Source organism: Leiobunum rupestre, chromosome 1 (assembly GCF_980474605.1).
Source record: "Leiobunum rupestre chromosome 1, qqLeiRupe1.1.hap1, whole genome shotgun sequence".
Taxonomy (NCBI): Eukaryota; Metazoa; Arthropoda; class Arachnida; order Opiliones; family Sclerosomatidae; genus Leiobunum; species Leiobunum rupestre.
The window spans coordinates 81,556,233-81,621,577 of record NC_143384.1 but is presented as its reverse complement, the minus strand read 5'-3'; the positions used below and the strand labels follow the sequence as shown (position 1 = coordinate 81,621,577).

The following is a 65,345-nucleotide window of genomic DNA, read 5'->3' as shown; positions in this document are numbered from 1 at the left end:
TCGTCGAAGTGTTTTATTCCCCCAGCGTTTTTAAAACCAATACCCAGCCCAACGGGGTCTCGATCGAGAAACGGTTTGAAAGAATTTTTGGATTGCCTCCAAAATTCGTCTGTTGCTGACGTCACCCAGATGAGATCCCATTGATTTTCAATAGGATCTCATCTCACTGACATCACGATGTTCGTTAGCAACGAAGTTACCAACCTTAGCCCTTAGCAACCACAGCGTATCGAGGCAACCTTTTATAGCCTAAAATTTACTAACCTTGTACCCAGCCTAGAAGAGTTAGGCATAGGCTCAAAAGAATCTGCAAAGACTTCAAACTGGTAGATGCCCCAGAAAAGCTCAACCTGAATTTCAACTATTTTTTCAATAAACCTGCTTCTTTTATTTGACAATGCAAATTTATTTTAGAACGTGAGTCTCCGAAAACTTAATTAATTGCATTAATACAGTATATTGTAGTTCATTTTAGCTCCTAAGCCTTGGTTGTTCAAACCGGTTTGTTTACTAAAATAATGGCCGTCGGATTATCAGAAGTAGAGCTAATTGAGCGACGGCATAATCAGCATTTGATAAATTGATGTTAGATGACGTCAAATATTACGTAGGGTACGGATGACGCAATATCTGTGAAACAAACCATTAGTGAAGAAATATAGCTAGTGGCATACTTATGTGTAATTATGTTACATATGCTCGTCAGGGCCGGATTAACCAATAGGCCGAATAGGCCTGGGCCTAGGGCACCAAGCCTACAAGGGGCACCAAGAGGGTTCGAAAAAAGTTAAAGTACAAAACTTTAATCATTTGCTTTTCACAAAATATTTTCCGGAGTTATTTTAGTAATGCGTCCACCCCTATGAACCAAAAACGTTTGATTGTCACATTCTCTGACGGACAGCCGTCTAGCCCTTGACGTCTGACGACATACTAAATCTGGCAGCAAAATGAATTTTCCTTCCATTTCTCAATTATAAATTGAGGAAGCGCCTAGCTCGCTTCGCTCGCTATTGAAAGGGGGGCACCAAAATTAACTTGGGCCAAAGTCTTAATCCGGCCCTGATGCTCGTACCCTAGATTCGAGTTCTGAGAGCTCGCCGATTGACGAATTTGTAACGAAGCATTTACCCACTTTCGGTACACGACCTAATAAAAGAAAATTACCAGTTTGATGACGTGCTGTTACGCGAGCAGCTCGTCATGAAAGTTGGCTGTAGTCTTTTTAATAGTTGGTTGGCATGGTAACTATATATGCTATTAACAAGCGCTTAGTGCCAGCACAGTTTTACGAACCTCGGGGTACGATGTTTATATTATCTATGGTTTGGGTAACTATTCTATTTTTAAGTTGATTTCGTGATAATCGTGAAGAATACACACAAATTATTAAACAATATTCTGACACTACTACAGAACTAAATTAAATATTCGCGACCGAAACGAGTCTAGGTGTCGTAACGGCGCTAGCTTTTCCGATGTAGCGCCAATGATCTAGCGACTGCTACCAACAAATTAAAAAGTCATAATTAATTAAACTGATCAAAATATATAGCTGCTGTAATAGATGGCGCTTCACGCCCTTTATTTTCTTATCGACTTTTGTACTTCCGGGTCTAGTCACTATATAAACTCACCCTCGCTTAAGCAGAGCAGCGGAGTCAATAGGCGCTTAAATAAAACATCTTCCCAGAAATTGCCAAGAAGTAATATTTCCGACAGCCAGGACTCATAAGTTATTATTTATATAGTGCTTGGTGAAATATTAGAAAGCTGGAAACTTTCTCGAACGTAACATCAGTTTATTGCTAAGCCTTAACATGCCAAAAAGTTACCTGGTTAAAAGGAAACACTTGTTGCATACCGTAATGCGAAAGTAATACGTTTAGTTCTAAAGGAATGAGTTTTCATCTTTTTTCCAAAAGATAATTTTATACGAAATGAATTAACTCTGCCTCTATGAGAAGCTTTAAAATTGCCTGGTATTATAAAAATATTACATATAATTTTAATTATTTATACCACAAGAGGATTATAATAATAATATTATTATCTTCTTATACTTAGTTTTAAAAACATTATATATGTTACCTTAAAATATATTATCGAAAATAAACATTAGTATGTTCCTTATACACGTGAGCCGACGCGTTTCTTACCTGACGCAAAATTCTAATGAGGGCAAAAACGCGTTTCCAATTTGGCTAAATATGACTTGGTGGCTAGCCATTCTAACCGTTTAACCGACCGACCGGAAATAGCTCCTTCCCAGAAGAATTTGGAGAGGGGAGTAGAAACCGAGTATCTTTTATTGAAGCGTCCATTCGTAAGTAATAAATCTTAATTATCATTATACTGTATTAGTATTTTATACCTAAATACAACATGGGATAGTTAAAGTTCAAACTCTACGTTATTTATGTTATGCACCTCTCCTAAGCCATGGCGATGCATTCTGCCTTCCGAAGCACAGATCATTTTGACCCTTCAATCCTGCTGTGGGTTGGGCACCTTACAAAGACGATTTCAAGATTTTTGCTGCTGCCATGAAACTACTGGATGAACCCCAGCAGCACAGTCTAGTCGGTGTTTGGTAGGGAAATGGTTGGAAAGTCGGTTAATGGTCTCGGTCGACAGCCGACCTAAATGCGACCATTGCAAATGGTAAATTTTTAGTTGGCTTTTGGTCATTTATTTGTGAATCTGTGATAGTTGGTACGTGGTCATTTTTAAAAACAAAAATGAGTCACACCTACTTTGGGCCAACTCGCACATTGATAAATCATATATTTCTCAAATATGCATTTAAATAACACGTAAAATACATTGAATTACCTTAGAAGTCAGATTTAAAATATATAAATCTGAAAGATTTGACGAGGGGCAAAACCAGTGAAAATTATTGGGTTTTGACATGGTATCGTTGGGACGTCATCGCGCCTACGTCGTATTCATGTTTTACAATTGCGCGAAAAATATACTTTCGGATTTTATTGTTTATAAACTTCCGAACATCTACTGTGTCGGGAGATTTGTGCAAATGGCCATTTCCGGTCTGCTATTGGTCATTTTTGTGTGCATCTGTGATAGTTGGTACGTGGTCATATTTAAAAACCAAAATGAGTCATACCTACTTTGGGCCAACTCGCACATTGATAAATCATATATTTCTCAAATATGCATTTAAATTACACGTAAAATACATTGAATTGCCTTAGAAGTCAGATTAAAATATTTAAACCTGAAAGATTTGACGAGGGGCTTAACCAGGGAAAATAGTTGCGTTGGGAAGTCGTCGCGGCAGCGTCGGGATTTTTTTTTTAAACTGGGCTGAAGAAATAATCATTTCGATTTTATTAGCAATAAATGTGCGAAAATGTACTATATCTAAGGATTTTACGCACATATTTGATCAAAAATAATAATCATGCAAATTTTTAAATGTTTTTAAATGTCACGATTTATTTTTATTAAAATTTTTCAGTCTTTTTGGGCTATTCTTATACAATAGTTGGCAGGTAAACTCTTTATAAGTCGGCAGCACTGCAAATGAACTAAAGATAATCTAGACTACGTCGGTACGACAATTTGGATGCATGTGTAAACTTTATGAGCAGGTAATAACGTTGAATTGAATACTCTAATGATATAAAATATTATTAAATGTTAAGTTGTTAATATTTAGAATTACTACATGTATGTAATAGCTACATAAAAGGTAAGATAGTTTGATTTGCGAGCTTATATGACTTAGCTAAAACTTTAGGTTTTGGGTGGCGTAATCTTCAAATTAGTGCAGCGTTGTCATATTGAATATAACAAATATTTATGATATCCACTATCCATAATCAAGCAATTCTTAGACAAATTCTAGCACCTGCACCTAATAAAACCTGTATTTATAGAAATTGAGGAAATTGTTAACTTCAAAATTAGGATGGTGACTACAGAATGTTTTAAAATCCTTAATAGGAATTATATAACATATCAGTGAAATATAGGAAAATATAAGAAGTCAATTTGGGGATAAAACCAATAGGACACAATTAATTTAAAGCCCTATATCTATAAGCAGACGACAAAGCTGACGCTCAATGCTCACAGGAAGTAATTGAATAGGGTAGTTAATATGAAAAAAGCGTATCAAAAGAAATAGTCGAAAACTATCGCCAAACAGTGTTGGAAATAAGCATATTTAAAAACTTACGTTTCCAAGGGTAAAATAAAATATCATTTTTTTAATTTCTTCAGACTTTGGACTTTAAATATAGGGTATTATCAGAAGTAAATAGGGGAAGTGGCCCTTTAGTTGCGTTTGGAGAGGAGTCATTTTCTCGGCGCTTTTTCTAAAACAAGAAAGTTAGTCCCATAAATATTAAAACTTGGAGCCATTGTTAATTATAAATTATTTTTTAAAAAAAAACTGCTACTTCAAGGCCCTAAAGTAGCAGCTTTTTTTAAATAATAAAGTTAGTCCCACTTTCGCTTTACCTAGAACTAGTGAAAACCTAGGTTACGATAGAGCCTTCTAGCGGCCACTGCGAGAAGTTTGCTTAGCTACTGGATTTCCGTCTGCTAAGGTCGTCTACTCCCAGTCTAGCAGAGGCTTAGTGTGTTAGATGACGTAAATCCAGTAGCTACGCGAGCTTCTCGCATTGGCCACTAGAGGCTCTATGGTAATCTAAATGGCTAATTCACCATAGAAAGAAAAGGGAGTTTAAGTTTAATATTACTGCCAAAAACGTATGATTTAGAAATAATGATGGTACGAAAACGATCAGAAAATATTAAATACAGAAACCATTAAGTTTCGGTTGTGGTTAAACTAATCGCTTAAATAATGATTTATTTCCAGAAGCTGTTAGGCTCTCAACCAATCTTCAGCTGGTAAAAGAAGCTGAAGTAGAAACTGTAATGAAGTCGTGGTTTAAAATTTTAAATACGCGAAAGATCGTGATGGTGGTCGCATTGGAAGGTACCTAAATTCGCATCTTAAAACTCATGGAATCCCAGACAATGAAGAAAACTAAACTTAATAATTCAATGTTAATGTCTACATAGCATAGATCTACAAGTGTAAAGGAACACGTGCGATGTTTGATAATTATGTTTTTCTCAATTGTAGTGCTAGCAGCGCTGCCTTTTGGTTACTTCTATATTGCACACATAGGCATATATAAAATTTTAAGTACCTGAACTCATTGTGTAAGTCGTGTGTTAGTGACTTTCATTTGATTCATGTCAATTACGTATAGTTTCAAACTTGTATGATAATTAACATTCGTTTATATTTGTTCTTAACTAAAATTATTTTGTACCTTAAAAACAAGACGGGGATTCATAATTAAAATATTTGGTATAACTAAATTGTTTGTGAACCATAAAATGTAACGAATTTAAACGGCATTGATTTGTTTTCCGTTCTTTTTCAATTAAATAATAGCGATGAATACAAAATGTACAGATATAGCGTATTTGGTTATTGGCGGAAAAATTTCACTAAAAACGATTAGTCAGTATTCTGTATCTTAATTAATTGTTAGAAACACTCGTTTAATGTGATGATTGAGTTCCTATATAGTTTTGTGCAAAAACAAATAAAGCTATTTTTGTGAACACTTTTTGAAAATAATATTAAAGTGAATTAAACATTTCTTTAAAACATACACACCTACTAATATTTCAGGAGGAAATGTAGCGTTGGTTCGACTTTTAATACCGTTGGACCGACATTTAAATCTATATATGTTATTGGTCTGACAGTTTGGGTTTGTTACGTACCAACGTGGGCATTCGTCGGGCCGACTCATTTTATATTTATGTGTTGGGTGGCTGACAGTTGGGGTTCGAGACGTACCGACGTTGGCTGATGTCGGGCCGACACATTTATATCTATAAATTTTATTGGGCTGATAGGTGGGGTTCGTGACGTACCGACGTTGGCAGTTGTCGGGCCGACATTTATATGTATATATGTTAATTCGCTGATAGATGGAATTCGTAACGTACCAACGTTGCCTGTTGTCGGGCCGACATTTATATCTATATATGTTATTTCGCTGATAGATGGGATTCGTTACGTACCAACGTTGGCTGTTGTCGGGCCGACATTTATATCTATATATGTTGTTTCGCTGATAGGTGGGAATCATTACGTACTGACGTTGGCTGTTGTCGGGCCGACCATTATATGAAAGTAAACCGTAACGTTGGCCCAATATCCAATGCAACCGTCGCCGGAACGTCGGTCCACGACACAGTAAGTTAAGTCGGATCAACGTATTTCTGATGAGTCGGGCTCAGATGACATTCGACCCCAGCGGGCCGGCTTTTTGCCCACTAGTCAGGCCCCTGTGATGCCATCGACGTAGGACCAACGTTTTTGTGCTGCTGGGGAAACTGCAAGTACTCAGAAAGCTATATTTTCATGCACTTTAGCCTCTGCTGGCTGGAAGGTATATGATGACCTGATTGTACCGATAGCACAAGACCAAGCTGAGCCTACTCTCGCCGCAATTTACGCAGCATTTGACGTCTATTATGCGTCTTACCATAATCCTGATTCTCCCCGTTATATTTTCTTTAGCACTTTGCAGAAAATACGAATTTGGACCAATACTTGCGCGATATCAGATACTTGCGGGCATTTACAAAGCTGACCTCCGAAAAAACCTTTTTACCCGACAAAATCAGATCTGGCTGCTATTTCTCACCAGAAGTACCCACGGCTTATAAACTTCAGTTCTCCATCCCGATCTCCACATCGACCTACACTGTTGGGGTATCAAAATTCCTTGCGCGGTCCACGCCAACCCTATTCTCCCCAGCGATACACGGTTCCTCGCCGCTCGTTGAGTGCACAACGCTTCTCTCACCCACTTTCTACTCAGCCTTCATGCTCTAATTGCGGTATTTACAACCATCGCCAAGACCGATGTCCTGCGACAGGGTCTACTTGTCATAATTGTCATCGCAGGGGCCATTGGTCCAGCTACTGCCGTACTATTACTACAAGCTCTTGCTACTGTCAACACAGGAATACTTTTCCGATCAAGACCGCTATCCGACGTCATATCTTTCTGCGTCTTCGGAACTACAGCCACTGGAGGTTGTTCGTCAGAATTTTTTCTTCGACTCACCAACTACTCTTCACACACTTTTATCTTCACACTTTGACTGTGGTTTGCGACTCCACCACTACCACCGCTATGGACAAACCAGATGAGTGGTATGAATTTATATCTTTTAATAATACTTCTATCTCCTTCAAGCTGGATACCGGTTCCCAAGTGAACATTCTACCCCAGCACATCTTCGATCAGTTACCAGTACGACCTCACATCGTGCAGCCGCGGCCCCGAATCGTCACTTACACCGAACATATTCTCCCGGGTATGGGTATGGTTACGTTAAGTTTCCTTTCTACTTCACGCCCGCCTGCACAACATCGATTCTTGGTTCGTCCGGCACTTGAACCCTCGACATATCATCAACCCTTTTCCTAATACTTTCGATCAGATTGGTAAATTGTCAATACGGTACCACATCAAAATAAAACCGCATGATATTCCCTCTATATCGGTTGCCCATAAGTTCCCGCATGCCTTACATGTATGTACTACTTCCGAGGTATTTCAACAAGTCATGTCATTACTTTTCCCATTGAAAAAATTTAAGAATACCTACATCGCAACTGATTATTTCCTACTTGCCGCAAAGAATATCGCAGAGCCCAATGACTTATTAACTCATGTTTTACAGTCTGCTCTTGAAAATGGCCTCACTTTCAGCTCGAAGAAGATGCAACTCAACGTTCAGCGGATAATATATCTCTGTCATATTATTAACCATGAAAAGATTTCAGTTGATCCAGAGCGAATAAAAACCTTCGTTGACTTACCTCCACCCGCTGATGCCCAAGACTTAATGCGCTTCCTCGGTATGGTGAACTATATAATCCGCTTTCTTCCATCATACTCTGAAAAAGCCGTTCCGCTTTGAACCCTCCTTAAGAAACATGCTATCTTTCAATGGGACTCGAATATGTAGACTGTCTACGATTCACTGAAATCTCTGATATCAACCGCGCCAGTCCGGGCGATATTTCATCCTCACAACCCATGTCGCATTACCGTTGATGCAAGTTCAACTAGCATTAAAGCAGCTCTCTTACAAGATGATAAACCTATAGAGTATGCATCCACGAGCCCAACCCAGACACAACTAAGGTATTCTCAGATCGATAAAGAACTAGGGGGTGCTTTTTACATGTGAACGCTTTACAAAATATATAGCTGGAACCAGGAAACTATATAGGTATACACTTGATATGTCTAAAGAAGATTTTTACGGCCGTGATGAAGCTCGTAGAAACGGGCGTGTCTTAAAGCGGGAAAACTCACGAGAAAAGCTCTCGCGCGTCGCTACCCTAATTCGACGAAATCTCGTCATGAAACCTAGTCATGGTTATTATATTATTAGCTTATCTGATTATCTCTTTTATAACCACCATACAAATACCTGGAATTAAGTATCACTACACTTCTTTCGCGAAGAACATTATAATTACTTCAAAATATTAAGTACGATAACAAATTGAGGTTTTTAAATCCATTGTTTTATAAGCCTTTTTTTGCGCGGGAAGATCGCCTATTTGTTACCATGACGACGCATTCTTTTCACGTTAACCTTCGAGCCAATGAATTCGAAATGTCGTGTTACGTCTTACACTTTACGTAATTAAGCCCTGCCTTTTTCTCGACGCCCTTTCGTATCACCGTCCCAATGGAACCTTAGACATTCCAAGTGCACCTCTATAGTTTCCTGCTGGAACTCATGTCATTATAGAGACAAATCATAAACTACTTACATCAATTGTTCAAAAACCTATGCACCTCCTTTCTCCCAAGTTGCAGAGTATGGTCTTGAGGCTCAAGCGCTATCATTTCAAGCTCCTGAATGACCCTGGAAGAACTCTCAAAATTGCTGATACTCTCTATCGACTCGAGCAGCCCTTTCACAGTCACACACGGGTTTAAATACTACCGAGATGGAAGGGCAACACTATTCCCTGACGGCACTCCCAGATGATAAACAACGAACTTTCCCGTCAAGATCCTGTACTTCAGGCAGTACTCACATAAAAAACTAATATCGGCTATCATTCCTTCTGGCCCTTTGCAGTGGAAGAAAAAGTCACTCTAGTGCGTCGGTTTCGGGCAGCCCACGGTGTCGCCTTTTGTTGGGCCATGGTGAGGGCAGTTGTTTGCTGTATGTGAGCCAGTTACGATGGCTGTCTCAATGGCCGAACGTTGTTTAGCAACGTGCACTTTTGTCCCGGTCTGTTTAGTCTCGTGGGCCGCTGTAGTGCTAATGCGGAACGGCGGGGTACAAATACATAGGTTTATGTCATTCCATATTGGGCTTACCAGGATGAGATGTACGAAGCAGAATGCTTCATCGACAGAGGAGATAATCTCGTAGTACGAACCACGTTGAGAGCTGACGTCATAAAGCAGTTACACTCTATCCACCAAGGGGAAAACGCGTGTCTATCGAAATCTGCAGGGCCAGGGATCCGGGAAATCCGCAGCTACCTATTCACCCACATCAGGTTCTAGAGTTGCCTTGAGAGACTGTTGGTGCTGACTTGTTCCAGGATCAAAACCAGAAGCTTGTGATCCTGGTTGACAACTTTTCGAAGTTTATTCAGGCTAAGGAGCTGTTTAACACGAATACTGATGCTATCATCAAGTTCTTAGAGCCTCATTTTCCACGTCACGGAGCCCCGCAGCGACTTGTCTCAGATAATGGTCCTCCTTTCATCTCCACTCGATTCAAAGAGTACCACCAAGGCCGGAGTGTTACACACATTACCAGCAGTTCACTCTATCCCAGGTCGAATGGAATGGCAGAACGATCAATACAGACACTGAAGAACCTACTGGTAAAAGCCCATCAAGAAGGAAAAAGCATCGACTGCATTCTAATGGAGTACCGAAACCCCCCGATTGGTCACCTCCCAACTCCTGCACAGATGCTAATGGGGCGACATCTTCGCCCCTAAAACACCACTTCACGAGTGACACTGCTGCCTCAGTTCCCGATTGCTCTTATCCAAGACGCATAACATAAGCGCCGAACGACTATGATACAGGCGCAAACCAAATCTTAACATCCAGTAGCCTTTTCCCTTTCACCAGGTGATGCCATATACTATCAGGACGATCATCGCTTCTGGCTACCAGCCATTATAACTTCATGAGCCCTCGAACCTCATTTCTATCATATTCAGACACAGGATGGAAAGAGCTTCAGGAGAACACGGGTCCATTTTCGTCCACAAGCTCAAACACTAAGGCATCACAACAATCACCAGGTGAAAATGCAAGAAATTCAGTTTGCATAAACTAGACATCTTTGTAGACTTCTTACAACCTCCTTTTTTAAAATTTTGTAGCACATTTGGAAATGGTTTTTTTTTCCTCAAAATTAATTACCAATAAAAAAAATTACTTTAAAAAACGTAAATTTTTAGCAGTCATACAAACATTACAATTTAGGAAGGTTTCTTTGTAAATTAGTTGTGAAAAGGCTTTGTCCCCCTCCTACCAACTTGTACTTTTTCAACAAAATGACCTATTCAGACCAAACCAAAATCATTGAAGGTTTTCGAGTATGCTCTACAACTTGTTGATTGACATTTTTCGTCTAACACCTAGCGTTAAAAAATAAAAATTCAAAAACCGCGCGTAACAGTACCATAATACATTGTGAGGTATAACAGCCCTATTTACCTGATTTTAATTTTAAGATCCCAATATTTCTAGCTACGAATTTTGGTCGTATCGTAATTATACCAGTGTGCCATATGGTACGCATTTTTGCTATAACTTTAACAGATCACACCGTATTTTTAATAATTCTGAAAGGAACACACTCACATTTTATTCAGAGTTCAGCCCAGAAAGGTAATTAGTCGCCTTTGTTTAAAATAAATCTTAATTAAGTTTTTCGCCTTGAAGGCCTATCGGCCGAAGTACCGCATATTTTTCCCCAATAAAGCTTAGTTTTCTCCCCCACTTCTTGGTCTCTTTACTTGTTCGCGTTTTTACTCCTCACTCGTGTTTTTGCTCTAAAATAAATCTTGACGTCGACAACGGCAATTTTTGGTCGTTTGATTTTTAGTCGCTAAGATGCGAGGGCTTCGTTGTTATGACGTTGGTCAAAGGCCGCCGCTCAAATATGCTTTTGATTGTCAACGTTTGAAACATATTCTTGGCTTGTTTCATAACCAAGGATTAGTCTGATATCTTTTCGTTAGAACGGAAATAGGTAAAAATATAAACATCAAATATGAATATAAACTGATTTGGGAGTAGTAAAGGTATTATTTCTAAGAATTACAACTAATTGCAGAAACGTTTTCAGACCGAGTCGCGACAAACGCCCGATTGGCTTACGTGATTACGTAAGCCAAAAACGATTGAACTGATTTGTTGAACTTTCGATATCTGATCTTAAAGCAACTGTCAGCTCTATCATTGCCACCGGCATTATGATCAGGGTTGGACAATTAAGGATATTTTTTTAGTAGTCAGTCTGATTAGTACGTGATCCTCCTATCTTAATTTATTTTAGTAGTTTTTGACTAGTGGGGGTAATAATGGGGGTATAAAACAAAGAGGACAGCCAACATTTTGCATTACCCGTCATAATTAAAATAGGAGTTTATTATCCCTTGAGTTACATGATGTGATTTTTTTTAATAAATTGGGATTGATGAATGATGAATTTATGAAAGGTAAATTTTTCACTAGTCAAACTGACTAGTGAGCTCCCAGATTTGGTTTAATTTTAGTAGTCAGAGCATTTACTTTAGTAGTCAAATGCCCTGACTAGTGCCTTATGTCCAACCCTGATTATGATAAGGCTGGTGTTATTAGAGATGGCAATTAATCTATCGTATTCTTCGAAAAATCGACTTCAATGGTGGGCGTGGTGCCATCTATTAATGGCAAAGGACGCTAAAATTTAAAATAGCGAAACAAGAACGTCGTAGTCAATCAACGCGAGGGATACAAACGAATTCGCATATTACATTCAGGGAAACAAACCATTAGAAACCGCCATCGAGTATAAAATTTTAATTTCGTATTTCTACACTAGATGACACCAGCGTAGATAATTTGGCGCAAAATTAAAAAAAAATATACATTTTATTATTTAAGTGCTATTTCCAGCTGAAAGTTTATATAAAATATTTTAGAAAATATAGTTATACAAAATTTAAGCTTTTAAGTACCCACAATTTAAATTAGACTTTCGCGGGTTTTATCTTTTTTTTTGTTATTTCTGATTGTAAACTGATAGCGCCATCTAGTAACAAGTAGATTATTAAAAATGTACACACAATGGCGGTACCCCTGTAAAAGGGTCTTCTCCCTTCTTATATGCGTATTTGTGTCTAGTTTACCTCGAGCCGACACTAAATGCTTTAAAAACTCGGCATGAGCGTTTTAAGTTGGAATTTTAAGGTCTCTGCAAATAGAATCGTTCTGGGTGTGAACGTCGAAGAAAAACAGATACAACAAGTGAGTCACGTGGACCGCAAATAATAGTTTCACACGAGCCAAGCTTTACGAACACAATGAATAGTAGTATAAACTGATGGAAGTATGTAGGATAATTCCGTTTCCACACCACCTCCCACGGAGTTGAGGTTTTAGTCACACATAATTTTTACCCCATGAAAGGCCTGAACTTCTATCACTTGATCTGTGATGCCGCTTTCGCTTCGTTTTCCATTCAACTTTCCCCTCATTTTAACCATTCATTGATAGAATTACCCCCTGGGCCCCTGCGCTGCCGCTATTTCCTGGAAACGGTCGAAACCATGAAAACAAGCCCAGAAATCCGCCTCCCGCCCAAGACATTTTTTCCCGCGTAGTGCTTTAAAAAGGAGCCCCAATTGGACGAGAAAATAGCCCAACTGGCAACTCTGGTTGTACACAACGTTTTTATCCATCTAAGAACGGTCGAGGGCCCATCGAATACCCCGAACTTAGTGACCCCCATCGGTGACCCCCCATGGATACCGTCTCACCTCTTTTTCTGAAAATACTAAAAATGGTCAGATAAGCCCGGGTTGATTCCACTTATATAATGCCGCCGCCCTCGCCATCTGGTGGTGCCAGTTCTAACTTGAACGGTTAAATGTGTTTTAAAAATAATTACAAAGTCCTTTGAATCATCCGTTTAGTTACCCGTTATTTTGAAAGATTCAAAAAATGTATTTAATTTGTCTAAAACATAGATGGCAGCAGAAAATTTTTCAACCTCGCTACGGCGGCGGCGGAGTCGCAGCCTCTTATAAATTTCGTTTTTCACACCTACGTGCCAAACGAAATTAAAAACATCTCATGGGCATTCGACTAGAGCATTTTTCGAATGTATTTCGTCGTGTAGGTTGTATGGACCAGAAAAACAATTACTAATAAATAGAATGGTGATCTAAAAATAAACATTTTCCGGTAGTGGCGTGTTCGAGCTAGAGATCCTCCAAGTAGCCCTACAGGACCTCTAAATCGCTCACGCCACAGTTTTTTCTTAAAAGATTTCTTAAAATTAAAAAACTGTTTATACTGCAGCTTTTAATGGTCATTTTTATTTCGTAAATCAGAACAGAAATGAATGAATAAAAGAAATCGCTCCCATTTTTTATAGCCGATGTTCATAACAAACCCGCTATAATTTCTATGGTTTACATCATAGGTTTTTACAAAGTTTGGCTATTAATAATATTATTAGCCGAAGCTGATTGTGAATTCAAATCGGGAATTTTACAAAAAACTCGGATTTCCTCTCGATCATCCGTAGAATTTTCTCTTCGACAACCGCATTCCTCTTCAAGTTGACGGGATCTTCTTGGATGGAGAATAGCACTCAAGTAAAAGTCACTTTTCCTGGCATTTGGCACAATTGCGTAGGTCGTGTTGCAATTCCTATGTCTGGGAATTTGTGTTTCTTCCTTTAAGTACAGCAGCGTTTTATTGTGAATGTAAACGTTTTGGCCGCCAAATAAACAAGTGGTCCAATTGTTTACCCAATTTGAAGAACAGTTGATGATTAAAGACAATCGAAAGTTTAAAAAGAAACGACCATCTTCGAGTTTGGCTCGTCTGCCTCTTGGAATCATCGTGTTCTCCATACGATTTTCGTAATCCTTATGGTCCTCTAGAAGTTGTGGAGGATAGTCGTTTCTACTTTTATCGTTAAGTTGTGGAGGATACTCGTTTCTACTTTTATCATTAAGTTGTGGAGGATAGTCGTTTCTACTTTTATCATTCAAGAAATTGGCCATTTTGTTCATGACGAAACGATACTTCTCATTATCTAATTGCTCACGAACACCACTTGACCTGAAATTAAGTAAGAAGGCGATTTACATCAAGAATATCGTTTCTATCGGTATACACAGTAACGCTTAAAGGGAATATAACCTCAGATATTGGGTGTGAAACACCAACATTTGCAGCTCTGGCCGCTCTTGCCTTTGGCTTTAAAAATGTTTGGCGCCACTGTATAGGGAAATTTGAAGGGCTCTTCCATAAAGATTGCTTTGCACGTTTTATTCCCTTTAAAGAACACTTTCAATCCATAACACCATTAGGAATGATTAGAAATAATTTACTGATAATGACCCCATTTGCCACCGCGCTTTGATTTGCTATTAAAATCGTCCGGAATTCACCTTTTCAGAGTCACGTAGCGGCCAACGTGATAAGCTTATTTTCTCTGGTTGAGCAGACGATTCCGTATTATAAAACATGAAGCGTCTGCTTAACATAAGTATATGTATTTGTACCCCGCTGCTCCGCCTTAAGCACTACAGCGGCCACCTAAACAACCAGCCCCGGACAAAAGTGCGCTTTGCGAAACAACGTTCGGCCAGTGAGACAGCCATTTTGACCGCCTCACATATAGCAAACAAACGCCCTCATCACGGCCCAACAAAAGGCGACACCATGGGCTGCCCGAGACCCACCCTCGCACAGCTGAGGACTAGAGTGGCTTCCTCTTCCACTGCAAACTACCCTCCTTAGTAGGTCACAGAATGACGAGTGTGGAACACCCATGAGGTTCCAGTGACCCAGCGCCCCGATCACATGACCTTGAGAGCCGGGTATGGAGCCCCCCACAGGCTCCAGTGACCCCATCACACCACTAGATAGGGACAGTGGGAATGATAGGGACAGTGGGAAAGATAGGGACAGTGGGAAAGATAGGGACAGTGGGAAAGATAGGGACAGTGGGAAAGCGTCTGCTTAACAGACGAAAATTCTGTACGTTCTGACATGGACACTGTATCTCTAACCGGACGGGAAAAGCTGTAGCTTCCACCATACAAAATCACCTGCCGCCACCACCGTCTCTCTGTAAAGGGGGGGGGGGAGGTTCAAGAATTTTGAAAGTTTCGGGCTGTCAAGGCCATATAATTAGTCACGTGGTCGACAAAACGTTCCGTTTTAAATGGGGGTTTACATTCTTTAGAATGACCTTGAAGGCCCTGCGAATCGAGTACGGCCGACTATTTCAGCTAATACGAAGTAGGACGCAAACGGACAGAGAGGGGATACCTCTTTTAAGCTGATTTTTTCGTCCGGTTAAAGATACAGTGTCCATGGTTCTGAGCTTCAATTATCTTTCCTCCATGATGGTCATGTTGAAATCGACATCACGATACCAAGCGGCGTCAAAATAAGGTAAATACGTGATTGTGTTATCTAGCCTCGGGAACACGGTCAAATTCCTCACTAGTTTTAACTTTTGAAAGGGACTTTCAAGGAGGCTATGAGCTGTCAGAAGTCGATTAAAAAAAGTCACTGAAACGTCATCAGAGCGGTACTTGTAAATGCGACCGAATGACGTTTTTAATTGGACTTCAGCTCTCCCTTGAAAATCCCTTTAAATTACTCCATAAGGCAACAGTTAAAATTATGATAATGCATTATCTGATAAGTCCCTCTCGGAGTGAAGCAAAGCTACTGAGCGATACAAAGAGTTTTAATGGAAATGTATTTATTTATACTTCGCGGATGACATACATGTAGGCAAGTAAACGAAAACAAACAGACCGTGAGGTGGATTGGGAGAAAGGTATTCTTTCTTATGAAGTATAAATTATTTCATAGTGTGCCAATCTTAATTTTCTAATGTAAATTTGAGAGATCTAATAGCTTGATACAGGAATACATACCTCTACTTGGAATACTTATCCTGGCGTATCGCGTATGGTAAGATCAATGTAACGGCTTTGGCCCCGCCTACGAGATAAACAAATCCCCTCTGCGCGCGCTCCCCTCTCACGTTGTTGTTTGTTAAGTTAACATAGTGACGTCAAAAAAAAACCGTCAGGCACATCGAGACGTAAATCTGCCGCGATAAGCATTCCAAGTATAGGTATGGATTCCTGCTTGATACCGAAGGGTTAGGTTTTTCTAATGTTATTTTTGCAGGAACTTATAATATAGTGTGCACAATTTCAAAGCTATAACATAAAAAGTTCATTAATTTATGCTATCACCATAAGCAGAAATACATGAACCGAAATTATCAGCGACCTATCCCGCTTATACTAAAGGCGTTTTCCCCGTCTCCCCCTCTCTTTACTCGGTTGTAGTCCCCCCCTCCGCGGAATGCAATCATCTACGGGTCCGTGGTACAGATTTGAATACTCACCCTGGTGGCCGCCGTGAGAAACTTTAAAAAAACACGGACTAAAAAAATACTTAAAAAGTACCTTTTTCAGTCAGTGTAAAGAATTACAGCTACCATTATATCAGATATCAATTTAGTTAAAAAAAACCTGCTTTCTTGACGCAACAAACGGGCGGTTAAGGTTTTTTAAATATCCTATCAATTTATCACGTATTCTTAAGTTTTCTTCCATTATTTAAAAAGTTAAACTACTTTCCGACTGCATACTAAATGATACTACAACTTCACAATCTATGAACTAGTAAGCCTAGGTTCGCAGACTATAATACGTTCGATAATTTGACCTTCGTTCAACTGGAACTATTTCATTTTTCACTCACTAGATGGCATAATACTCTACCCGGCATGCACTCAAAAATATACCTTGGCCGCGGGTGGGTTGAAATATTTGAATGCTTCCTTGTCACCCTCCCCTAGCGCTGTGGGAAAACGCCTCAGAATAAAAAAGCAGTCGCTGATAATTTCGGTTCATGTATTTCTGCCATAAGTGTATAATATTATTCCATAAATGTGACACTTCATATTCTTCACACGCAAAGGTTTTACTGACGTCGTGAGAGCTATTCACAAGGCAGACTGCATTACGGGCTTCGTCGCCTTTTTGCGTCCGCTTGCTAACGTGTCACACGTAGCCTTTGACAGCGCCGCCATGGATGAAGGATATGACTGGAAGGCGATACAGTCGTATCGCCTTCCAGTCATATCCTTCATCCATGGCGCAGCGCTAAGAGATTTTCTTCTTGTGATAGCGTCACTCCGTTACTAACTCTCAGTAAAATATTCCCCAAAGTGACAAATTAATAGAAAAATATTATAGACTATCACCAATTACATTTGTGACCCTACCGAAACTAAACATTTAAAGTTTATTTCTATCTACAATCTGACAAAACCGAGGGGCTAACCAGTAAGAATTTGCCTGTACACCGATTACGTAATCATTAAGGAGTACACATGATTACGATGAGTACAGAATTATTACGATAAGTACACACAATTACGATGAGTACAGAATGATTACAATGAGTACACAGGCAACCCAAAACTTTAAAATTGTTACATATTAGTTATTGAGTACGGGGAATTCCAATGAATACGTGTGATTACAGATAAGTAGGAAGATTACAAATGATTACGTGTGATTACAGATGAGTACGAAGATTACAAATGATTACGTGTGATTACAGATGAGTACGAAGATTACAAATGATTACGTGTGATTACAGATGAGTACGAAGATTACAAATGATTACGTGTGATTACAGATGAGTACGAAGATTACAAATGATTACGGGATTATGAATGAGTATAAAAGTTTACAGAAGATTACGTAATCATTACAGTTAGGGTGTACACCGATTACGGGAAGTGGTTAGCCCCTCGGACAAAACATCGAACTATTGCCCAAAGAGTTTAATTAGTACCAACTCTCCCATAAATTGCTTACAGCAGATGTGGATAATGGGGGGAAATATGAAACGCCCGTAGAGTCAATGGTAAAAATCAAGTACAGGAAAGTTTCTCCATAAAGAACATATTTCACTCGAGAGCTATGGTCTTTGTGATGGACTAGCAGCGGTTAGTGACTTCAGCCGCGAAAAAAGTGGCGCCTGACCTTCAGCCGATCGGTTTGAAAAAATGGAATTAAGCCTTTTTCTTCCCAGTTTGGCCCAGAACTTAAATCAAAACTAGTACAAACAACTGTTAAATATAATCATAAGCCTATCAACCCTAAGTTTGAATAAAAAGGCAGTGTTGGTTCAAGCTAACGATTGTCGAAAGTACAGCGCTAAATTCACCCGGTGGTGGAAAAGAGAAACGTAACGCGTCTCGCAATGCATGATGCCAGCTGCTTTAGTAAGAGAGAGGTGCGTAGAGAGAGAAAGGGGGAAGGAAGAAGCTTCAATTTATCTCTACCAGGTGCCGATACTATCGCCTGATTTATTCTTTTTCGCCCGTCCAGTGGTGGTACAAAGGGCGCTATGCGCGTTTCAAACTTAGGGTTGATAGGCTTATGATATAATGTATTGCTGAAACTGGATCATAATTGTGTCTGTCCCGAAATTATAGAAGAACTTCCCTCTATAACTTGAATCACCTTGTTTAAATCCATAATATCTACTTTTCATTCTATTCACAAGGATTTTTGTACAAGTTGAAACACGAACCTGGATTCTACGAAACTAATTTCGGAGATGTTTATTTAATTTGAAGACAAAATAAATAAATATTTAACACGATTTTAAAACCGGCACGCATTTCTAACCAAGTTCCAACGAACACGCGGACGAAATTTTGACTACGGTGTCCGCTAGGTGTCTCTAGTATCTTATGTCCGAATTCCCTACATTGCCTGGCCTATGAATCCCATATTTCCCCTTCAGTATTTCCATCCTCCTAGGTAAATCAAAAGGAAAATAAATATGTATGTATGTATACCGTGGCTTATGATAGAGTTAAATATTCATGGGTTAAATATATTACAGGTTCTATATTATCTTTGGTTGGAGTAGCTTTAAAAAATGTACTCACTCTTCAGTCTCAAGACTTCCCAGGATGATTTGCGCTGAAAAGCACAACCAAAGCAGTGCAGTATAACAGAAATTCATTTTGGACGCCAAACGAACGACTTCTCCAAAATGTATCTTCTAAGTTTTAATAAAACAATTTCGTCTTTTATATAACCACAGTCAAAATTATTATCTGCAATTACAGATGAATATTTTTATCGTTGAATCCAATTAAGATTTTGTTTGAATTAGCAAATTAAATATATTCTTTACCGGAATATAGGGTTATCTACGTTGGTTTCGTGTACTCTAAACAGCGCATTAATTACGCATTGCTGCATATAATATCCGATACTGTACTATAATTAACTTTGAAATCATTGTTATCTTGACAAAAGATATGTCAATCAGTAAACATCGCTACTATTATGGTCAAATTATAAGTAAACCAAGACCAAATTAGAATGATTTCTAGATTAAAAAATAAACGAGAAACACGAAAACCAAAAAGCTTACCACGATTATTTTATAATTTAGCCGGAAAAGTCATTTTAAGGGAAAGAAATTGACATTTTAGTGCGACAAAGAATTATGTTGAGACGAACCGTGGGCATCGTGGTCTTTGCCGTGTGCTGCAATCGCGTCGGAAGACAAGAAAATGCGCGTTTTCCGAAATTGATTGTATTGCATGCCTCAGATGCTAAGTTGATCCTTTAGGTGGATCTGATGGAAATATGGTGGAAATTTAATGTATTTTTAAAACTAATAATAATATACAAGTAAATAAATATAACGTTGGAAAAAGCGTGTTTATTAGGGGACTTTAGCAGCACCTCCCCCATTGGAAATTTAAGTCAGAATGGTCCTCTATAACACAATTTCTCTCGCACGACCCTGAGCGTTAAGGTTGAGAGACATCCCATTTATGGGTCCAAAATGTCTCGCGTATTGCTTATAGACTGTTTACCACTAATATCTTACATTTTGAACGTAGCAACTTAAAAGGCCACTTGAAAGGTCAACGTATAATAGGTTCCCTGACCACTCAGGGCTTTCTGCACAACGGAAGTGGTTTTCGGTTAATATAATAATAATAATAAATATAATAATAATTATATCATTTATTCAATCCACCCGCCAAACCTATAAAGAGGGTCGGTTGGACACCTGACCAACCGTTTATGCGTACCACCAATAGTCTTTAATATTGTTACATAAGTTTGTTACTTTGGGGAATATTTTACTGAGAGCTAGTAAGGAAGTGACGTCATCATAAGAAGAAAATCTCCTCCTAGTGAGGCGCTGTCGCAAAATGGCGACGAAGCCCGTAATGCGAATAGTTCTAAGTAAAATTTTTGAATGTGAAGAATATGAAATGTCACACTTATGTAAAAATATTATACACTTATGGTACCACGTATATACTGGAGAAAGAGTTAAGAACTTTTTATAGAGCTTTAAATCCACTTTAACAAGGTTTCGATTCATTTTAGCATATGTAACATAATCAATCATAAGTATGCTTCTGTATAATATTTCCATAGTAAACATTTCAATAAGACCTGTTCTCACAATTAACAGCTTTTATGTAGGTGTCCTAGGACCGATCTTCTTTTCGGATTTCATTAACTGCTTGCCAAGTGTCGTTAACGTCTCCCATCCTTATATATTTGCCAACGACACTAAACTAGCGCACCCTGTCCCTACTCTGCAAAATCAACTGGCTTTGCAACAGGTCCCAGGACCTTGATGCAGTGGTCCCCTAGGCAACGGATCACGGTATGGCCTTTAATGTAAGAAGATGGGATTCAACCATCTGGGTCGGAAAAAATCATAGCTATACTGTCACTCTCCAATCCGTGACTTATGAGTTCGGATGGACTCCTCCCTCACATTTAGTTTTCAGGCAGTCCTTTTCTTTAGGTGGTCTACCCTAATATGTACGCTCTTTCAATCAATTGTTCTCCCCAAATTCATAAGGCCTCGGAAGTGTGGAGCCTCCATTGCTGAGCTATCAAAATCAATGGACCTAAGCTCACCAAAGTACTTGAGAAACTCCCTCTTGAACAAAGCGACTCTAAGCTCAACATCGACTCGCTATAAACGTCATACAGCAAATATCCCCCATCAACGTCATACAACAACTACCCGCCATCAACGTCATACAACAACTACCCGCCATCAATGTCCTACAACAACTACCCTCCATCAACGTCATACAACAACTACCCGCCATCAACGTCCTACAACAACTACCCACCATCAACGTCATACAACAACTAACCGCTATCAACGTCATACAACAACTACCCGCCATCAACGTCATACAACAACTACCGGCCATCAACGTCATACAACAACTACCAGCCATCAACGTCATACAACAACTACCCGCCATCAACGTCATACAACAACTACCACTAAGAAAGATTTTCTTATGGAACTCGAATAAGAAGGTCTTTGAGTGTCAAACTAGATTGTCTATACGCCGCGCGGTACGCCGTTATGTAACGAAGTATTTCCATCCCGAAACTTCATCCTGCCTCTAACGCGTATCATATTTTTTTACTCCACCCCATTGCTGCTTCAATGCCCTTCTTTTCATTTTTGTGGAAAACTGTCGCCGCATCTTATATTTTTCTTTTATTCTTTATGTAATATCATAAGTGAATATTATTGTTACAAAAGTGTGACACTTCCTATTCTTCACATGCAAAAGTTGTACTGACTTGTGAGAGCTATTCACAAGACAGACTGCATTACGGTCTTCGTCGCCGTTTTGCGTCCGCTTGCTAACGCGTTACACGTATCCTTTGACAGCGCCTCGCTAGGGGGGATTTTCTTCTTGCGATGACGTTACTCCGTTACCAACTTTCAGTAAAATATTCCCCAAAGTGACAAACTTATAGAATAACATTATAGACTTATGGTAATTTTTTATAAATTTTGAATTAATTATTATTTTCTTTATCATATGTGGTGTATGAATGTAAATTGCCTGTTTAATTGCATACTAGTTATTTATAGCCTAGCAATTTGATCTTAAACAAATTAAGCTAAAATCAAAAGATTTGGTAAAATTAACTAATTTCTTAAAATATTATATAATAAAACCTTTTCAAAGAAATCGCCAAGAAGTAATATTTCCGAGAGCCAGGACCCTCAAGTAACTAGTTAAACAGGGAGGTTCAAAAGGTTACGCAAAAATGTTAAGGAGTTGTAGGGGGTGAGTTGAGAGTATGCCTGTTTTACGATTAGTTAAAAGAGCGCCAGAGAGCTTCAAAGTGTGGCCTACTAGCCCCTGGAAGTAGGCTGCCACAAACACCTAACCAAGCAGCAAGTAAATGCGAACATTAAAGGGAATATAACCTGAAAAAAAATCTTTATGGAAGACCCCTTAAATTTTTCAAATTTCTCTGTACAGTGGCGCCAAACATTTTTGAAGCCAAAGGCAATAGCGGTCAGAGCTGCAAACGTTGGTGTTCCACACCAAATACCTGAGGTTATATTCCCTTTAAGGTTTGGGTTCCTGTGATAGGTAAAAAAGGACTTTGTAAAATAATCGAGGTAACCAGCGTAAAAAAGGTAAACTTAAACTTTTGGCTTGTTGCATAATTTTTAAACCGACGAATACCGACCAGAAAAACCTGCCGGCTGTCCTGGATATAATCTTTTATTTATCTACGTTGCAGCCTACAGGAGCTAGTAGGCCCTAGGAGGATGTAGTCTTCATATTCCTAGGTAGGCCACACTTTGAAGCTCTCTGGCGCTCTTTAACTCATCGTAGGAAAATGAGGGGGGGGGGGACGGCATATTTCTCAACTCACCCCCTACAACTCCTTCAAATTTTTGCATACCCTTTTGAAACACAATGTATAGTTCTTGTTGAAATAATTGTAACTTTTCACTTGTACGGTATGCAAAAAGTGTTTCCTTTTAACCAGGTTGCTTTTTTTGACATATTAAGTCTTAGCAAAAACATTACAGCTGAAAAGTTACCATTATTTCAACCAGCATTAAATAAACAGTAACTTGCAGTTCCTGGCTCTCGGAAATATTATTCTTATAAGTCTTTTTATGAAGTAACGTGTCCTTATTGTTTTAATGTGGATTTTACGTCACAACTAGTCTTTTACTTTTACCATATGTAACATATGGACCTCTATGTAAACCAATTACAAACTGATAAGAGATATCCAATAAAAAGCTTGTTTCACAGCTACCAAAGAAAATACGGACTAACGTCGCGTAAAAGATGGTTTTAACTTCCTTCCCTTCCAACAAGAACTAATTTTGATGACGATAAAACCGTAATCGACTGGGAAGTGACGTCAATTACGTCGTATCCTTGCAACAAGGTCTCATTGAGAAAAAGTTCTTTCTGGTACACTTACGAGTAATTATGTTACATATGCTTTTACAAGTCTACGAGCGCGCGTTACAATGCGCGGGATATACGCTTCTTTGTGAGCGTGCGAAGAATATTCTAATAAAGCAGCGCTGTGTCTTGGGACGTAAGAGCAACATATTATATTTTTTACTTTTTATTCATTTTATTTTATAGAAACAACTAATGCTATAAAACTTTTGCTTTATGTAATTTTTCTATATTATTTCAGTAATAATTTTAAATAGTAGTTTGAATCAGCCGACACCCTACTCAAATCCCGCTGGAGAGAACGGCCACTGGAGGTCTTTATCAGAGATAGTTAATAGGCTGTGCGTAGGAAATGTGAAACTCGCTATAGCTCAAACGCTAGAATGCCGAACCAGGTTTTGCTCTTGCCCCTCCCCCCCCAATTCAAAAGCTTAACCCATTCCTTTGACCTAAAATAACTGCAAATGCCATATATTTACTCTCTTCGCGACCGAAACGATTCTTGTTGGCGTAACGAGGCTAGCTTCTCTGATAGCGTTATCCATTTGATTGCTCAAGATTCGCTCTGAATCTATCTCTGACGTCATAGATCTCACCCCAATCGACTAGAGTAAAATCGCAAATGGAACATTCCATGATCATATTCCCGCGCTGTGTGGTTTTTCGTCTGCTAGTAATTTAAATTTTCGCGTCTTGGTCTGCCATTTTGCCAAAAAATCTAAAAGGAACACGCAAAAATTTGCTCCGATCTCAATCTTGATCGGTTAATCTGTCAAAATTGGCAGATCGGTTTTGGGCGATCTCGGAGCACCCGAGACCGCGAAATGGAACACGTTAAACTTGATCGGAGCAGACGCGAGCACGCAAATGGAACATAAAATGTTAATCAGAGCGATCTAGAGTGCTCGAGAGCAGTCAAATGAAAAACGCTATGAGGTAGCGCCTGTGATATAGCGTCTGCTACAGACAAACTAAAAAGGCATAAAAACGTTTTTTTCATAAATAATCATTTCTAAATCACATATCTCGGCCTGATTAATCAGATGGACGAGCGGACTGAATTGTCCCACACGTTTCAACCCACATAAAAAAAGAAAAACATATAAATATTAGCAAATTATGGAAAAATGAAATGAAAATGGAAGTACCATCATTTATAAAGTCAAATGTACAAATAAATGTGGGGAAAACTAATAGCGTCTGCTTTAGCCTCTACCTATCTAGGTTTCAATTGCGAACTAAAGGGGGCGTAGCAATAGTTTTCGGTCGCGAATTAAGTACAGAAATATCACTCTAGCTTTTGGAGTGGTAAGGCGCCGCCGCGCCGGTCATCAGCAGCTTAGACCAAGCATAGCGTGTTTGTTGGTCTCGTGCGTGTATATTCGTTCCATGCAACTGACTAATCATTCTAGTTCATAATTTTAAAATGGCGGAAGGCGGTGTTAATGCTCCTGACATTGAAACACAAAATAAGCAAATATCGACATTACTAGCAGCTTCTTTGGTAAAGGGCGATAGTTGGTAAGTTTTTTTACTGTTATTCTAACTCTTTTTGGTTTTCTTGTTAGTAATCGGTATATATGTCGAATATACGATTACAATTTGCCCTTCCTTAAGCCTTGGCTTCTGCTATCTATGATCCCAACATGAGCAACATGACAAGACAGATCACAACTAAGTTTCGGTTTATAGGATTATATGAAATTTAGTTGGTGCATTGTAATGAGCTAATCTCCAAGAAGTATAAGGCCAATCATTTTTTTTAGAATAAAGACTAAATGTCCACCTCATGATTGGTGTACGCTGTTCACACCTAACTCTTAAATATTTAATTATTTGTTACAATTTATTGAGATATTGAATATTTTAATAATTCTGGGAGTGACTGGCTGTGTAGGCAACATAACCTAAAACAGGCAACTTGAAGAATGTAGAGGGGTAACATTCCTTGAAGTTTGTAAGGGTTGCCCATCCCATCTCAAAAGTTTGATTGTTTATCTCATTTGGTATTAGACTTTTTAAATTATTTGTGGTTGTATGCAGCTTAAGTTTTCTGTTTTGAGATCAGATGATGAGTACACTTCATATAACATAAAATTCTTGCTCTCAAAATAACAATCACTTCAGATTCATTCTGTTCAGTTACTTTCATTCATTCTGTTCAGTTACTTTCTTCCAAAAGTAAGCTTATAGTGCAATATAAAGTTTTTCTTAAACTTCTCTATAAGTTGCTAAGTTTTTGTTGGTCCATGACTGTAAATATTGATGAGAAAGGGTGATTGAAAATATCCACGGTCCCACTATGGCCTAAATCTATTCTGCTCAATTTTGTTATAAATAACTTTATAATAGAGTTTCCATTTGTGACTCATTCAAACATTATACGATTGTTCAATAGGAAATATCACTTTCATGTAATTTGAAATTAATAGAAATAGATTCTTCTACCTATCAAAGTAAACAAAATTCCAGATATGAGGTGCTATGGACATTTTTAAAGAAATAAGTTTTACCAATTTTAGTACAGTTTGATGTAGTAAATTTTACAAAAGGCACTTGGCACGATTCCATGTATGCCACCTTGCCTTATGAGAATGATGGTTTGGGGTTCCCCAGGGGGGTGTTTGAAGTAGGTGTAGCCCCCTGACAGGAAAAATAAATCTACTAAATGTGAACTATCATACTGTCGCTGTGTATCCTGCTTTACCCATATTTATAAAACCAATTTTCAAATATCTTTTCAATAGCTCATTTTGGGAGATCCTTGTGCACTTTTTTGCGCAAATAGAACATAATGTCCTATATTTGGCAATTATACCGCCAGTACATAATGAGTGTTAAATTCAAAGAGCGATAATCCATTCTTTAAAAATTAAATTAAACTGAGTTTAGGGCAAGAACATTTAAGTAATTCTATACCCAAATTAACTTTATTAAATATAATTATATCACTTATGGTTTCTGAATCAAAAGTCAATTTAAGTTACTTTAGATTGCAACCTTACACCAACAATAAACAGACAGTACACTTAATAGTGATCCAAGCTAGCTAGCTTAATGCATTGTATGGTGTCATATTTCTACTCAAAAATTACATTTAATTAATAAAATCTCCAAAAGCGACATAAGACCCAAAAGTGTGTCAGTGCGGTATAATGTTTAATAAGAGCTTGTCAATACGTAAAAAGATGGAGTGAGAGAGGCGGTTAAAAATACGTCATCTAAAATTTAAATTTTATCCACCTCAGTGCTGCCGAGTGAGGAGTTTTAGAACGTATGCCTATGGGCGAATAAATCGAAGAGAGAAAATCATGCCAGACCCTAGACTAAATATATCATTCCTAGCAGGCCTGACAAGAGATGGGGGGAGACGGTACAAATAACCGGGGCCCGTACAAGCTTTGGGGCCCCGCGTTTGAGCCCTTCTACTATTCTTCTTTCGAGAAACATTGTTAATTAGAGAAATAAGGTAGTTCTTTGGGGCCCGAAAGTATTGTTTTGCCAGGGCGCGAGCCCACTTTCGGCGGCCCTGATTGCTAGTAATATTCCTATAGTAGGTTATGTAGTCTATTGTGAGACTAGCTCTCAGTAGATATTTTAAAGGGCACAAAGTTAGAGTTGACACACTTTTGGGTCTTATGTCGCTTTTGATATAACATATAATTAAACCCATTTTACGAATGTTTTAAACTCATCTCTCTAGTTCTTTTTATATATTGTTTATTTCCCTAACAGGGTATTATCTCTGTATGTAGATATCACGTGACTTTAGTTGATATTTAACACCTCTTTCATGAGAGGGCTTTTGCGAGGTGTTATGACCTGGAAATGGTATAACATTAAGGGGGCCATATTTTTTTTGTTGCTTGAAGTATGAACCTCCTCTAACCTTACCATATTCAAACCTAAACAAAATCTCGACTTTCCATCTTTGGTACTTGATTTTAAAATTCCTGTTCAAACTCAATTGCCATTGTGGTGGGAGCTATAAATTTTCAATATATGAAGGTGTTTGTTTTTTTATTTCTTAACAAGCTAGTCTGATTTAAAAGTAGGCTATTAAGGCTATTATTCATGTAGATGCTATATCATAACATACCTAAAACTAATCACAATTTCTTATAGTTACAAGCGCACTCTTACAAAAAATGCCAAACATTTACTATTTAAGTTAAGTTTCTGAAAATGTGGTATACTTGTATAAATAAAATTTAATTGTTTTCATTTAAACTGATTAAGAAAATTTCTTGTAATGCTTTTAAAAATAATTAATCTATTAGAATCTCATGTTGATATAACCAAGAAAATTTACACATTTGAATATTTAACCTTAATTTGCAAAAAAAAACTTTGCACTATGCCTTGTTCATAAGAAATATAATAACAATTGAGTGCTAGACACTAGAATAGTACTTGAATTAATGTTTGTACAGGGTCAAAATAAAGTCCGGGTTGGGCTATCCCTGGAAAAATGAATATTAAATGAAAGCTATAGGGTTTTATTCAAGATTCCAAGTGAGTAGTTACTTATACATAGATACGAATACCACTGTACTCTGTAGCTGAGACAACAATTCTAAAACTGAAACTAAATAAGCAAGAACCACGCCAGTGACCGTGAGTGACTCATTTTGAAGGCTATTTGACTATTTCATTATTTTTAGTGAGCTGCAACCGTCTAAAATTACAAAAACCTGAACCCCACAAAAAGGCCAACCCCAATTTAATTTTTGATAGTCTGGGTCGGGGATCCCTGAATGCTACATGGATTGCTTGGTTGCCAGTATATGGCAGTTATCTCTTGTATTTAAACTTTGGAAATCTCATTCAATCACACTTAATACAGTAGGTTGCACCATAAGTCTATAATATTTTTACGTGTGACGCTTCCTATTCTTCACATGCAAAAGTTTTACTGAGAGCTATTCACAAGAATTAAGAGCTTCATCGCCGTTTTGCGTCTGCTTGCAAACGCGTCACAAGTTGCTAGGGGGTGATTTTCTTCTTGTGGTGATGTCACTCCGTTACTAGCTTTCAGTAAAATATTCTACAAAGTGACAGCCTTATGTAACAATCTTATAGACTTATGGTTGCACTCACTGGTTGAAAACAACATTATAGAGCCATTACTAAACTGGTTTTTATAATTGATGCTTTGGAGATTTTAGGGGAGGAAACTATATCTTCTACTGCCATTTTATGCACCGTAATCATTTTTAACTAAAAAGCGATCTGCCTTAATGACTCCACTGATATATTAATAATAATAAACTTTATTTGCCTCTGCAAAAGGGATATCAGTATTAATTACTCTACATTAGATTGTGGTCCCATTACATAAACAGGGTTTGTACACAACCTAGAAAAGTCAGGGTATTTCAAAATGATTCCAAAACGTCAATGAAAAGTCAGGGAATTTGAAATGATTCCCAAAGGTCAATGAAAAGTCAGGGAATTTGAAATGATTCCTAAAGGTCAATGAAAAGTCAGGGAATTTGAAAATGGTTCCGAAAAGTCAGGGAATTTGAAATGATTCCCAAAGGTCTATGAAAAGTCAGGTAATTTGAAAATGATTCCAAAAGGTCAATGAAAAGTCAGGAAATTTGAAATTGATTCCAAAAAGTCAATGAAAAGTCAGGGAATTTGAAAATGATTCCAAAAGGTCAATGAAAAGTCAGGGAATTTGAATCCATAAACATGTGAAATTTAAATGATCTCTGTCTTAATGTTAGTTCATTCAAACTTTGTTGCGGCATCTTATTTTAATTCGTATAATATAACATTGGTTTTGTTTAATTGTAGTTGGTTTTAGATAGGTTTCATTATGCATGTGTTATAAAAAAATGAGGTGTAGTCAAAGATGCGTTAGTTATATTAATACATTTTATGGCAGTTTATTTTTTGAGTAAATGATATAGATTCCAAATTTGCTTATTTCATTTTAATATGAGAGCATCCCTTGTTAAATTTGATATTCTTTAACATCTTTTAACCAGTGACAGTTTCTAATTACTAATAATTACTTCAAAACTATGTAAATGTAACTTACAAAAAGAAATTAGTCTGTTCCAGATTCCCTCTGGATCCAACTTGAGTTATTTTATTTTCTTAATCACAGGATAATAGTCAGGGCCGAATCTAGGATCTGTAGACCCCTAGGCTGACCTGTGGTGCGGGCCCTTCTAGGGGAATCCTGGAATCGTATTTTAAAGAAATTTTTATGACTTAAAACCTGATAAGACTATTAAAGCTATTTATGAAATTTTTTTCATTTTCCTTTTGTGGTGCGGGCCCCTTTGTGGTGCGGGCCCCTAGGCTGCAGCCTAGATAGCCTGTGCGTAAAATCGGCCCTGATAATAGTCACTTGAAAGTTTTTAACATTTAAGTTAAAAAAAAAGAGCGTAACAACTCAATGTTTTAAAATAAAAAAGCCTTCTTTTAATAGTGTAGGAATATTTTACAGAATATACTAGTTTCTTTAATGAATGATAGGAATCTCAAATTAATGATGAAGAAATACTTACTTGAGACTCATTCGTCCTTTTTTTCTTAACTATATCTCATTTTTTAGATTGACACAATGAAATATGACATAAGATTTCTATTCTACTATAAGGTTGGTTATATTGTTTATTGATGCCCCTTACCAAAAATTTGGTCTAGGAACTTGGTTTTAAGTTTGTATTTGGGACCAAACCAACTAAATACTAACTAAAACCATACATAAAAACAACTTATTACCAACTAAAACCATACTGCCAACTTAATATCCACTTATTACCCCTTTAACTAGTTTATTGAAAAATGCTGACAACTTAAAACCAACTTAATACCAACTAAAATGTGTAAACCAACTAAATACAAACTAAAAGCCAACTTATTTTTTGGTAAGGCGCCTTCTGAAGTGGTTTTCAAAATTTTTAACAATATATACATCATGGAAATTTTGTAAGATCTGAATAATCTATCTAATGTATACAGTAAAGGAAAACGTAAATGAATTATAGTAAAGGAAAACTTAAATGAATTATAGTAAAGGAAAACGTAAATGAATTATAACCTTACAAGTTAGGTTAAATAATTACTTTATTGCAGCCAGGATAAATTAACTTCTTTTCATGGCTCGATCAGCGGGCTCCGGGATATTTAGGATTTTGGCAAGTGTTATAGATTTTTGTGGCTAAGTCTATTTTTAAGCTATAGAGTAAATGATATAAATTCCAAATTCTTTATTTAATTTTAAGAGCATCACTTGTGAATTCTGATATTCCTCGAGTTTTTTAACTATAAGTTAAGCTATTTCTTTCATAGCCTGCTAGCGACTAGTAAGACCAAAAAGAACTACAAGGGTACATAAAACTTGGGGATCAACTCTTAAACTGATTTTTTGTTGCGAGGATAGAGCTGCCCTCCACTGTATATTTCTGATCAGTCACCTAGGAAATGCGATAAGTGATAGTAATAGTATTTAAATAATGAGAGTAACTACAAAAAATATTACCAAATAACTTCTTAGTAAATAGATGTGTATCAACCTATTCCATAAATATGAATCAGCAACTAGACAAATAAACCGGGTAAAATTTAATTTTTAGAAAGACCTAAATTTTGCCAAACCTTTTTCATGGTGGGCTAAAGCTATGGTTACAGATTTTATGTACATTTATGGATTCATGGTTAAGACTATATATATATGCTTTTTTGGAACTGAGTGGATTCGTTTGTTATTAGTACATGTTTTAATGGAAACCGAATTTTTTTTAGTTAAGTAGAAAAATATACCTTTGGTGTAGAATTCATTAGTATTTTTCTCAATTTCAAAAAGTTACAAAGTGCTTACCTTAAAGGGAATATAACCTGCAAAACAATCTTTATGGAAGACCCATTCAATTTTTCAAATTTCCGTGTACAGTGGCGCCAAACATTTTTAAAGCCTAAGGTAAGAGCGGCCAGAGCTGCAAACGTTGGTGTTCCACGCCAAATACCTGAGGTTATATTCCCTTTAATTTACTAAATTTACACTCACAATTCAAAAGAAACGTCTGGGTCATTCCATGACAAAACGACCTAGTTTTTTTTAATTTTAACACCCGACCCCTTTCGATTTCGCCAAAATTTTGTATACAAGGTTTTTTGGGCCTAGGAAAACGATTTTGACAGTTTCATAACGATCGGTTCAGCCGTTTACGAGATACAGCATACGCGTTTTTTCAAAAGTTCGCCTTGACCCCCTAAATGTTTTCTAGTATATCTTATGACATAATTATCGCAAAATCACATGTAATACCTCATTTTAAAGACAATGCGCACCCTAATATGAATATTTAATCAGAGTTGTCATTTGACGTAAATGTCATTAAAATCTGGGCCTTTAAATAATTTTACCTTTGACCTTGCCCAGACACCTCAGTCGTAGGTCAACGATTTTAGCATTTTTAAAATTCCCACTATCGAATACATAATAATCACTCAAAATCTCAAAGTAATATTTGTAGTTTTTGAGATATTAATTTTTGAAATTTACCCCACCACACACAAAATGAAATACCAAAACCATTAATTTTTATAGTTTACACACCAATTAATTTTTTATTTACACAAAACAGCTTAAACTTCTTTATACATGGAAAAGGCTTTGGTAATTTTATTTTTATCGTGTTCTTTGATTTGATAGCCTTTCGAATTTGGTAAACCTACAAGAATTTCAATTGCACATAGAACATTTTCACTTGACACCCAACTGCTATCGATCCTTCTGGGCCATGTGTATTTGTCCGAAATACCAGGGGGACGCAAAAAGTTTACAAAGAAGTCTCCAAACTCTTCTGATACTTCCTCAATTAATCCAACGTAAAGTTGGCCTTTGTAGACGCTGGCTACCAAATTTCCCACTTTAAAGTTTTCAGCCTCTTGATTTCGAGTATCTGACAATTCTAAAGTCGAAACCTTAACTGTGGTTAGCGAATCGTCATTAGATAACGGAGAAACCATGATTTCATTTAACGATTTTGGAACGAATTTATGAAACCCTCGAGTTCCTTTTACTGTTATGGCTTTAGAAAACCTTTCTTTTAAAAGTTCCTTTTGTCGCTCAATTTCTTCGTTTTTAACATAGATGAACTTGATATTTTCGAAGTTTGATAGGCAGAAATTAAACATATCTGTTGGAGTCAAAATCTGTCCAGTCACTGGTCGCTGAAGACTGACTCTTGCTGTTTTACGCTTCACTGTTCCGCCAATTCCGTCACAAGGTCCCTTGCCATGAGATGTGGCAAAAAAATGCCATTCAGCGTCCAAACCAAAAACTTGTTTGTGGCAACAGAGATTAGAAAAGTTGTATTTGTTTTTATACTGTCCAGCACATCCATCCGTAAAATAAATTAGCTTTCTAACATTAGGAACATGTGTTTTTATATTTGGAATTAGATAAGTTAAAAAACTGTGAACAGTATTGGTTGTATGTGTTCTGGTATCACTGATAATACAAAAATTTAAGTGGTTAAGTTCTCCGTTTTCGACTACCCTGAAGTAGATTACGAAGGGATGCACTGTCGCTTGAGAATTGTCCCAATGGAACCCTTGTGCTTCGTCTTGAATTACGAAGGAATAGTTCTCCGCAAAATCACCGAGAACAATTACGTCACCAGGTTTTAGAGTTTTTTTGAGGTTTTTAAGATAATTAGATTGCGACTTAGATGTGTAATGATGACGCGTTAGTTCAAGTAGTTTAATGGCCAAAGAGTCGGAAAAAGTTTTCAACACTCTCGCTCAAGGTCATGAGCTTTGTGCTGTCAGTTGTCACCCATTGCATGAACTTTATATTTTCAAAATCTTCTAAAAGGTTCGTTAAATATTCATTTTCAAGTAGACCATTTTTCCCAGGACAGTCCTTGCACACCCTCATCATACAATTCCTGTTTTGAGTGTCACACACGGTGAGCGCCATGAAATCGATATCACATTTTAAAGGACAAGGAGACGGTAGAGCTGATATCATTAGCTTGACATTTTGGTGATAGGTGCAGACACACACTGAATGTGTACCTGACGAACCTGCTAATACACACCAAGGTGGTCGTAGATAACAAAATGACGAAAATCCTAACGTCAAATCATGCTCTTCCTTGAATTTGTTATAGAGCTCTCTCAGGTTCAGCAGTACAAGCCTCTTTTGATGATGTTCTTTTTGACCTGTCTCGTGGTTTCTAACTGACACAAACTCCTTTTGTCCAGGTGTCATACGACTGTTATCGTCATTTTCGTAAAATTCAACGACCTTTGATTTAACGTCTTCGGTCAATATTAATCCCTTCGATTGTTTCTCTGGTAGCGAAAGAATTCCTTGACTAGATTTAAGATTCCTGCTTCGTTTGACCATGTATTCTGGTGCTCCAAATTCCTCCATTGTGCGTTGTATTCCAAATGGTGACAAGGTCAGGATCTGAAGCTTTTCGCCGTATGATGTCTTGGAGTTATTGAATTTATCTCTCATTTCGTTCAAAATATTCTCATATAATCGATGTTCTTCGAGCTTTCTAAAAACATCGTCCGTAACCATATTATCGTCTGTTTCATCAAGAGAAATTTCCATTGACTCTTCTAATTTGCGTTTCAATGAATTGTTCACAGCGTTTAACTTAGTCCTGCTTAGAATTGTTTTTTGGCGAGATGACAAACCTTCTGTACAAAAGTTAAAAAATATATGTATTTATATATGTATACATATATAAATTCTTTCAAATTGAATATATTTCTTACTTCTTTTAACAGGAGATTCTCCCAAGTTTATTAGAGTTTCGTTAACTGCCACTAAAGCTATAGCTTTGTCGTCTTGCGTCGCATCTCCCGATGAACAAGGTTGACTAAATGAAAAAGAATCGCTTTCTTGTGATTCTTGTGCAGTGTGAACTTCTGAAACGTCCAACTGTATTTGGAGTTCATCCTTTACTTTTTTTCCAGCAGACATAAAACACTGGATGCACAACTTATTTCCAGCGATAACTTCAATTCCTCGTAACTTTAATTTTTTGAACAAATCCAATGAAATAGTTTTTAGTCCACTCTTTCTTTCAGCGTCGTGAGTCCCAAAAGGATTCATACACTTCTTTTGACTCGTTGAATACCTTTTCATAAAAAGTTCTTCATGGTGACGACATATGTTTCTTATTTTGGACATAGGTATAGCTGTTCGGCTGCTAAGAACTAATTTGTCATCCTCGGACAGATGGTTGTTGATACCAACTGTTTTCGAAAGTGTTTGCAAATGACATTTACTACTGTCTCTCCAAAACGAACAATTTCGATCCATTTCAGGGCTTTGTTCGAGAGTATACAGTTAAATAAATTCTATTTCGCTACTCAATTATCGCTGTTAATATATTTAACTACTCAATTATAACTATTATATATTAAAATGATATTAAAACATTTTTACGTTATTAAAAACGTAATCGATATGACTAAGAGCAATATTGGGTTTTCTTGAGATATCTAGCACATTTCCATTTTAGGGTGCAGTAAGATACGCTACAATAATATTGAACGCCAGACTATACTAAGGACAAGCAATTTAGTGATGTCTTCTGTCTACAGATAACATGCAAAACTAAAAATATGTAAATAACTCAACTTAATTTAAGAATTAGTGTATTTGATATTCTAAACTCAAAATTACCAAAATAATAATATTTTTAATTTATTTAGTAGGTCAACTAGTTTCGTGTATAAAATAGCATTTTCATTAATTTGAGGGGTAAATTTCAAAAATTAATATCTCGAAAACTACAAATATTACTTTGAGATTTTGAGTGATTATTATGTATTCGATAGTGGGAATTTTAAAAATGCTAAAATCGTTGACCTACGACTGAGGTGTCTGGGCAAGGTCAAAGGTCAAATTATTTAAAGGCCCAGATTTTAATGACATTTACGTCAAATGACAACTCTGATTAAATATTCATATTAGGGTGCGCACTGTCTTTAAAATGAGGTATTACATGTGATTTTGCGATAATTATGTCTTAAGATATAGTAGAAAACATTTAGGGGGTCAAGGCGTACTTTTGAAAAAACGCGTATGCTGTATCTCGTAAACGGCTGAACCGAACGTTATGAAACTGTCAAAATCGTTTTCCTAGGCCCAAAAAACCCTGTATACAAAATTTGGGCAAAATCGAAAGGGGTCGGGTGTTCTGTGGCAGGCGTTTTGTCATGGAATGACCCGTCTGTTACAGGGTCTGGTTATTGCCAACGGACAAATCATAAACTTAGACTAAAACTCACACGTTTCTCTGTAAATTGGCAAACTTTGATCTCACGATAACTGTCCTCAAAGGCTGTCAGGGCTTTCCTCCATCTTTACATTATGTATTGCCAATGGACAAATCATAAACTTAGACTAAAACTCACACGTTTCTCTGTAAATTGGCAAACTTTGATCTGACGCTACTGTCCTCAAAGGCTGTCAGGTCAGGGCTTTCCTCCATCTTTACATTATGTAAAAAGCCTATTCCAAATTTGTCATTTGTAATGTTAATTTTGTGACTTTTCACAATGTAGTTTTAATCTTAGATCATCCACCTAATTTCTAGTAAAAATGCATCGGTTTATTAATTGGACCTCAATAGGATAGAAGCGCTGTCTTCGTTTAAAGTTTTTGGACTCAAATGTATTCTTTTTCTTGAGAATGAGACCATCCTTGAATTTTAGACACGCTGTATGCATATGTTTAAGAGTGTGAATCTCATCTGTTATGATTATCATTTATACTGCATTACCTAATTGGCTAAAACAATCCTCAAGTATTTTGAGAGTAATATTACCATCAATTAACCTACAGTGTACCTCGAAAATAGCTTTGTGTCATTCTACAATGCAACCAAATATAAGATAGACATCCTGGTACAGTTGGTTTTGGATTTAAATCAACCCTGAAAAACCTGGTTATTGGTCTTCAAAACATTTTTGACAATCAGCTACTGTTGGTTTAAGTGGCCGAATATATCTAATTAATTCAAAATACTTTCAATATACCTATGGTCCTTAAATTCTTTTGTGTATTTCTTAACTTTGTCGTATATCTCGCAAAATTCCATGCTAAAATGTAAATTCTTTCTAGGTATTTAATTGACCAAAAGTGGCTTAAGCAGTGGAAAGCGTATGTTGGGTTATCCGAGAACAGGGCAGTTGAAGAACATCCTCATCCTGGTCCCATTGACAATTCGCCGTTGTTTTTAGGTGAGTACTATATGACTAGGGCCTAATGTGGTGCCTTGCAGATTATTATTATTATAACTTAATATGGTAGTAGAATTTCTTTCTCTAAAGTGCAGTGTTACTCCAATAATTAATTATTGAAATATTAGTGATCTTTGTAATCTAATGTAGCTGTTTGTAGAATTTCATTTGTGAACCATATGTATGGGACCTTAAAAAGCTAAATCTATTGGTATAAATTTTAAATTAGTGATTATAAAACCTGGCACCATAACAGCATAGGAAGTAACTGTGTAATCATTTCAAATAGTGTTAAAGAATCCAAATTTGGGATCATGCATTAAGTGGTATTGATTAATGTAAATAACATGATTAATCAAATTTCTGAAACAGTTGATTATAATAATTATAATACTTAATGTGGAAAGATATTAGCCTTGGTATTGGAATTTCACTAAGGTACTACAAAATTGTTATTTTGTGTATTTTTTGGGAGATAAAAACTATACAAACCTGGTTACTGTAATTGTATTTTATAAAAATGTAAGATTTTTTTTTATTTTATGACACACCATTAGTCTAAAGTAAATCGATGCAATTTACTTTCATTCCAGATGATTCAAGCTCAGAAATTCGAGAAAATCTTATTGAGGATTTGGATTATAATTTGATTCCTGAAAAATCATGGACTCTTCTGATTAGTTGGTATGGCGAAGTCCCTCGAGAAAATGGTTTGAGCCAAGCAATTTCTCGGACAGTTGTTGAGTATGGAATGTTCGTTAAGCATTACAAGGTGGAAGTTTATTTCTTGGAGTTCAAACTTTGCGAAAATAGCAATCCAGAGGTTGTTATCAATAAGAAGTTCAGTAAAGGTGATACTATTGGTAAGTTGTTAAATATATCAAAGATGTAATACAAGATAAATCGTGCTATTTTAGAAAACACATCCAAAACTAAAATACAATACTTTGAGCTATTTTCATTCCCTTAGAAATTGTTACGTATTATGACCAGCCATTTGATTAAAATAACGTACCTTTCTTTGTTTTCTTGTAACCTCTATCAACATTTAAATTATGCCTAGTTGAAAATCCAAGTTAAAATAAAAAATACATGCCCAAGCAATTCAGATCAATAATTGATGTTTCTGGATTTGATAGAAATGAACAGTGTCATTTTTGTACGAAGTGTTAGCTGCTAGAAATTAATCATTAAAATCAACTATTTTCTAAAAAAATTCAAATTCTTTAAAATAAAAAAAATTTGCAGTATCTAATGGTAATTATAAATCATTTCAAATTTTATTATTTCAATTATAATTTAAATAGTTCTAAGCCCAAATCACGCTGGAATGAATGGCTGCTATAGGAATGTATAGAGTTCAAAAACATGAATTCCAATGATTTCTGACTACCATAATTATTTTTCTTTGAAGTCTTAAATAATGATATTTTTGTTAGAAACAATTGAGCAGCAGATGAGACAACTGTTCAACATTGCTGATGACAAAGAAACAAGGCTTTGGAATACCTACAGCAGCAATACCTACGAATATCTTGGTGATAAAAAAAGTACAGTGCAAGATGCTGGGCTTTACAATGGTCAAGTACGTGGTATTCATTGGTACCAGTATTTTTTTAATTTACAAAGGAGATGTTGAATGTTTTTAAATTTTTATTTTAGGTTTTAATCATTGAACAACAAAATGATGACAAAACTTGGCCTAGGCAAATGAGAAAGTAAGATATCAAACAGTATTTCAAAGTACATGGAAAGCTATATTAATCTGTTTCATAAGAAATACCATTGAAAATGTTATTAGTTAAGTTTGCGATCTTGATTTTAAGAATAGATCCATTTTTTAAAGCAATTTCTTATAAAACAGTTGGATCTGGATTTTGACATATAGAACCTTTTGAACAACATTTTTTTAAATTAATTAATAAGAAATATAATGTTATTCATATGGTTCTATGGTCAAAATCAAGATCATAAACTTTAAGAATCATTTTTATTGTTCACTTTAACTACTTTGTTAAGATTAATTTTCATGAAGCAGTTAATAAGATATCAAAATGGCTTTTGTTTTAAAACCACTGGATTACACTTGGAGTTAAATATATTACTCTAGAGAAAAAATTAGTTCCCAAAGTAGTATCAAAATAACGTACATTATTTTTTATGTATTGTTCTGTTAATTCTTAACAATTATAAATTCACCACCCTTTATTAATCAAGGAGCCATGAGTTTTAAGTATTCATTTTATTTCAGTACCCTATCTAGTTCAACAAAGCCATTTTCTTCATCTGGAGAGATCACAATTTCAGGCATAGGTGACAACCGACTGCATCATGTTCCGTCCAATGTGTAAGATTTATCACCATTATCAATAAATATACATTCCCTGCTGGTGAAATGTTTATATAGTGAGGGAGCTTCTTCGGTTTCCCCTTTCCATGAAAACGTACTTGTAGAGGTAAACGGTAATAGTAAGTGTAGGGAGCAGTGTGGCATGAAGGGCTTGCCACCACCGTCCTATGCATTGTAACCCGACCACCTGAATAGATGTTAAAGTAAATGGGGGTGGAATTTTAACTGTCTCTGCTCGTTAATAACTGGGCACTGTCTAGGGATTGGTTGATATTTGAGCATGTGTAGCCGTGAATTAAATATTTATGGTAGACTTAAATCACGGACCATTAGATTTTGAAAATAAAGGTTCTTATTTGTTTATCATTCATACAGTTTACTAAGCTTATGTAAACTTAGGATAACAAAAAGATAAATAAAAAGGATAAAAAATGGTTGTTTAACTAGAATTTTAGCTCTAATGTTGAACGCAAATATTTGAATGAAGAAATCAACGATAGAAATGACCCAAGAAAATATTGAAGTCGCCAAGCGGCTAGGATGGCAGCTATGCTGTCACGAAATGTTCCCCTTTTTTCCTACCCTCAACTTCCCTAAACATTCTGACTCCAGAAAGCCGTTGGAATTTATTTTACCATCTATTAATGGCATAAAAAGTTGCTAGATTACATGGCGCCTGTGGTGGTGTCTAGTTAATTTTTATTCCTATTCTAACGCTTATTTCTACTTGGGGAGAATGACTGTCAAGATGATTCATAGTCTAGCTCGCAATCTCCCTCGTGTTCAAAGAGTAAGCTCAGTTCTTATGAAGAAAATGAAATCAGCCTAGTACCTCATTAGTGACCTAAAACTTTAATCTCCTGATACTATTGAAGCATATGCTGGTTAAGTTTTTCTTAACTCTCTCCTTCTCCTCTCGTGCTGAGTAAAAATTAGACCATGATTCACTCAGATCGTCTCGACATAGTCAATCTCCCCTTAGTATAAATATATTCTTTGTGCAGGCATTAAATTGGTGTATGGTCATTTTCTGCCAAAGATGAATCTTCCTCATTGGAATTTTTGGTCCCCTCACAATAATAAGTGTCTTTATCATTGAATTCATAAATTTTAATTGCTATAAAATATATCTACGATGCAAAGTTACGTGGCTGAATTGGAATACAAGAGGTCTGCACTTTCAAGAATATAGGTTGAAAATTCTTGTTATATTCTGATATTAGTTTAGGTATATGTTCTGTATTTGGTTTATTAGACAGCTGAATATGTTTATAGAATGATTCTGTAGTAATTTTTGGCGGTATTGAAGCTTTAGTACTTAACAATGATTAGATTTCACTGTAAGAATGTTTAAGCCAGAAAGTCCCTTAAAACTTCGATGTTAATAGTTATCAGTTTTGAGTTAAAAGTCAATAAAAATAAAATGGTTTATTTGTCAGGGAAGAACGTCTCACATACTTAATGTTATTCCTTTTTCTTAGTAGCTCAAGAAATTATGGTGGATCCACAACAACAAATTCATCTTCGATAGGAAGTGCAAATACGCCTTCGCTTGAGGGTGGAGTGAACAAGTACAACAACAGTATGTCCAACAGTGCAATGTGCTGTGGAACTTACGAATATGATTATCAAAATGGTGCGCCTGGTTTGCAAGGAGGACTTTGTGGTCTTAGTAATTTAGGAAATACTTGTTTTATGAACTCCGCTCTGCAGTGTATGAGTAATACCCCACCACTAACGGACTACTTTCTAAAAAACCTTTATTGGAATGAGCTCAATATAGAAAATCCTCTCGGTATGAAGGGAAATATTGCGAAATTTTATGCTGAATTAATCAAGATTATGTGGTCAGGAAGATGTGCTTACACAGTTCCAAAGAATTTTAAAGTAAGTAAATCATTTTAATGTTCGAGTTGTAAATCTTAGAAAAAAGAATTATTTACTTCAACGGTTATTTAAGTTTGATAATAGAAATTAGGGCTAAGAGATCTAGTTTTTCCAAACTGATAATTTTTATTTATAATTTAAGTTCTTTCCAAATTGTGATTTATTTTGATACCCAATGTTTACAGGATACATTAATTCCATTACTTTTTCCCCAAGATCATTTCGCTTTAATAATAATAATAATAATAATGGTCATGCACTAGCTTACCCCTAAATTAATCAAATAGGTTGTAACGCACTAATTTATGACGAACGATTTATGGGATCAACAATATGCTTTATTGCTTTCAATTACCCCTTGGGATTGAGAGCCCCAAACTAACAAACCACATCAACCGCCGGTCTAGACCCCCTTCTCCCCTACTCTTACTCTGTCTGGGGTTTATAAAGGGATAAGAGCTCTTATCAGCTGGCGATATGCCAGCTCCTATGGCTGGCGCCACCTTGCGGCCCTTACATTCTCCCCCGTTTTTTTTTGTTGTTAGTTTCGGTCTCTCTTTTTCCCACATATGTACAATTATTTAATATACGATTTGATATCTATTTTTGTTACTATTTGATACAAATTTTTATACTAAGCTATTAGTTGGTTAATTTTTTTATACACTTGTTATTCTACACTATAAAATTTTTAAACACTTAATTAATTTGAATTAATGATATATGCTTTTGGTATATGCGCGTCAAAGTCAAATTTTTCTTATTCCCGAGCTACTAGTCCGTTATACTATTAACAAAGTTAGAATCTGTACTTGTACGGCCTAGGGAGTGCACTTCGTCTTTGCTCGTTCAACCCGTGGACTCGTCTTTGCTCGTTGGTACGCAATACCCTCCGTTGTGTGTGGCATTGCCTCACCAGATGTCCTCTTTTGCCGCATCTATAGCAGTGTTGTCGTCGTTGTGACAGATCATTGTTTGTAGTGGTTTGTTGGCCGTCTCGGAGGATGATCTGCCTGCTTGTAGATTGTTTAGGAACAGAAGGCGCAAAGGAAACCGTGCGCTGCTCCACTGTAGTCGAACATCCTGATGACACGAACTTCACAGTCGGTTCGCTCTTTTTTGGTGGAGTGTCTGGTAGTGAAGAAAAGGAATAAGGTCCTCTGGGCAATGGTTCCTCTTCTGGGAGTCCCATCAGTCTGTATTCCGTAGCTGGATCTATAAGTATGTTATCCTGTTGGATGGAGGTTACCCCTACATGAACGTCTAAAGCTTTTTCCTCGCCAAACCGCATTGGGATTACTATGGTGCAAACTACTCCTTCTACTCCGTATCGGTGTTGAAATTTATCTTCATCAGCGTGCGTAATGTCACCTTGGTAATTCAGCATACGGATAATGTGCTTTGGAATCACTGGAAATGGCAGATTACCTCTGACGATTGCCCTTACTGGCAACTCATCTTCACCTAGGAACAAGACATAGGATTTCTCCATTCTATAATAGAAAGATGTTTTATTATTATCTATAATATCTATAAACACTCGGGTCAGAATATCATCATTAACAACCCTTAGGACAATCAATATATAGATCGGCCCCTTTATTTTGCATTTCGGACGATTTCTTGGGTGGTAGGTGCTCCAGGAAGTGGAGTGGGTTTAAATAAAAACATACTGGTATCCAACCCATTGGTAGCATCTCCCAAATACCTCCATTTCCGTTCTAATTCTTTTAGAGATCGTATTTGTTGTACGGTAGGTATAGGTGTATAGTAGTATACATCACCTACTCGGCCCAGTTTTGGGGATTTTCGATAGACTAGTTCTCGGACCCAACCTTTCAATAAAGGCGTGAGGTATGTGGGATCAGACGATGTTTCGTTCACCACATTGGACACGTTATTTATGGTTTCGGTCTGTTGTTCTTGTTCTGCTAATACTGATTCTGGTTCTATAAGACTAAATTCTAGCATTTCTGCTTCTTGATCACCCTCCTCTTGGGGTATTGAGTCCGTCTCGGTCGTATTTGAATCGTCTTCGTCCATCTCTGTTGTAGGTAAAGTGACATCAATTACGTCAGGAAAGTCGCCATTAGAATCCTGTCTGATATAAAATTTTAGTTCATTAATGTGCCATTTGCCTTTATATTGTCCAGTTTGCCAATCTTGTATCTCATATGTTAACGGGCCATGCTTCCTTACTATTTTATACGGGCCCTCCCATTTTGGTAACAATTTTGCCATCACACCTGCCTCTTTATTGGAGAGTTTGTGGGACCTTTTCCATACCAATTGGCCAACCTCTAGTTCAGAGTTCGTATATTGCTTATCGTAGTACAACTTTTGTTTTGCTTGTGCTATGACTGCATACTTGCGTGCACTATCTAAGGCGTTATGTAGCTCGCTTAACGTATTTTGTTCATACTCCCTTAAGGTGGCTGGATCTATTTCATCTGCTGCTTTATGCTGGTTCTCATCATCCCACGGTAGAGTAACATTTCTACCATAAGTTAGATAAAATGGGGACGTTTTAATCGTAGAGTGGTATACTGAGTTTATTGCTAATTGGTGCAAATCCAGGCCCAAGTCCCATTTGTTATGAGAGTTACCTACGTATATACTTATTTGTTCACCCAGTACTCTGTTGACCCGTTCACTTAGGTTTGTTTGAGGGTGATATGGGGTGGTGAGTCCAGGTTTTACCTTCAATAGCTGGCACGTTTCGTTCCATACAGCTGACGTAAACTGCGTCCCATTGTCGGAAAGGATGCGTTCGGGACAGCCATGACGTGATATATATTTTAGGAACACATTTGCGACTGTAAAGGCAGTTATGTTTTTAATTGCAAATAACTCGACATACTTAGTGAAGTAATCGACTATTACTACGATGTATCGATTATTTCGAGCGGTTGTTGGTAGTGGACCCATCATATCAATCCCAACCAATTGATTTGGACCATCGGTAGTGGTATTGGACATCATTTTACCTGCTGGTTTATGGTTTGTTGCTTTGTATTGTTGACAGGTGACACATTTACGTACTCTTTCCGCTATCAGTTTTCTCAGTCCTGGGTAGTAATACTTGGTGGTGATTCTTTTCTCTGTTGCAGTATATCCTCTGTGGCCAGAAACAGGATGATCATGATACATCTCGAACATCTTATTATGTAGGCCATGGGGTATTACTATCTTCCTTGGTTTCGATGGTGTGGCCTTTCTACACAGAATATTATTACATATTTCATATAAATCATGTTTTTTACCTTTCCGGAGATCAACCATAATGTCTTCCCATTGTTTGTCTCCCTCTTGTTCTTTCATGATGTCTTGCTTTGTAATGGGTTCCAACATCTGACTTCCTGCGGCTAAATAGATAGTCATTAGAGTCTTTGATGATATTATTTTGCCTTTATCAAATTCCGTTACAGAGCGGGACAGTGCATCAGCGACTCTATTCGCCTTCCCCGGAATATAGACAACATCAAAAGTATATTCTTGCAACAAAATAGCCCATCGTAATAGTTTACTCTTAGGGTTCTTTAAATTAAATAACCACTTCAAAGCCTTGTGGTCGGTAACTACTGTAAAGTGTTGACCATGTAAATGATGTCGAAATTGCTCTATGGCATAAACAATAGCTAAGCATTCTTTTTCGGGTGTGCTATATCGTACCTCAGGTCCTCTGAAAATCCGGCTGGCGTAAGATAACGGTACTTCTATTCCATTTTGGATTTGCGACAACATGGCTCCAATTGCGTATTGGCTTGCATCTGTAGTTACAATATAGGGCAGGTCTGGATCTGGTACATGCAGCATTACAGCCTTTGCAATCTGTTCTTTCAGTGAGTTGAAGGTCGCTTGCTCTACCTTCGTCCATCTCCATTGAACATTCTTGCGTTTTAGAAACTGTAACGGTGCTATTAAATCAGCAAAGTTTGGGATAAAGCGGGTATGATAAGTTACCATTCCTAAAAAAGTAGCAAGTTCCGAGGTGTTAGTTGGAATTACATACTCTCGGATCGCTTTGACTTTAGACGGATCTATACATATCCCTTCGGTACTGACTTGATGTCCCAATATTGACACTTTATTGCAGGCAAACGAACATTTGGACAGCTTGAGCGTTAGGCCGGCTTTTTGTAGTTGTGACAAAACCCATCTCAGAGCCTTTAGGTGTTCGGCCCAGGTTTGACTAGCTATGATGATATCGTCCAAGTACCAGGCGACTCCCAATCTATTTCCATGTTTTAGGACTCTGTCCATCAATCTTTGGAAGGTTGCTGGACTCGTCTTGAGACCAAAGGGCATGTACTTGAATTCATATTTACCACTTTCCGTCACAAACGCTGTATACTTTTCGCTTCCTTTTTCCATTGGCACCTCCCAAAAACCTGCTCTTAAATCGAGTTTGCTTAGATATTTAGGTTGTTTTATTGAATCAAGAATACCATTTATTCGTGGAAAACCATATGGATCGTCTTCTATGCATTCATTCAGTTCTTTATAATTCGCACAGAATCGCAACCCTCCATCTTTCTTACCAACTATATGCGCTCTACTAGCATATGGTGATGTCGAGGGTACTATTATCCCATCTCGTAGCATTTGGTCTACTTCACCTTCCACAATGGCTCGTTCTTTTCTCGTTAGCTGGCGTGGTTTTTGGTTTACGACCTTAGTACCAGGTTTGATAGTGATCTTATGATAGATCCAATCGGTACTGCCTTTCTTGTCAGTTACCACTGCTGGGAATTCTTTTAGTAATTGTGTTAACTCACCACGTTGTTGTTCTGTTGTATTATCTATATTGATTACTGATTTCACTTCAGCCATGACCTTTTCCGAGACAGAGCGCTCTTTTGCGCTGTCCTCTGTTGTCATTGGATACAACGTAACTGAATGCTTGTCCCACTTAAAGGTATTCTCTTTGAAGTCTATCTTTGCTCCAAGGCTTGTGAAATAGTCTGTCCCGAGCAGGATTGGACATGGTAGAGATCCAACAACGTTAAAAAGTACTACTCCCGTATGGATTCCGTCAAGATTGGTTGATAGCTCTATTTGGCCAAAAATTGGTAAAGTCTCGCCACTAGCTTGAAAACATATATCATTAGTTTTAATCAATTCACTGTCTAGTGATATCGTTTTTAAATATTTAAGGGTCACAAAACTTGCTTCAGCACCTGTGTCTACACAGGCCAACTGTTTTTTGGTATTGTTTAAAGTAATATAAATACCGAATGATTGTAGAAGTTGCATCGTCATTATGGCAGGTTCGTTTGTGGTGGATTGATGCCCTGCACCTTTCAATCCCCTTACTCGTTTCCCGTTTCACCAGACTCTCCTGTTGTCGGGACAGGTTTTTTTTGTCGATAAGTATTTCTGCCTCCTCTAGATGCTGGGGGACGGTAGACCCTTGGTCCCGATATTGACTGGCAAAGACTCTGCGGGTGACCTGTTTTTCCACAATTCAAACATGGTTGATTATATATAGTTTTTTCTATTTCTGTTGCGACGTTCGTTGAGATATCTTTCGGACCAAATAACTGTTCCATCTTTATCAACATTTGTCTCAGATCTCCTATATTGTCACTTTGAAATGTAACCAAGTGATGTGCATAGATAGGCAAGACATTTCGTTTTAATACTTCCACTAATCGCTGTTTCGTCATTGGTTGTAACAGCGACAAATTCTTACGTTCTATTTTATATATAAATTGTGTTACCGGTTCATCGAGTTGTTGCTGGGTCCAATCGATTTCCATTCGAATTTGATCCTCTCGACCACTGTTCATAAACCTCTTTGTGAACTCTCTTTCAAACTGTGGCCATGTCCATGTAGAGGGATCATGTTCTAGTTCAAATTCCTCGTACCATACTCTCGCCTCACCAAGGAATATACTTCTGGACATGGCTGCTATTCCTTCTAGGCTCAATTGTTTAATATTAGCAAATGTATATAACTCTTTCATAAACGTTCTTGGATTTTCATTAACCCCCGAAAAAGTCGGTACTGGTATTTTGATAGAACTTACATTCGCACCAGCTGTAGTACTTAGTCCCTGGCTTTGTTGGAACGGGTTTACTCCTGCCGTACTTCCACTGTGTCCGCTTCCTGAGGATAATCTCGTCCCTGGCTGGATAGTTGAACCCAAAGATGATCTATTTGGTGACGGTACATACCCTTGAACACCAGTACCATGAAAATGTACATGTCGTGGTGATAGATTCTGTGTAGATGACCCTATTGATTGTTGGAATGTTGCAGGCAATGGTGGAGCGCTTGGACCTGTATTACCTATCATGGGAGCTATCCCTGTTGGTAATCCCGGACTACCTCGAACTGGCGTTCCTTGTGGTGTTTGGTTTCCATTTTGCCCAGTTGCCTGTCTGAACATCATCAAGGCTTCACGGTGTCGTCGCTCGGCTGAGGCCACTGTTAGACTGGTGCGTTGCTGTGGTGTGGATGGAGTGGGATTGTGACTAGACGAAATATTAGTATTAGGTCTTGGTCTTCTTGTCCATTGGTACGAGCCATCTAGGAAATTGTCGGCCCCTACTACCAAACCTTCTATGAGTCGACTTCCACTCCTAATTATTCTAAATATGCTTACCAATAGCAGGCATAAAACCTTTGGCCATAACGATAGCATTTTGTACAAAATATACCAAAGTCTTGAAGTTGGAAACGCATAACTTGCGATCCATGTTAAGAACCATATAAGCACATAACCAGTAAGTAACATTACCTCAGACCACATTGTTGTATGGGTTCAAAAGTAGTCTCAAATATCAGAACAAAAAAAGGACAAATTTTCTTAGGCCTTGGCTTTTGTTTGCGCATCCATTATGATGCTTCTATTTTACGCTTTCGGATTATTTCTTTTATCCTTTACGTAATTACCAAGCTATTTTGTCATTTGTTTTGTTAATATTTGATTATTCAACGAACCTTTCGTTTCGGAGTCGGGGTTTTTTCTTCTTCCTGTGGCCGATGTTTCTCAGCGTGTTCGTTGGCACGTTGGCGGGATTAAAATGAAACTTGTTCTCCCGTGTTGCCAGATTCCGCTTTGTCAGTTTCCCGTCTTCGTTCTCGTACTCTTTGTAACTAATTTCCCAATTCAATTCCCCCCATGGGCCACCAAATGTAACGCACTAATTTATGACGAACGATTTATGGGATCAACAATATGCTTTATTGCTTTCAATTACCCCTTGGGATTGAGAGCCCCAAACTAACAAACCACATCAACCGCCGGTCTAGACCCCCTTCTCCCCTACTCTTACTCTGTCTGGGGTTTATAAAGGGATAAGAGCTCTTATCAGCTGGCGATATGCCAGCTCCTATGGCTGGCGCCACCTTGCGGCCCTTACAAGGTGATCATAAAATATAAAATTACTGGTGACTTAAGTACCTATTTATAGTTTTATAAATACTTTACTTTATATGTGGTTTTTGTTTTAAAGCTAGCACCATTTATAGTACAATGACCGCTGTCAATTTAAGGCAAATCATTGGCTCAAAGAGCGTCTCAGTGTGAATTTTTTGTTTTTGCGTCTTTCATTGTGTGGCTCTGTGGTGGGTAAGGTATAGGAAAGCCTTTTAAAAGGAAATGGCTACCAATTTATGGCGGGAAAGAGTGACACCGTAATAGAAATAGCCATTTGTTTGTTAAGTGTGTTATTTATGTTAATTAGAGGAGTAAACAACTTTTGAAATGTAAATGTGGTGATATTTGGAATAGCGAGATGTCCTTTAAAAAATTAAATCAACTTACACTTTGTGTTTATTCAAAAATAGACTGTAGCAAACCAATTATAAGTACTAAACGTTGAAATGCACATGTAATGACGTCATTATTAAGCACTAAGTTCCATTAAATAATTTAGGAAACTGCAGTAATATTATATTATTCCATATATTTTAAGTCTTGATTATGAAGTCTAAACCATTTTGACCTGTAGCTAGCTAACAACTAAGCTCCCTCACACTTATAATTGTGACTAGCACCAATTCGACCCTCTTGGCACCCCTTGTCATTACAACATTAAATTTAATGGAAATTTTAATTTTCATAACCAGCAATACCAATTTATTAATCAATTTGCCAGGAAAATGAGGCATACAATGTTTAGTATCCAATAAAATCAATGAATTTCAGTGTAGCTTGGTGTAGCTATACTCTCAATTATTAGACCTTCACCACTTGAAAGAAAGTCTAAATAGCAATTTTGTTCATTTATTTTTTTAACAAAACGTCTGCCAAAGTTTGTTAAAAATGTCTGCTAGTTGAAAAGTGCAAGTTATTACGTAATGTTTTACATAAAGAAGTTGCTGTAAAGTTTGTCTTAGAATTTTAAACTATTTTGTTATCCTAACTATTCATGAAGATCATTGCAATTGTCATGCTGTATAATGGTACATTTTTCATTGTTTTTTTATATTGATATTTTCTTTTGAAAGCTTTGCTGTGTGGTTTTGTAGTATAATAAATTTTCATATTTGTAAAGACTTAACTTCTTATGCTTTGTTTTAGACTTCTGTTGGGAAATTTGCACCTCAGTTCTCTGGTTATCAACAGCAAGATTGCCAGGAATTGATGGCATTTTTACTTGATGGCCTTCATGAAGATCTTAACAGGGTCAAGGAGAAGCCGTACATTGAGCTTAAGGATGCAGAGGGCAGGCCTGATGATGTAAGTAACTAACTCTTCTTTAAGTGATGAACTATAGAAACGTTTGTAGATTTATGATAATTTTTGTCCCACATGGCTATCTCTGGGCTAGTTTTTCCATAAATTTGTTGATAGTTTTTACTTACTCATGTGAAATTTCTTTTGGGTATTGTTGAAAAAAGTATTTGCTAATCATAATAATTATTGCAGAATTAATTTTTTTTAATATTAGAAGCACAATTTTTAGTATAATTTTTTAAATTAGATTACCTCAACCGTATTATTTTGCAGTGATCTAATCTTTTAGTATTGAAATTGATTCTAAAGTGTAAAAAATTGCTTTTATAATTACAGCAATTGTATAAGTAAATGTGAGCATGAGTTATAGTACAGATATTACAGTAATTTATTTATTACAATGTGTATAGATAGAACTTACATTGCGTTTTACTGGTATGAGATTTAAATATTTATATTCCTAGGTTGTTGCCGATGAAGCATGGAATAATTATCTTAAGAGAAATAATTCTGTAATAGTTGATATATTTCATGGTCTGCTCAAATCTACTGTGGTTTGTCCCAAGTGTTCAAAAATCTCGGTTACTTTTGATCCATTTTGCTACCTCTCTTTACCATTACCTCTAAAAAAAGAAAGACATATAGAAGTCGTTTTTGTTCCTCTTGATCCTAAAAAGAACCATCTAAGATTAAAGGTACAGTAAGAAATATACCTTTTTGCACTAATCTATAATTGGTATTTCCCCTTTATTATTTTCAAATGATTTAAATACGTTGAAACACACCTCAGTTTTAGATGTAATTAGTACAAGAATACCTTTTCTAAATGCAAATATACTCTAGGGATAAATATAATCCGGCTTAAGATTAAATATGTAATAAAATTTTCAGGTTTTATTTATTACTCACTAGTATTGGATATCAAAGTTTTTGAATATGTTAATTTTGTTTTGGGGTATTTGCCTGCTGTCATTTACAGCAAAATGTACAAAATGTATTTACAGAAAGTAATTGGCCCTACAGGTTAAATTGAGATGATTATGAGGCCCCTTACAATCAATTTGTGGGCTCCCTAAGTAAAATGAAAGGTGGGCTATATCCTGCGAAGCCTCTCCTTGGTACCGCCACTGCCTCCCTTCGTTCACAGTAAAATGTGTAATTTTAAATCCAGATTTAATTGTTAAGAAAGTTAAATTTAAGTACCTATAAAAATTGGGAAATAAGTTTCAAATATTTTGAATGCAAGAAAAACGTAATTTTTAAGAACCAATGAGATTGCAGTATTTGATTTTATTAAAGCGGAGGAGCATACCGGGGGCCCCAACTGGTGGAATTGGAGAAACGCTAAAAATAATCTCGACATATTCATTCTCCCTGAGTATAAATAAATACATTCTTGATACTACTTAAACTTTTTTGTAACATTTAGGCTATTCAATTCTAATGAGATATATATTTTCGCTTAAATTGATTTTCATTTTGAACAATACACAAGACCCCTTTATTTTGCATTATTATTCATTTGTTTCTCTCCCCCCCCCCTTAGGTCTCTGTACCGAAGCAAGGAACTGTCCAAGACCTCTGTCACGCTTTAGGAGAGTTAATTGGTGTATCTTCAGACTGTTTAATTGTTACTGAAATTTACAACCATCGGTTTCACAAATTTTATCAGCTAAAGGAGAACCTTTCGTATATTTTAGAAAAGGACACAATTTATGTGTAAGTATACATAGTCACATAGCGGCCAACATGAGAAGGTCAAACAGCTGGATTTTTGTCTGCTAATTAAGCCAGGCCCTATTTTATAATTGCAAACCGTTTGCTTAGCAGAAGAATATCTGACGGGTTATGAACTTCTCACTATAAAGTCTTAATGGTATTTTACGGCTGATATACATTAATAATTTTTTAATTATAGTTTTGAAACTCCTTTGCCAAATGATGATAACTCTTTGCTTTTCCTGCCAGTTTTTATGCGTAAAAAGAAAAAGTAGGCTATTTATTAAAATTTACTTCCAGCCATTTTTGACGAATTTTTTGTACTCTTAGTAAAGCGACTAATTCCACTGGGAAGTTTGGTGCAATTTCTATGAATCCACCTCTGCTTCATCCGATTTTAATTCCCTTGTCAAAGAAGAATCCTCCAAACTATGAAACGTTATACAATATTTTAATGAAAAGAATGTCGTAAGTAATTTTAACTTCATTACATAATTTTCACTTGGGTCTTTTAAGTAGATTAATTAATAATATTATATTGGTCCATTTTCTGGTACAGAAAATGGAATATACATATACAAAATGAGTCAAAAAAACTGTTTACATCGATCATTTGAGTAAAAAAAAACTGTTTACGTTGAGTATTTAGGTAATATAATACGATAATTGGTAAAATATGTGATAATTGCTAAAAGGGACACCTTTTCTCTGGAAAGTTTCTCCAAAACATTTTATTTGAAAACATTAATTGTGAATTAAAACCATTTTAAATTTATTATTATTATTATAAAGAAATTTTAAAATAGGTATTTAAATTAAAACTAAACTATGCTATGGGAAAAGTACTTGAAAATGAACTTTATAAAGTTTTAACCCAGGCAACTCCAAGATATATTTGAAACATGGAAAAAATTACGTTGCATTCCAAATGCATGTGCCTCGCCCACTTGATGAAATACAACTGAACCTCTATAGCAGTAGCCATTTCCAAGTTGATTTTACAACTTCAAAGATTATATTTATTTTTTAATAGCAAAATCAAATTATAGGTACTATGATTTATTATTGATATAGGAGATTATATTACCAATAAATATAACATGGAAAGTTTTAAGAGTGCATGTTTGCGGAAAGTTATTAAGCTGAAAATAATTCCTATACTATTTAAATTTTGAACTCAAATACTTTAGTAAATTACTACTGAACAATTGTAAGATTTTCAGTGGATATGAAAAGTTTAATTTTCAGAATTTAAATTTTGAAATACAATTTCTTTAACAGTAAATATGTTAAGGAACCCCATCCTGATGATGAATGGTGGTTAGACAACTCTGATAAACAAGGTATTTATCTAAATTTTTGTTTGACCTTCTTCACTAAGGAAGATTTTTACCCCGACTATGCTAAAGATTACACTACACAACATTAAAACGATTTCCAGCTCCTATTTAATAACAATTAACAATTCCAATTAACATGTGACACCAAGCATGGGTTGTGTGCCATTATTGAGTGGGGTGGCGGAGTGGTTAGCATTTTCGTCTCTCAGTAAGAGGAGCCTGGTTCGATCCCAGCTTGTGGCACTGGGTGAAAACTTGGAACTACTCCTGCGTTGAGTTTGCAAGTTCTCTCCTCACTGGTTAAAGAGGTTCCCCCCCCCCCCCGAGTTCTTCGGTTTCCCCATCTAATAAAAACTTGTAGAGGTTAATGGTAATAGTTAGTGTAGGGAGCTGTTGGCTCGCATGACATGGACTTGCTATCACCCTTCTACGCATTGTAACCCGGCCACCTGTTAAAAAGGCATAAGTCGCTAGATGACTTGGGCCTAAGGTTGTGCCTTGGGTATTAGCCTAGCTGAGTATGATTATTATTATTAAATAGAAGTTTATAAGCCCCTAATGTTGTGTAGCGCCATATTATAATCTTCTTCATTATGAGAATTTCATGAATGGAAATGATTAATTGGGAAGTATGTGACAAAATATTTTCCTTTAAATATTTGTGTAGAAGTTGAGATGGCCGAAGATTGGAGCTCCAGAGTGAATGGGAAGGGTAACAATGGATCTGTACCATCTTCAAGTAAAGATACGGATGAGGACATGGTGACGTCTTGTATTGAAGATAGTGGAGGTGGAAAAAATGGTTCTGGAGAGATTGACAATGAAAGCTTAGAGGAAGAGGAAGTTGAAGCGAATGGCTTAAAGTGTCCCCCAAGGCTCTTCAGCATTCATTCAGTTAACTCTTATGGAAGTGTGGAAGTTGAAAAGCTAATTGATGATGGAAGGCCCCTTGAGTTTACTGGTAATATATTTTGTTTAATATTAATTAATTAAATAAATACTAATACTAATTAAAACATATAGGATTGAATTAACATATGTGCACACATTTTTGAGAAAATCTTAAATTATTAATTTTTCCCATCTCTAAAATAATTTTAATAACTTCATTTTATATTTCTAGAGCAGTTGGTAAAAGGGAAAAAGAAATTAACAAATGACTAACTGTTATTTAAATGGCTACACTGGCTTTTGAATTTTGAGTAGTTTTCTTGCATGAGTAAATAGGGCTGAAACAATTCCATATTATTATTGGGACTATAGACTATTTAAGAGTAGGAGCTTCGCAGTTTTCAAACATCAATTTAGCCTTTTAAATCGAAAATTTCAATTTTATCTTAATATTGCTTTTGCAGGCTCGGTGTAATACTTTAGTCATAATTTTGTGCAGTAATAAAATTTGAAAAAGGATATATTAAAAATTTCTTATTTTATTTGAATTTACACCTTATATTTTATCACAAACTTTATAGCAGTTTTGCACTTTTTTTAGGAAAAACATGTTTAGCAATTGACTGGCACCCAAAAGGAAAAGAGAAGTTTTTTGATGAAATAAAAGCAAAAGTAAGTGTATTTTGTAAAGGCTTTCGTATGTGCAGCTTATTTAGCTATATTTGAAAAAATATGTTATTTAGTTTAGACCATCTAACTGCGCATAAATTTTTTAAGGAATAAATTTTGTTATTAGTAAAGTCTTCGTACAAACATGTTAAAATTTCCTTAAATATTTAGTACAAATATATTTCTTTCCTAAACTTTTTAGGAAATTGAGGACCATGACTCAGTTAACAGTGCAAAGTTGTCCCAGAAAAAGCACGTTATTCAACTTAGTGAATGTTTGAAATTATTTACAACCACTGAACAATTGGGCGCTGATGACCCATGGTATTGTCCGGCTTGTAAGAAACACCAACAAGCTACGAAAAAATTTGATCTCTGGTCACTTCCAAGGGTTCTTATTATCCACCTTAAGAGATTCTCTTATACCAGATGTTTAAGAGACAAACTTGACGTTCTAATAGACTTTCCAATTGAAGGACTTGATATGTCAAACTATGTAATCAATCCAAAGCATCCACTCTCAACTTATGACCTCACTGCTGTTGCAAATCACTATGGAGGAATGGGAGGAGGACATTGTAAGTTCAGCTTATTTAATCATTAGGAGTTTAAAGAAACTGTCGGCTCTATCATTGCCACCTGCATTATAATATAGCCCTTGTTATTAGAGATGGCAATGAACCTATCAGATTCTTCAAAAAAAGTACTTTACTAGAGAGCGTGGTGCCATCTATTAATGCCAAAGGAAGCTAAAATTCAAAATAGTGAAACCATAACGTTTTCAGAGAACAATTTATTATTATAATTAGACAACTTATACTCTACTTAGTGGGTTTTTACCATAATTATATATCCCATATAAAATGTATTGCTATAAATTTAAGAATTGTAATATTTATTGAAAGGAAGTACACGTGAAAGTTGTGCTCGAGTAGAGAACGTTTCAACTCTGTACGATCTTCTTTGGATCTGAAACAGTAACTTTAAGCTTAATGTTTGTACATGAAAAAGATAAACTTATTTTTAATAAATGCTACAATTCTTTTGCTTTACTCTTCCATCATATTTCATTTAATCAACTCAAAACGTTGAAGGTTGTAGTTACTTATGCACTTTTTTGTAATTTTTTTAATCCTGTTTCAGATACTGCTTATGCTAAAAACAAAATCACTGGAAACTGGTACTATTTTGATGATTCTAGTGTTAGCTTAGCATCAACAGATAGTGTGGTTGTAAGTATAATATTTTTTAAATTTTTATCATAGCTATATATCAATTATTTTGATGTCAAAATTTTAGCCTGACATAAAAACAGTAGACCTGTTTCACCCTTTTAGGGCTTAACAGTACTTTGTTGGCCATACAATTTGAAGAATATTTTTGGTTTTACAAAAATTTCAAATCTGAAAATAGTCCCTAATTATTATCATTATTTTTGGCATGTGCCATTTTTTAAATATGATTGCTGTAGTGGCCAAAAAATTATAATTTTATAGTTGACTGTAAAATATTAGATAATACGGGGTAATAGATAAAATTTTTGAATTTTTTTACCTTTCGTAGTTTGGCAAAAAGAGCCTTAGGCAAAAGAGTAAATTTGTTTATCAACAGTATTTTGGTAGATCAGGTCTTTTGCTATTAGGCCAACAATGTATTTATTTTTACTTAAGGAGAATGTTTATATTCATGGGCATCATGGTTGAATTCCCTCTCCTGGCTCTAGAGTAGGGATGGAAGAATGTAAGCTGTTTACATTTCAATCACTTTGGGAGACGTCAGACTTAGGGAACATTACTCTTTGGTTTGGAAGCAACGCTAAAAATCGCCTCAGCTGAGTCATTCTCCAAAAGTAGAAATATTCCTACACTGATTTACAAAAGGGAAACCATTACATTAAGTTAAAGATTTCAAATATTAATATGAAAGTTTGGCAAATTTTTTCAACAATGCAATGACCTTTTTACTGAAATATAAGTCCTTTTAAATTTATTAACTTCTGATAAAAGTAAAATAAAAATTTTTGTCTTAAAAAGTTGGGGAATAGATAGAGAATTTGAATCTCAAAATTTTTGGCAACCCTGGTTAATCCATACGTTAATATTGGTAAAATTAATGAGTTGTAGTGTTTAGTGATATTAGTAGTGGTCGAAGTAACCATTGCCACCGTGATTTAATCTTTTTGATGGTATTATTAACATGATCGTTCCAAGAAAGTTTTTCATCCATCCAAACCCCAAAATACTTTAAACTTGATACTCTTTCAATATTATGTTGTGGTAATACTTTCATAAGTCTGAGAAGACACACTTCAGTTGTGGTGGCAATGTCATGAATTTTGTTTTCTTCTCATTCTGTATTACTTTTCTATAAAACAATTAATTTAAGTTTAGTAATATCTTTATACGTATTACTTAAACTTGATATATTGAAGGATGAGTTGATAAGTTATCTGCACATTCAATTGCAGTACTAGATTCTAAACACCAGTGAATATCTGCAGTATGTATATTAAACAATAGGGGTCATATTATATTCCCCTAGCTGTGGTACTAAGCTACTTACGGTTAAGGGAGGTGACATAATCGTCCATGGTGACGTTCTTGTTAGGCAAAGTAGACAAGTGCATAGGGTGACAAATTTCTAGGGGTGGTAAAATTTCAACAGTTTATAAACTCTGACTGTACAGTGCAAAATATGGTTTTAGATTTATTTACCCCATATGAACAAGTTTTTGTCACAAACACTTGTTAACAAATATTAAACAAAAATAGATCATGAATAAATTTTATTGTTTGGGAAAAGTACAATTGCCATTGCATGTTAAATTGTTGCTAAAAAAATATTTAGTTTTTCAGCTCATAGGTTAAATGTTAAATAGTATTCAAATTATATGAGTAATTTTGCAAGAATTTTAGTATTGCAATAAGCTTTCAATATTAAAGAGTGGTCTTACCTAATGTATTCTCATAAGTTTACTTTTTTTCATTTAGTCAAAAGCAGCGTACGTTCTGTTTTACATGAGGCGAGATGTTTCACCACCGTCTCGCAATCCTTGCAATAAAAATATTCCCGCAGCATTAGGTGCCCCACCAGGCTCTGAGCAAGCGCTTGAAAATGCTAAAGATGAAGCTCTAAGTGATGATGATGAAGATATGGACTTTAATTAATTTTTAATTAAACCTCATTGTAAAAATTTTACAATCGCTTAACCTTAGTGATTGCATCGATGATTTCAGAGAAGTGGGTTTTGTATTTGGTCATAAAACTTATTTAAGTAAAATTAACTTGCTTAATTATACCAAACCATAGACTTTCAATGTGTCTCAAATTGCTGATAATGTTCTTCTGGTATTATTCAAATCCAGTTTGAATGTTTGTTTATGCAAGTATATGTATTTGGCCTTATTGGTTAACCAGTGCAGTATCTGCATCTGAGTTTAAGCACCCAAAATAAATATAAAGTTAAGAAATTTTACTATGAAATTTTTTTTTTGCAGTTTGGTGAAATTAAGTAAGACGATATTGGTTCAATTTTGAACCCATTCTGAAACAAATGTAAATTTTTAAATCTTGGTAATATAAAAAAAAATCACCTGAAAATTGTATTGAGTTTCCAGTGTTTAATTAATACAGGATAGTTTTGTTTAAAATAACGTTTCCTTTTAAAAATTATATATAGAATTACATTTCGGTACTACAATTAGGTGATAATCACCAAATATACCTTATGTGAAATCTGAAGAAAGTATTTATTAAACCTTTTTTCCCCCTTTGGTTCTTTTTATGAACTTAATTATTTTTTTAAATAAAATACAAAATCACTTTCTATTCTTAAATTATGAATTTTCTATGAACAATTCTTGTTTTTCTTATATCACCTGAGTACTAACCAAAAACTATAAAAAAATTATAAGCGTGGTTTTTTAAAATTAGGTGATAACGTAAAAGTTTAAAAATTGTCCACCTAGACCATTAAAATGAAACTTTTACTTTTGCAGGCTCAACGTATATATTCCATTGGGCCCAAATTTCCAGCTAAACCGCGTATGTGTACACCTCATCACGGCTCAAAGTTTACCACGCATTTTACTTTTTCTAACCATGTAAAATTATAAAATTACACTGCATAGGAATATGTACTAATTAATAAATAATTTTCCTGAGGTAATAGTTTTAGCAACTTGCTACATGAATTTCTCACCACTACGTTTTCTTCCCAAAAGCATTTTGAAAAATCAGCAAGAGACCATGAAGGTACATGTTTCAAACGATTAATTAACTTTCTACCGATTGAAATTATTTTAAGGTTATCTTAGCTTTGTAGAATATACAGAAACATAATTTTGTAAGTACAAAGCTACAACAATTCAGACGTTTTGAATTTCTTATGATGTCAGCTAGGACTAAGAGATATAATAGGCTTAAATTAAAGTAGCAATGAAAACTAAAGTTTAAATGGCTATTCTGAATAAATCAAATGCACTTTCATCAAAACAAATCTTACAACTCTCAACCTAAAGTTGTTGAGTTTATGAAAAGACCAAATTTTAGTACAGTTACTGCTAAGATATATATTTTAAATAAATTTTTGATTGTAATTTAATTTATGCGTATGAGCTTTATCCAGATAAATAAAGTCAACTGTGAAATATATTTGGTTTTTAAATATTCAAAAATTAGATTTTTAAATTTTATTACTTAATATTTTACATATGCAGTTTACTTTATTTACTGTGAATACTTTTCAAATTGTTGTGGGCGTTGCTTATGTCAGCGATACTATTGGCTTTTAACCATGCCATTTCATCTAGGTTGAGTCAAGAAAGTCATTCTCATAAAGTAATAAATACAAAGTGGATAATATTTTAGCGTTGCTTTCAATCCCCCTCATGCTTGAAGACTAAGCTCCTTTCCCCTATAGAAACCAAATAAGCCAGGTATTTTTTGGGTTCTGTTAAATAAACAGTTTGAAGCACACACCAATGGCGTTTTTCCTTCCACCTCCCTCATACCAGGGAAAAATTATATCAAGAATAGTCTATACATAGTCATTCTCCATATAATATAAATAAATACATTCTTGTTTGAATAAAGTAATTGGAAAGAAGAAATTTTGATGATCAAAAAGATTTTTGCGGTTAGCTGCGTTGTTGATCAACTTTTATGGTAAAAATGATTTGTAGAAGCCTCAATTCCTACCGCCTTGCGCAAATATGAGGAAAACTTGACATTATGTGGCCTCAAGTTAAATTGCATTTTACATTTATTTTTACGGCAAGGATCATAATAACCCTTGCAGATATATTTAGTGCAAATATTTTGTCGTCTATATTTTTGTTCAATCTATAAGAAGAGTTTGTTCATAGCCACAGCGTAAATTTAAAAAATATGTCTGAATGCTAAATGTCTAGCACGTTTGTCAGAACTTTGCCAACAGCTATAAATTTAGATAGAAGTGACGTATGTCACCCATGCTTTTTCCTATAGAGATAAAAACTCACCTCAAAATGGCTGCCAAAGCTACAAAGTGATACTACTCTGTATATTATAGCCCTTATAAAAAAGTATTTATACTACCAGCTATAATGTTAATGTTATTCACTTTTAAAATGTATCTTATCAGGCAGCCACTGATTTTTAAAAAAACCTTTGGGAAGAAAGTGTGTGGGGTAAAAACAGTCATATATTGATTATCAAAAATAATTTCATTGGTTATTTAAACTTATTTTATGGTTTACATTTAAGTCAATACCCTTATGCAATGTAATTTTTACATGTTACATTGTAATAATACACATGGTAAATTTTTAGCTGTGATTTGTTGCCAAATGGAATGGGTATAAACTTCTGATAAATATTTAATTTTTCAGTCACTTAAGCACAAACTATATTTGGGGGATTTTATGAAAAATCACTTAAGAGCTAAATTTATTGATTACCTTCAACCAAGGGTGTTTACTGCAGGGGACAACTAATTAACCTATATAATCTTAATTTTGACCACTATCCGAATCTCTCTTCTAATAATGCCTGGTATAAACTATCAACGCCGTAGCTCACCACTAGTGCCCAGGTACAATGAGCTGTTGAATATGGTGGCTGGCCATATATTGCTACAATACCTTCATCTGAGAGTGTTTTTTGAATGGATGACTAGTGACCAACCTCTTAAGATGTTGCACCAGATCCAGAATTAAGTCAGTTTTATGGTTCTCATAAGTTAAGAAATTAACCTTTTACTTATCATTCTTCTAGAACTGTACTTACTCTTTCGGTCAGGAAATTATTTTACGTCAAAACACCTCAAGCCTGTATGAAACTAAAATGTCTAAATATTTTGTCATCAATTGTTTTGTCTTTTGAATTACGCTGTGCGCTAGTATTATACTTCAAATAAAAATTGCTCGCCTGGCAATGAGTCACCTATGGGTCAAGCGTTGGCTAACCCCAGCTTATGAAATAAATGGTTTGAATCTTTTAGTCAATGTTTACAAGATTGGTTGATGCTGCATGCCTCGCTTACTCAGTTTACAACCAATTTTTAGATAACTATTTTTTTTAGTGGTCAGATAAATTTATTCTAATTTGTTATGATTCTGACACTAATTTAAAAAAAGGAATTGATTATAAACAGGTTTACTGCATATGATTTTCTCCATTTTTGACCACCTTTTTAATAGCCTATATTTTTTGCTTTGTGATTTAACAAGGAATTCAAGAAACTTTCTTTTGAGAGACAAAAGATTCCTCTTTAGGGTAATAATTTAAAAAGGAAATTAATCACATTACATCATTGTCATACGCTGAGAGATCAGTACTTTGCAAAGACATTTAAAGAAATCCTACAGGCTCCTAATGGAAGAAACATGTGCCCCCTCCCCACTTACTAATCTGTTAGAGGAGGGAGGATTAACTCAATAAATTAGAGTGGGCTGCGGAAACTAATGTCCAGAGTGGTTGAGTGGGTATATGTTTTTCTAACCAAAACGTGGCCCCTTCTATGTGCTCTTATCTCGAGAGCAACATTCAGTATATGTTCATCATTGGACACACTTGGTATTTATGTTACATTTTTCATTATGAAATTGAATATACTGACAAAATACTAATTTATCTAAAAATTTTGCTTTATAATTTGATGATGCTTATAACCAAAATAATTTATTGAAATCAATAATAATAAAAGGCTTTTATTGTAAAACTCTTTCAGATACATCTGATTTCCAAAGAGATCCATTTAAATTAATTTGATTTGGAATAAGATAATTAATCAACCATAGTCAAGATAATGGATTTTGTAACAGTGTCCCAAAACTTTTTATACGGTTCTTTTTGCTTTAGTTCTGGTTTGAGACTGTTTCATATGGCTATTCCATGGCAGGGTTCGTACAAAATTTCCGTAATTAAATTCCCTGACAATTTTTGTAGGATAAATGAATGTTTTGAGGTAAAATCTTGAAAAATATTGTTTTTTCAAAAATTAGTCTGTTTTTTGGGGGTATGTCATTTTAAAATTACCTTACTTTTTGGGACCATTTTAAAATGCCCTAACTATTCACTGACCTTTTGGACACATTTTCAAATTCCCTCACTTTTCCAGGTTGTGTACGAACCCTGAATGGTGTTTGGGGCTTTAATTTCTTAGGGATGCTTTTAATTCTTAAACATAGAAGTTCATCACAATCGTAATAAGAGCCACAAACCTTTTAGTCTTAAAACATTGACTGTAGCAGCAAGGCGAACATCATCTCAAACTTATAAAAAACACTGGCCAGGAAGCTGTCAATTTATTTTACTGTCTATTGACAATTCAATGAATATTCTTATAAATGCATCAATTTATAGGGTGAGCAAGATCTCTGTAAGATGCTATGAAAATGTTGGTTTTAAATCTGCATTTGGTCAAAATTAATAAATACAACTAAAGTTGAAGATAGACACATCCACTAAACAGAGATTGGTGTAATTTGGTAATAGTTTTTAAAAATACAATTTCTAGATTCTTTCACCAAAGTCATTTTATTTGTATAATTTTTCTATTTGTAAAGAATCAACAGGAAGCATGAAAGCAAGATGCCATTGCAGAAAACTTGGTTTTTTAAAAATGGACCTGTGGAAGTTATCAATGGGAATAATTTTATCAGTTAAATCTCAAATTCTTAGTTTGAATACTACCCTCAGTAATGTAGTGAAAATGTCTGTAACACTTAAGCTAAATTCCACAAAATACAAAACAGTAGAATCAAGTGATGTATTTTCAAAGAATATGGCATTTCCAAATACCACAGTTTTTATTAAATTTTCATTTTTAACTGATTTTTATTCAATATGTGAATGAAGGTTAGATGTTACCCATGAGCCTGCACATATCACCTCTTGGTCAATCTGGATTTTAATTTCAATCACTATTAAACAGTTATACCAGGCACAATAAGGGATAAACATGTCTCCCACACTCAGCTAATCTGAACACTAGTTTTGTTATTTCGTTGCCCACAAATAATGGTAGATATTTATCTAGGTATCCGTCTGTTCTATCTCTTCAGACAGGTTTTCATTCTTACTCAGATAATCTAAAAATTAGTTTTGGTATTTCCCACTGCTCTCTCTCCATAGACACATTCAGGAAGGAGTATTTCTTCCTTTGAGGCGGGTGTAACCCTTTTTTTTTAAAGAAAAGGGTGCTGGAGACTAGGCAAAATGATAATATTTCTCCATTCATTATTCCTGTTTAGATTTCCTCAAGTAGATGGTGGAACCCTTTAAGGTTAAGCACAAATATTATTTTGACTCTTAAATCTGATGAATCTTAAATTTTGAAAAAACCATAAGGAATAAAGAGGCATACAACACAAATGAGTTTTAGTTTAGTGGAAAGGCTACTGCAGCCCTGACCAGCGGGTCAGGGTTGTTTGTGCATGGCGCCATCTCTATTCAAAGGATAGTAATTTTTCTATTTGCTTCAATTCTCTTCTTTGTATGCAAATAATCCCACCTCCCCTCCTGTGTGACTGGTTATACAGTAAACTTGATCACACTTTTATAGTAAAGAAAGCAGGTATGACCCGAAATACAACGTTTAATCATTGAGTTGGCCTGTTTTAAAGATTCTTTTGAATTATATATTGAGTGAGGTGGGCAAATCAAGAACCTTGACTTGAGGTTTATTGTGCATCCCCAAACATTAAAACTTGAGAAGTAAAATTCTGGAAATGAAGTGGAGAATCTGCTTGAACAGAGCGCTGTAGAGTGCATAAGTCTCCATTTGATAATTACCACAACGACAGAGGACATGAGAAGAGGTTGCCTCATCAGCAAAGCTAGATCTACAGATTGTTCTGTTAAGACTCACGTGAAGAGCTTAATAGTTCTCATTGCAAAATATTTCAAGCTAATGTCCATGGACCTAAAATAATTTCCTCTACACTAAATTAGCGATACAGTAAAGAATCTTTGAAAATTTATTTGAGCTTGTTTTTTTTCATACCTACACCAGTGCTAAATTTAAAATTGAAACAAAAAAAACACAAAATAGTAGTTAAAAGTTTATCTAAATTTGATTGAACTGGTTATTAAGGATGAAATTCCTTTATTAGAGCAAAATTATATTTATGGTGTAAAAATTATTAACAATTGTATTTGGAAGCCTAGTTTATTAAAACTAACATCAGATTTATAATTAAAATAACTACAAAACATAAATTAAATGAAATTTATAAAAAAATGAAACAATTTATTAAACTACAATTAAGCTGAAAATAATTTTAATTTTCAAGCAAAATTCACATTGTTTTCAGATATATACTTAAATATCAAAAAATCTAGGAAAACTAACATGATTTACAAATTGCAAATAAATTGTCATCTAATCCAGTTTATATTATTCGCTTAATTACAGAACTGGAGCACCAAATTATAAAAAGGTATTAAGTGTTTCATTTGAAATTAGCCATTCAATCTGGCATTAGTTTTGTCTTGAATTTTTTTAGTATTTTTAGTGTCAATAACTTGGTAACAATTACTATTCACACTCATAAAAGGAGCTTTCAACACACCCCAACTTCTGGCCTTCTGTCTTCTATATAACACCGAACCGTTTTGTTCTTTACTTCTTAAAATGTACTATTGTCACACAATTCTTAACCCGGAGAGTGAATCTTCAAGTGCCTGTAAACAAAAATCTTATGTAATTAACATTGCGGTTCTACAACCAAGACTGGCGCTATCATTAAGCACGTAGGTGGTAGTTTTTGGTTCAGATCTCAAAGCTGTAAATTAAAGTATGTCGAGAAAAAGAAAACTATAATGAAGATTCTTACTCTGCTTATGCTGTAGATGGCGCTAGGGCGCTGTTCAGCTTCTATTTTACAACATCTTGCGATATATGATCAGTGGCACATTCCAATTAACATGTGACACCGAGCATGCAACATGCTTAATTGTGAAAGCTCCCTAATGCTGTGTAACACCATCTTCCGCATATTCAGAATAAAAACTTTCCCTCATTGGTAATTGTTATAACAGTATAAAAACCAAATTTAACAAGTTTTCGAGAATGAAAGCAGTTATCTTGCCTTGCCTGGGGCACAAAAGTCTGGCACCAACCTTGTCTGCACTGAATAAGACAGATGTTATCCACCCAAGCTACAGATTTTGCATGGGGAAATGTTAATTGGCCCAAAAATAATTAAACATCAGATAATTCTTTGAATTTTGTTATAGGATCTAGGACATTATCCCCTAATATGCATTTCTAAGACCAAACCCCCCCCCCCTCAAATTTAACCAAGTGCTGGCATCTAATGGTGCCGCATATTCACAACACTAATGGGATAGTATCTAATGACATCAAAACTAGTCCCAGCGTACCTACTGAAAACAAAAAATGATGCTCCA

The 65,345-nt window shown here is 35.8% G+C and overlaps 4 protein-coding genes across 9 annotated transcripts in view; 1 reads left to right on the top strand and 3 right to left on the bottom strand.

The window, feature by feature from the left end:
* Positions 1–13,649: 13,649 nt before the first annotated feature.
* On the bottom strand, positions 13,650–19,413 carry LOC149967497 (uncharacterized). Of its 2 annotated transcripts, XM_090172657.1 has the most exons (3): positions 19,312–19,413; positions 14,105–14,420; positions 13,650–14,029 (listed from the first exon to the last, which is right to left on the bottom strand). In XM_090172657.1, exons 1-3 carry the CDS (start codon positions 19,386–19,388, stop codon positions 13,778–13,780), a joined length of 645 nt encoding a protein of 214 aa, XP_090028783.1. In that variant the 5' UTR covers positions 19,389–19,413; the 3' UTR covers positions 13,650–13,777. The 2 variants fall into 2 exon arrangements, with proteins under 2 accessions (XP_090028783.1, XP_090028775.1); XM_090172649.1 differs by having other exon boundaries at positions 13,650–14,420.
* A 5,557-nt stretch (positions 19,414–24,970) lies between these two features.
* LOC149967495 (ubiquitin carboxyl-terminal hydrolase 4-like) lies at positions 24,971–57,900 on the top strand. 3 transcript variants are annotated; one of them, XM_090154572.1, is made up of 18 exons: positions 24,971–25,188; positions 36,785–36,903; positions 37,497–37,766; positions 38,343–38,488; positions 38,566–38,621; positions 39,155–39,250; positions 40,735–41,140; positions 49,675–49,833; positions 50,295–50,525; positions 51,377–51,549; positions 51,749–51,820; positions 51,880–52,017; positions 52,831–52,892; positions 53,557–53,850; positions 54,382–54,452; positions 54,652–55,027; positions 55,593–55,681; positions 57,440–57,900. In XM_090154572.1, the coding sequence occupies exons 1-18, from the start codon at positions 25,094–25,096 to the stop codon at positions 57,614–57,616; spliced, it is 3,030 nt and encodes a 1,009-aa protein (XP_090010698.1). In that variant the 5' UTR covers positions 24,971–25,093; the 3' UTR covers positions 57,617–57,900. The 3 variants fall into 3 exon arrangements, with proteins under 3 accessions (XP_090010698.1, XP_090010716.1, XP_090010707.1); XM_090154581.1 differs by having other exon boundaries at positions 24,972–25,188; positions 40,738–41,140; XM_090154590.1 differs by lacking the exon at positions 39,155–39,250.
* Positions 46,453–48,510, bottom strand: LOC149967496 (uncharacterized). Of its 3 annotated transcripts, none has more exons than XM_090154544.1 (2): positions 47,436–48,510; positions 46,453–47,381 (listed from the first exon to the last, which is right to left on the bottom strand). In XM_090154544.1, the coding sequence occupies exons 1-2, from the start codon at positions 47,896–47,898 to the stop codon at positions 46,453–46,455; spliced, it is 1,392 nt and encodes a 463-aa protein (XP_090010670.1). In that variant the 5' UTR covers positions 47,899–48,510. The 3 variants fall into 3 exon arrangements, with proteins under 3 accessions (XP_090010670.1, XP_090010677.1, XP_090010685.1); XM_090154551.1 differs by having other exon boundaries at positions 46,453–47,620; positions 48,090–48,510; XM_090154559.1 differs by having other exon boundaries at positions 46,654–46,729; positions 46,864–48,510.
* Positions 57,901–64,255: 6,355 nt separating the features above from the next.
* Positions 64,256–65,345, bottom strand: part of Arpc1 (Actin-related protein 2/3 complex, subunit 1A) — a 13,525-nt gene continuing 12,435 nt past the window's right edge. The window contains exon 11 of the mRNA XM_090154518.1: positions 64,256–64,616. Coding sequence (XP_090010644.1) covers positions 64,578–64,616 — 39 coding nt within the window. The 3' untranslated portion in view covers positions 64,256–64,577. The remainder of the gene's footprint in view (positions 64,617–65,345) is intronic.

Coding starts and splice junctions, on each gene's coding strand:
- LOC149967497 (XM_090172649.1), bottom strand. CDS start 19,388: ATGAATTTCTGTTATACTGCACTGCTTTGGTTGTGCTTTTCAGCGCAA. Junction 14,421..19,311: donor GGAAGTCTTGAGACTGAAGA/GTGAGTACATTT, acceptor ACTTAATTTCAG/GTCAAGTGGTGTTCGTGAGC.
- LOC149967495 (XM_090154572.1), top strand. CDS start 25,094: ATGGCGGAAGGCGGTGTTAATGCTCCTGACATTGAAACACAAAATAAG. Junction 25,189..36,784: donor TTGGTAAAGGGCGATAGTTG/GTAAGTTTTTTT, acceptor AATTCTTTCTAG/GTATTTAATTGACCAAAAGT. Junction 36,904..37,496: donor CAATTCGCCGTTGTTTTTAG/GTGAGTACTATA, acceptor CTTTCATTCCAG/ATGATTCAAGCTCAGAAATT.
- LOC149967496 (XM_090154544.1), bottom strand. CDS start 47,898: ATGTGGTCTGAGGTAATGTTACTTACTGGTTATGTGCTTATATGGTTC. Junction 47,382..47,435: donor AGGGATAGCTCCCATGATAG/GTAATACAGGTC, acceptor AACAATCAATAG/GGTCATCTACACAGAATCTA.